Source organism: Manihot esculenta, chromosome 1, assembly GCF_001659605.2.
Source record: "Manihot esculenta cultivar AM560-2 chromosome 1, M.esculenta_v8, whole genome shotgun sequence".
Lineage (NCBI taxonomy): Eukaryota > Viridiplantae > Streptophyta > Magnoliopsida > Malpighiales > Euphorbiaceae > Manihot > Manihot esculenta.
In genome coordinates, this window is record NC_035161.2 from 28511893 (window position 1) to 28583307 (window position 71415).

At 36.4% G+C, this 71415-nt stretch overlaps 5 protein-coding genes across 13 annotated transcripts; 1 reads left to right on the plus strand and 4 right to left on the minus strand.

Annotated features, from left to right (window-relative positions):
* Window positions 1-276: 276 nt before the first annotated feature.
* On the minus strand, window positions 277-7411 carry LOC110629231 (E3 ubiquitin ligase PQT3-like). Of its 6 annotated transcripts, none has more exons than XM_043956430.1 (15): window positions 6318-7411; window positions 5679-5775; window positions 5338-5419; window positions 5051-5217; window positions 4876-4952; window positions 4592-4648; window positions 4333-4489; window positions 4103-4251; window positions 3717-3881; window positions 3331-3636; window positions 3123-3164; window positions 2759-3002; window positions 2533-2652; window positions 2368-2458; window positions 277-1225 (listed from the first exon to the last, which is right to left on the minus strand). In XM_043956430.1, exons 1-15 carry the CDS (start codon window positions 6481-6483, stop codon window positions 515-517), a joined length of 2631 nt encoding a protein of 876 aa, XP_043812365.1. In that variant the 5' UTR covers window positions 6484-7411; the 3' UTR covers window positions 277-514. The 6 variants fall into 6 exon arrangements, with proteins under 6 accessions (XP_043812365.1, XP_043812362.1, XP_021631851.1 ...); XM_043956427.1 differs by having other exon boundaries at window positions 4592-4657; XM_021776159.2 differs by having other exon boundaries at window positions 2368-2437; window positions 6318-7409.
* Window positions 7412-34385: 26974 nt separating this feature from the next.
* Window positions 34386-39569, plus strand: LOC110629651 (probable glycosyltransferase At5g25310). 2 transcript variants are annotated; one of them, XM_021776729.2, is made up of 5 exons: window positions 34386-34561; window positions 34976-35668; window positions 35769-35899; window positions 37135-37483; window positions 38527-39569. In XM_021776729.2, exons 2-5 carry the CDS (start codon window positions 35219-35221, stop codon window positions 39217-39219), a joined length of 1623 nt encoding a protein of 540 aa, XP_021632421.1. In that variant the 5' UTR covers window positions 34386-34561; window positions 34976-35218; the 3' UTR covers window positions 39220-39569. The 2 variants fall into 2 exon arrangements, with proteins under 2 accessions (XP_021632421.1, XP_021632430.1); XM_021776738.2 differs by having other exon boundaries at window positions 34984-35668.
* A 686-nt stretch (window positions 39570-40255) lies between these two features.
* Window positions 40256-41467, minus strand: LOC110629665 (transcription factor MYB3). Of its 2 annotated transcripts, none has more exons than XM_043956443.1 (3): window positions 41062-41467; window positions 40815-40944; window positions 40256-40722 (listed from the first exon to the last, which is right to left on the minus strand). In XM_043956443.1, the coding sequence occupies exons 1-3, from the start codon at window positions 41207-41209 to the stop codon at window positions 40407-40409; spliced, it is 594 nt and encodes a 197-aa protein (XP_043812378.1). In that variant the 5' UTR covers window positions 41210-41467; the 3' UTR covers window positions 40256-40406. The 2 variants fall into 2 exon arrangements, with proteins under 2 accessions (XP_043812378.1, XP_043812377.1); XM_043956442.1 differs by having other exon boundaries at window positions 40256-40743; window positions 41062-41462.
* A 5699-nt stretch (window positions 41468-47166) lies between these two features.
* LOC110629639 lies at window positions 47167-51269 on the minus strand. Of its 2 annotated transcripts, none has more exons than XM_021776717.2 (4): window positions 49649-51269; window positions 48589-48735; window positions 48055-48171; window positions 47167-47840 (listed from the first exon to the last, which is right to left on the minus strand). In XM_021776717.2, exons 1-4 carry the CDS (start codon window positions 51161-51163, stop codon window positions 47322-47324), a joined length of 2298 nt encoding a protein of 765 aa, XP_021632409.1. In that variant the 5' UTR covers window positions 51164-51269; the 3' UTR covers window positions 47167-47321. The 2 variants fall into 2 exon arrangements, with proteins under 2 accessions (XP_021632409.1, XP_021632401.1); XM_021776709.2 differs by having other exon boundaries at window positions 47167-47933.
* Window positions 51270-69642: 18373 nt separating this feature from the next.
* Window positions 69643-70628, minus strand: LOC110609541 (ethylene-responsive transcription factor ERF038). Its single transcript, XM_021749182.2, has one exon. The coding sequence runs from the start codon at window positions 70505-70507 to the stop codon at window positions 69794-69796; it is 714 nt and encodes a 237-aa protein (XP_021604874.2). The 5' UTR covers window positions 70508-70628; the 3' UTR covers window positions 69643-69793.
* Window positions 70629-71415: the final 787 nt, after the last annotated feature.

Below are 71415 nucleotides of genomic sequence, written 5' to 3' on the forward strand. Positions count from 1 at the left end.
TGCAAATTATTTTACTATTTTAAAGATTTTGCACCTATACACAGTAAATAGAAGGGTGTTTATGTTCAAGTAACCCATGGTGAACGAACAAAATGAAGATAAAACACAGACAAGCGTCTTCATTGGGTAAATGAGAATGTAATTTAAGTGAAGAGGTGCAATTTTTTGTTATCATATTCAATTTGGGACGATACAGTAAGAAATATTTTTCAGGGAGAAGGAAACAAAGGACAAGGCAAACCACAACAAGAAATAATCAGAGAATAACAAATCATAAAAGGAGGAAAATGTCTAAATGTATTATACGATAATTATCATAATATAAAAATCCAAATGCAAACGTGTTCCATGTCTGAAGCTGAAACGTTATTCAAAGGCATAACATATCAGAGGCGCATTTTATCATATACAACGATTACTCAGACCGACACTTCTCTGACCTACGCCTTTCCAACAAAGTGGCACCAGCTTTTGCCTCCTCTCAATTGGAGGCAACTTGCTCCATCAAATCCCTTTATTTATGCTTGCGATCCCTGTCCCTGTCCCTTTCTCTTTCTCTTTCTCTTTCTCTTTGCCCTCTTGAATGCTTCGCATCCTCTTCCCAGTCTGCCGGTGGTGGGGGCGAGGGCTCGTACCTCGATGGCTTCCTCTTGAAATGCCTTTCATCATCACTTGATTCGTAATCCATACTCTTCTTGCCTCCACCGCTGGCGGATACAGATGTGACCTTCACAGACGAGGAGTTATAGTCATCATAATATCCATTAACTGAGGATGAAGATTTGTGGTGAGCAGCAGATGCAGAGGTAGCACCAGCTACTGCAGCAGGAGCTTCCCCTGAGGAAGAGAGCTTGCGCTTCTTTGTGGCGAGCTCTTCTTCTGGAAAGCTAATGCGAGAGAAAACGCTTGCTTTCTGCTTGCGGTCTGCTATTGTTGATGAAGCTGGTTTAGTCGCTTCAGATGAAGCTTTTGCAGGGGGTTCAGAACGATGGTGGTGGTGGCGATGATGGTGATCGCGCTCACCTCTGTCTCGTTCTCGGTCATAATCGTAGTCGTGGTGGTCGCGATCTCTGTCACGGTCGCTTCTCTCGTGATCGGATTTTCTTTTAGAAGGGCGCGGAGGCAGTGGTGCTGGAGGTTCAAGGTCGCGGGCAGGAGAGGACCTCTCAGGTGGATGGCGGTGGTGAGGATGAAGATCGCCGCTTGATGGTTGGGGAATAGACTTCTGCACCAACAAAATGAATAAGAGTACCATTAGAATCAGAACGGCCCCATTCAATATACAATCACTTCTATCTTTTTACGATTACAAAGTCCAAAGCCCAACAAGAGGCCCATGACCTATTTTAGATATCAAGCCACTTTCTCCCCCCCGAACTAGAATGATAGCAGTTGCTAAACGCTCAAGTTTTTATGATTATAGCTCTTTAATTAAAACTCTTTTTTTTTTTTCAACCTTTGTTCTCCCTTATTTCCAAAAAGACCACAACAATTACTGCACTAACAACAGTTTCGAGTGCAATGTTCTCTCTATGATACCATTTGCCTCCCCTTCTTATTTCCAAATAATCAAAAATAAAAAGAAAATTATCATTTAACCGAATATCACAAAATTCACAATTGTTTTTACACCAAAAATCTTTTTAAATCCTCCTTTTATTTTTTTCAAGGAAAATAACGAACGAATAAGTAGAAGAGGGGGACGTCTTTGAAAAACAGAAACCATTTAACAGAAAAAGTTGAATAAATAGGTAATTACGATTTTCTTCCATCTCGTAGAGACGGCGAGAATTAGCTTTATCCAGTTACGGGACATTCACTTCTATGCCACATAATTTAGAAGCGCGAAGCGCATCTGGGATCCTCACATGTGAAATGTTACTTGAAAATAAAAATAATTTTTTAATTGAAAAAAAAAAAGTTGGCGGGACTCGGGAGGAAAGGACAAGGAGGCCTAAGTCTGTATCTCTAGCAGAATGCTCTGGCCAACAGACAGTTGCAGACGCATCCATGCGCTTCTCTCCCCCCATTGCCCACCGTTCGGTTACTGAGGCTGCAACGACAACTATGAAATTTCCAACTTAATTCCATGCAATGCGTGCACACACACACATATATATATATACATATTAAAAAAAAGATACTCTTCCCATTAATATTGCATCCAGAAACCCTATCAAATGAGAGATTTCCGGCTCTCTCTTCAGGAAGAACCAATTTTATGTTTCCCAATTTTTCTTTTAAACCAAAAGGGGGGGGGGGGGGGGGGCTTGTCCTGCTAGATTTTGCTCGAAACCATAGAAGATACCCGCTGCAGTACTCAGAAATATGACAGAAATGGAAATTTAAACAATAAAAAGGACATACAGATTTCATCGAAGAAATATCACCACTGCTGCTCACTTCCCTACTGAATTCCCGATCTCTAGGAAACTCCCTGCTGCAGATCAAATATAAACTATTCAATCATGTAACAAATAAAATTATTGCTAAAATCTCCAGATTATAACCAGAAACATCAAGCTATATTACCTTTCAGCTCGCCTTTCATTTTCACGCCGCCTCCTCAAATCAGCTTTCCGAGCCTCAAATTCCTCCCTGCTCATTGCTGGAGGCCCAGCATTCATACCCATTCCAAATTCTGAAAGATCCCTATGAAAGATACAAAGATAACATAGGAGAAACTAAACTAATCAGGTTTCAGAGTGAGGGTAGGGAACAAATCAAAATTTAAAATAAACAAATAAATTACACATACCTCTGTGGGGGTATAACAGGCATCATATAACCTTGTGCAGCAAAAGGGTCTGGAGATATCATGCCCCCAAATGGCATATCCATAGGGCCCAGTCCATAACCCATGAAGGGCATGGGACTGGCATAAGGATTCATATAACCTTCCATAGCAGGCTGCATGCCTCCCCAGTAAGGATTATAGGGAGAGGGTCCAAGAGGCATCATATAACTTTCAGCTGTGAGATCTTGAGGTGCTTTCCACAAATCTATGAATCATTGCCATTAATAAAAATAAATCTAATTAAATATTCGTAGGCACAATAAATCAACAGGCCTAACATAGTACATTAAAATAGGCAAATACTAAAGAAAAGCAAAAGACCCACCATTTGGAGGCATGCGAACCTTCTTCTTTTTCTTTTTCTTCGCTGACAAATCACAACACATCAAGTTAGACCACTATCCTGTTACAGTACCATGAATACAGGAAGCAGAGAGAATGGATCCAATCATGCTGTTTACAAGATAAAGTAGCAGATTACATGGCACCTCCCTTCTCATACACAAATGAATAGATTTAAGATAAATAATTACCTGCCTCACCAACAACCAGCTTCTGCTGCACTTCCTCCTCAGGCAGTGGAGCACTACATTGTGATGCTGGCTCCTTTACACTCATTGACTCATGGGTAGCCTCAGATACATCAGGCACTTTAGCAGTCCTCGGTTTCTCAGGGACTTGCTGTAGGATAACAACAGGCTTCTCCTCATCCACTTGTTCCTTCATATTTGCATTTGGGGTTTGTGTGTTACCAGCAAAGGGCTTCTGCTCTTCCTTAGAAGCAGCAGACTGCGTGGGTGATGGAACCTTAGGCTGTGGATTGCGAGCAGACTCCATATCTGAAGTTAGAAAAGGAAGTATGATATACATGCTAATAAGCATAACATGCATTTGTATACACACATGTACAAAAACAAACCTTGAACTTGAAAGGTGCTTCCTGCATTTTCAGCGCTACTGTTCCCAGATTCTAATATCCGGTTAATAGTATCCCTAAGTGTCTTATTTGGAAGAAGATCATCAGCAAGAATATTTGTCGCTCCACATACACACTTTGCATTTGAGATGATATAATCTCTTATACCTGGGTTGAATAGCATCAAGTTAGATGAAGATTGAAGAAACATGTTAAGCTGCTGAGATGAAGGAACCATATGATGTTCCACAATAAAGCAAGCCAAGGTCACGTCTTGCACGAATGAGGGGTTGTAGTGAAAAGTTTAAATTACTATTGGCTTCTAGATTTGCATTAGAAGAACAATTTGAAAACAGAAGACAAAAGTTAAACAGGGAATTCGAACTTACACTTATCACAAAAGCTCTTGAAACAACATTTGCTTGTTAGTACAGCATTTTTCATGACTTCCTTGCACAAAGGGCAGTGAAGCTCTGGTGGAAGATCTCCAACAGAGCGTGTAGAAGGCAAGCCCTCAATTTCTTTCTCAAAAGCAGCCCTGTTTAAGTTTGAGTTATTGGTAAATCACTTTTGCAACTGTATGGATGACATACAGGAATACAAACCATAGTCAACTTACTCATTAGGCTTCAAAACAGCAACTGCACCACTAGGTAATGCATATGAACCATCAGGTGTTGCCATTAGCATTGACTTTGGAATGCCAGTAGGAGGTTTTACTCTCTTGATATCATAGTTTGGATCACCATTTGTAGGACAATGCTGAATGAAATGCCCTGAAAAAGAAAAAAACAAATTAAATTTGCAGAGGCTTACAACACCAAGAAGCAATTGCTTTTACAAGTGAGGAAAACCTTTTAAAATATACATGTACATACCCGGTACCTTGCACCTGTGACATACATAGCCCTGTGGAGGCGTTTTCCTCTCCAATCCTAATCGACCTCAACAAGAGAAGCATTTGTTTTAATTTAAAATCAAACATTGGAAATAAATGTAGACAAAGCATAAACTGCTTGCGATGAATATTAAAATTAGTAGAGAATGCACACAGCAATCCACATATACACACACTTAAAAGATGTCCTTGGCTTTATGTAAATGACTAAATTCACCAAGCAAAGGCAATAGAATAATAACATATGCGGCATAAGAGAATCACCAAAGCCACGACCGCCCATTCTTCCACCAATACCCCTTCCGAAACCTCTACCAGGGCCAAATCCATCAGCTCCTTGACTACAAATCCAGGTGGAAATTTAACAGAAACAAAAAATTAATTTCCAAACATAGTAAGAATCAAAATATTATCAGAATACAACAGAAGCACATCTAACCGTTGCCAGTCCAAGGCTGGAGTATCAATCAAAGCCTTAATCTTGCTGTCTTCATCAGCCTTGTTTGCAGGGGGAGCATCAGGAACTGTATTGCTAGACTGAACTACTGGTGCTTCAGGAATTGCATACAAATCATTCCCAAACTCATCCCATTCAGTGTCTTCAGTCTGTAAGGTCAAATTATCACACAGCCTTGATAAAATTGCTATAGTGAAAACTAGCTGTACTGCAAGATAACTCAATTGAAATTTGAAATGCAAGGAAAAGTTAATGGCACTGAAGTTTACATATTTCATGGCAGATGAATCAGCTGCCATAAAACTACCCTTCTCTACTGGGGTATCCTCCACCTTGGTTTCCATCTTTGGCCTGAAAAATGTAACATGACCAAACTCATGGCAAGCCCTTAGGATTTGTTTCACTAGTACAATATGATCAACAAGATTAAACTAAGGACAGACTTTATTATCAGAGAAATAAGATTTCTATAATAAAAGAAATTTTTTTTCTCCTAATGGGAAAAAGAAAATGTAGATGCATTAACCAAATATTTGATGCTCTAAATAAACTTTATCTGGCATTGAATAAGCTACTTGAATGAATGAAAATTAAAGGTTTGAGATAGTACTCTTGCTCAGTAACAATGGGCATGCGAGGTCTTCCTGGAACCCGACGAATTAACACAGACGTATTTTTTGGGATTAACATTGCTTCATCAAGATATTCTGAAATTGCAAAAGAAGAACAATAAACCTATAAACACTGCAATGATAATGAATAAGGAAACCAAACCTAATCTTTCAAAACAAAATCCTGATAGTGGTGCCAGATACTTATTTTAGAAATGAAGTATCTGCCTAAACAAATGAACCCAGTAAATAGAGGTGAAGCAATTTGGTTCCACCATGTGCTGTCATGCAAGCACTCTGATGCAATAATTCCCACCGACTAGGCTCTGGAAAAAGACTAACCTAGATACCACAAATATGAATGCATATTATTCCTCGTTTATTTCTAAAAATTTCAAAATGCTCACCACTGCTTAACTCCAAATATTAAACGATGAGCAATAAGTTAAAGTGCCAGAGGCCAAGCCCTGAATCCAGTACTTTAGCCATTAACTTAAAAGGCAAAGAACAGAATTCTTATGGCTAAAGATGAATTAAAATAAATCAAGTAAGCAACTATCAGTAGTTAACCATCAAACTTAAAATACATTAATAAGTTTCATTGGTGATCGATTACACCTAGATAGAAGGAAACCAACCTTCATTGGTTTGGGCGTTAGTGACAACAAGGTCGAAGTCGGTACCCCTGCCCAAGTGCTTTGATTCAAATATTTTTTCTTTCAAAGTACCAACAGATATAAATGGACCGTCCATTGGTATTGAATCATAATCTCTTGCACTCTTAAACTTGTAATATACAGCCATTGGTTTTTGTCACTAAATCTTATAAAAAATTGAAAACCAAAATAATAGCACACAAAAGACCTAGATGAAATTGTATGCAATCAAAGGCCAACCAAAAAAAATGGCCTGATATTTAACTCAACAAAAATATATAACAGTACAAAGCTGAACAACTTTTTTCCTCTATCTTCTTCAAGTACTCAAGAAAGATTGATCAAACCAACAAATGAAGACTCTTCGATGCTACCCCCTTATTCAGTCTTGAAGTCCAACCGATTAACAATTATTTTGCTCTATGCAGAATAAAGGCCAAAAGGAGCCTTATGCCAGCAATAGCGGCCTGAAATTCATCGCATCCAAGAAATTCGTTCGGTTCCGGGCAAATCACTGGGAATTTCAAGGAGAATTGATAGATCGCACCAACAGGAGGAAAAAAACCCCAATCTTCAGTTTAGAAAGGGCCAAAATAGCGAACTCAGATAGAATTCCACCGATCCAAATCTTCAACAACCCATCCGATAAGCCAACACCGGGGAGAGAAAATCCTCCATCGCCGATTGAAAAAATCTCGAAAGATAGATATATATCACGACTTGAAGACTCTTCTTTCAGCGATGATAAATTGAAACATGAAATCTCCGTCAGAGAAAACCAAAAAATCTAGAGATTCAAAGATGTAGCTGAAGAATTTCAACTGATTGAGCGAGAACATGGAGTGGCAGCAATCATCGCGGGTTAGGGTTTGTAGAGCTGAAAGGGTCAGTTAAGGAGACAATAAGGGTTATCAGGAGTTACAAAAGAAGTAGAAGAAAGGTGCGCCATATTATATAGAAAAGATAAATGGTGTGATTAGCGGCGGTGCACGGGCTTGTGGCTTTGTTCGCCAATCGCTGTTAATAGATGCGTTGTTTTGGCATAGCGGCTCATGTGTTCGATTCTATCCCAAGAGGGTTAGTTTATGGATATTGGCTGTGCACGGTTTTGGGTCTGATAATTTATTTTTTAAAGGAAAACTTAATAATTATATTGAATGGTGTAGAATTTATATCTATTGGTTTGGTGAGTTTTAATTTTTTATTAAAAAGTGGATCAGAACTGTCTTAAAATCGCATCAAATAATAATTTTATATATTTATTTTTAAATGTTTTTATAATTTTTAATAAATTATATGTACTTACTTTTTGCTTGTTTATTGAAAAATATTCTTTAACATTTTGAACGTTCATAAAAATTAATAAATAAAAATATTTTTTATTAAAAAATATTAAAAATTTTAAAAAAATTCCTTTTATCATTTTTTGAATTTTAAAAATTTTATTTACATTATTATAGATGTATATTTATGTAAAATTATAAATATACTTTTATTTTTAAATTAAAATAAAAAATAAATATTTTTAAATTTTAGAGTAGGCGGAGACCTTAAAAGATTAGATTCTGTTTATTTTATAAAAAATATTTTTTATATTTTATAGTATTTAAAATATATAAAAAAAATTAATTAATAGGAATTATTCTTCTAATTAAAGAAAAATTAAATTATTTTAAGAAAAACAATTTTCTCTCTTAGAAAAATAAAATTATTTTTTAATTAAGATTTCTATATATAAATTTATTTATAATTTTTTAATTAAAATTAAATTATAAAAAGTAAATTATTTTATTAAAAAAATTATGAAAAATATTTTTAAATAAAATATAAGTTATTTTTTATAAATAAATGAAGTTAAATATTTTTTTTTAATTTATTTAAATGGCACATACTTTAGTTAAAATAATTTGTTATACATCAATAAATATAAACCAATGATGATAAAGATCTATATTGGTTAGTGGTGCATAATATGATATATTTTATTACTATTTGATGGTAGATAACAACAATACAAAATGAGTCATAAGCTGCTATTATAAAATAAGTCTATGATATAAGAATTAGGTGGATAGGAGATGTAATCCATCCCGGAGTAAGACTTGAACACCTTAACACCCGAGTTATCATAAAAAAATTCGCCTTTTCCTCAACAAAGTGAATTTTGACATGAAATTATTATTATCAAATACGGTCTGGTATATCTCCATTACGTATGAGATAGCGGGATTTTCATTTAAATAGCTAGCGATATCCTGTATAAAATAAACGGTCACATTACCACTAAATTATCAGTTTAATGCCATATTTATCTATATCTCTTACAATATAAAGATAGAAAAACTACAGAGACCAAAGTACGCTATTTTAAAATACTAAAACTCTAAGTATTTCATTATACTTTTTCTACTCGTCTAATTACCGACTTGAACGTTGGAGTGACTTCCGTGAGTATCCACCACCACCTCACGTTGTCTCCCTTACAGGTTCAAGTCAATCACTGTCCAGACCCATTCCAGCCATGTCATCAGTTTAGTCTCAATAATATCATTTGGGTTCATTGCCGGGAAATCCATTGAATTCTATTTGTTCATTGGATTGAAACCGGACTCTTGTTCCTTTCTCTTTTGGAAAAAAAAGAAGAAAGTAAAAGAGGATCTCTCTCTTCTCTGATCTCTCGAAATGGCCTGAATGGTACATGTTATTATGGAAGGACCTGATAAGGGCAATAGAAAAAATAAGCACGAGTCAAGGGATTTTGTAATACCCGGCTAGAGTTCGGCGTCGGAAGTCCTGTAGTCCGGTGGCATTTCTGATGTCAGACTCCTCTGGAAGGGTAAGGATTATGTTTTCCTATGTTTTGAAAGCGTTTTCATGTTTTAACGTGTTTAAAGAAGTAAGGTTTTGCAAGAAAAGCACCAAGGCAGAAAAGCCAAGGTTCGGCCGCTGAAGGTGACTTTCGGCCGCCGAACGTGCATGGCATTCGGGTTCTCATTCGGCCGCTGTAGTTGGTCTGGCCAGCCAACTATAAAAGGCCCTAGGTCGGTCAAATGGATAAGATTGTCTTTCCATTTGCACGAGCTGAGGTGAGACTTGATCTTCCTTGAGTGATTTATGTGTTTTCTCAAATCTTTCATGGTTTTGATGGATTTTCATGTGGTTTTGAAGTTTTGAGACAAAGAGTAAGGTTGTAAGCTTGGAGAGTTTCAGAAAATGTATGATCATGTATGGGATTTCATAGGTACACAGAGTTCACAGCAGGCTTGCTACTGGTCCCGGCGGCCTTAAGCCGATCTGGATCCTAGCGCCGGTAGCAGTTCGATTTCTGGGCTGTTACAGATTTCCTATCTTTCCATCAAGAGCCATGGGCCAAATAGGAGGTAAGGTTCGATTTTGTTGATAAGGTGGTAGGGTTCTTTCAAAACGATCCCCTAGTCATTAAGATCCTGCTGAACCGATACGAAGTAAGGCAGGTGCTTATGGATATAGGTAATTCTGTTAATCTTCTCATCTTAAATGTTTTCAATAAGTTAGACTTAGATAAAAATAACATTACTAGAGTTTTCTATCCTTTAGTAGGATTAAGAGACAAGATCGTGGCAGTATTGAGCACTATCAACCTCCCTTTGGTGTTGGGTGATGAGAGATATAGGCGGGAGATATACGCAGAATTTGCAGTGGTAGATATCCCATTTGCATATAACGTGATACTCGGCCATCCAATCCTAAACTGCCACGGTGTTATTATTAACATGGGTGCTATGTATCTTAAGCTTCTAGCTCCAAGAGATATAGCAGTGGTCTAAGGCCATCCGAGGTTAGTCAAAGAAGGTTACAGATACCCAACAGAAAGTTTAGAGAAAGCAACCATGTCTATTGACTTATTAAAAAAATCAAAATCACATGTAAAGCCAGAAGCGGCAGATCCGGTAGAGGAGGTCTAAATAGGAAAGGAGCGAAAGGTATAGTTCGGCACAGCATTAACCGGTAAAGTAAGGACTCGTCTAGTAGAATTGTTGAAAAACCAGGTGTCAACTTTCGCTTGGTCTCCAAAAGATGTAACAGGTGTAGACTCGGCTCTTATCACCCACAAGCTATCTATTGACAAGAGCGTCAAACTAGCCCAATAAAAGAAAAGAACGTTCATACCAGAGAGGAAACAGGTGATCAAAGAAGATGTTGATAAACTTTTGAGAACATAATTAATAAAAGAAGTACAATATCTCATATGGTTGGCCAGTGCAGTTTTAGTAAAAAAAGCTAATGAAAAGTGGAGAAATGCGTGTGGACTTCACCGACCTGAATAAAGCATGTCCAAAAAATCATTACCCTTTGTCATCCATCGATAGATTGGTGGACTCGACCTCGGGCCATGCGGTAGTCTCTTTCCTCAATGCCATATTGAGACATCACTAAATCATAATGGATCCCAATGACGCAGAAAAGACCACGTTTATAATAGACAAGGGAGTTTTTTGCTACAAGATAATGCCTTTTGGGTTAAAAAATATAGGAGCCACGTACCAAAGGTTGGTGTCAAGGATCTCTAAGGATATGGTGGGCCAACCATCAAAGTATATATCGATGATATAGTGGTTAAAAGCCGATCATTGGAAGAACATCTAGAAGATATCCGGAGGGTCTTTGATGTCCTGAACAAGGCGGGTATGAAACTGAACCCGAAAAAGTGCACCTTCGGAGTAAAGGCTGGAAAATTCTTAGAATATATCATCTCGAAAAAAGGCATAGAAGCTAATTCATAAAAGATCAGCATTATCCAAAACATGGAAGCACCCAAGACCATCCACGAGATACAAAAGCTAAATGGGTAAGTCACTACCCTGGGCCAATGTATATCATGTTCAGTCAGAAGGTGCCTCCCGTTCTTCAATGCCTTGAAAGGCAAAGGTAAGTTTGACCGGAGAAAAAGAGTGCGCAGAGGCCTTTGAAAGTTTAAAAATCTTTTTATCCTCTCCTCCATTGCTATGCTCGCCTGTCGAAATTGAAGTTTTATTCCTGCATTTGTCTGTGATGTAGGAAATAGTTTGCTCGGTGCTCATTCGTGAGAATAATGGGGAAGAAAGTCCAGTATATTATACCGGCCAAGTTCTGAAAGGGGCAGAGTTGAATTATCCTACTCTTGAAAAATTGGTATTTGCAGTACTCATATCAGCCATAAAGTTGCAGCCGTACTTCGAGTCACACACCATAGAAGTTAGAACCGATTATCATTTACGAAAGGCTTTACACAGATCAGAGTTGTCAGGATGGTTGTCCACCTAGGCATTAATATTATCAGCCTATGATATCAGGTATGTTCCTATAAAGGCCATGCAGGCCCAGGTCCTAGCCGATTTTGTGACAAAAATGACTCCAGTACTAGAACTCTCAAAGTCCTCTGAAGCAAGCATAAAAGAATGGAAAGTTTAGGCAGATGGAGCATGCGGAGCCAAGGGCGCAGGAATCGGGATCCTTTTGCAATCCCAAACCAACATAAAGCTTCGGTATGTTGTGAATCTTGCGTTTAAAGCCATCAATAATGTGGCTGAGTACGAGGCCGTAATAATGGCCCTAAGAATCGTCAAGGAGCTAGGTATCAAAAAATCAATTATTTTTAGTGACTCATAATTGGTTGTCAATCAGTGTCAGGGACAATTCAAGGTCCGAGAACTGAACCTCGTCAAATATTAGAAAAAGGTCTGATTCATAATGAAGGAAATTAAGGACGGATGAGGCAGTTGCGAACTTCACTAAGTGGCCAGAGGTAACAATGAAGAGGTGAATCTAGCCAAGAAGGCGGCGACGGGTGAATAGCACTTAATACAACCATTCCAGTTCGAGGAGTTGCACACTCCGGTGACAGAAATGGAAGAATCTCTCTCCATAGAAGAAGGAGAGTTATGGATAATGTCCGTGTATAAATTTTTGACCTATAATAATCTTCCAGCTGATAAGTTATTAGCCAAAAAGGTAATAAGAAAGTCTTTTAAGTATACATTAATTGATGGTTGGTTATACAGGATGTAATACCCGGCTAGACTCCGGTATCGGAATTTCTACCGTCCGGTGGAATCTCGATTGTCGAAAACCTCTAGAAGGGTAAAATCATGTTTTCATAAAATATTTTAATATATTTTGTGGTTTTAAGTAAGAAAGAAATTGGGTTTTAAATGAAAAAGACCATGGAGGCATTTCCAGGTTCGGCCGCCGAACCTCAAGTTCGGCTGCCGAACGTGGGATAGTTTAGGGGGGCACGTTAGGCTTCTAAATATGGCTCATGTTCGGCCGCCGAACATGCATGCGTTTTGGAGTCGCCTTCGGCTTCCGAAGGTGGCCTGGCTAGCCACCTATAAAAGGACCTATGGCCGAAAATGGGCGAGCTTTCTCCCCTATTTTCGGCCAACGGAGAGTCCATGCTCTCCCATAGTTGGTTTTGATGTTCTTACTCAAATCTTTCGAGTTTTAACAAGTTTTAACTTGGTTTTGAAGATTTTTTGAAGCTTAGAGCAATTTTGGAGCTTAGAGGTCCAAGGAGCTAGATTTCTCCCATCTCCAAGTTAGGATCGTCTTTCCTCTCGATCTTCAAGAGGTAAGCCTAGATCCTACCTTTCTGGAATGTTTTAAACAAGTTTTATGAAGTTTATGGGGTAGAAATGCATGTGTAAGTTAGTTGATTGCATGTTAGGGTTAATGTTGAGTTTATGAGTAATGTATGTTGTTTGAGTTGCCTTTTGTGTTTGTGTTGGGGTTTATGATAGTTTGAGACCCCTAAATGCTTATTTGCTTGTGTATGCTTGTTGTAGAATAGGTAAATGCATGTTTGAATGGTTTGGGAGGCAAAATGTGCATGTGGAGGCTGAGTTCTGCCCTTTGGAAGAACTCAGGTTTGGCAGCCGAAGGACTTTCGGCCACCGAACCTACCTGTGGAGGCCAGCCTTTGGCTGCCGAACTTTGCCCCCGAAAGTGGACTTTTGGCTCTGGAGGGGAGATTCGGCCGCTGAAGGTGCCGCCGAACATGCATGAGTTTCGGATCTGGAAGGAACCTTCGGCCGCCGAAAGTGCCGCCGAAGGTGCATGACTTTCGGCTCTAGAGGGACTTTTGGCCGCCGAACCTGCCGCTGAAAGTGCCCTGTTCAGCTTTCCTTTGCGTGTTTTCTATGATTTTTTTTTAAGGTGTTTTAGGGGGTTTTTGGGGAGTTGTTTAGAGTCATGTTCATGTATGTTTGGTCCCTCATTTGAGTCCACCGGTGTAGGTTCGGACCCGAGGAACTGAGGACCCCAGCAGTGAGATAGCTGCTCCAGTGTCTTGTCAGAGCTAGCCTGAGGTGAGTAGAATGGACTTTTATTTTCAAAGCAAATAAATAAATTTGAGCATGTTCATGCATCACGAATGCCATGTGATATATTAGGTTGTTTGCATTAAAATTCACGAATATGTTGCATTACATAATATGATGATGATGTGGATGAATATTGAGTGATCCTTTAGCCCTCCCTATGATATGATATGATATGGTGATGATACGGTATGAGAAGACCAGTGAGGCCCATTCTACGCCCCTGGCACTATGTAAGAGAAAGACCAGTGAGGCCCATTCTATGCCCCTGGCATTTAGGAATGTTATGTATGTTAATGTAAGAAAAAGACCAGTGAGGCCCATTCTACGCCCCTGGCACATTGGAATGCTATGTAGAGGGCTATTGGTGACAAGTTCATTCTTGATGTGATTTGTCTGTGACATGATGCATTCCATGATAGTATATGTTTTAAATGTTTTTACTATTCTACTCACTGGACTCTAGTAGCTCACCCCATTCCCTTAATCCCCCAGGTTTGTAGGTACGGGCTAGATCAGAATGTCAGCAAGAGTAAAGTCAAGTTTTATGTAATAGCTAGATGTGGATATGAAAATGATGTAATGTGATGTATAGTTCAGTAATGTAATGTAATGATGTTTATTGAGGTTTAGAGTTGTGCTTGATCCTAGTATGTAAAGTTAATCCCTTTTTGATACATGATCTTTTTAATGAAAGGTTTTAATGATGTTTATGTAAACCAAGTTTAATGTATGATATGTTACCCCATTGGAACATTTGACGAGGGCTCCAGTGTGGGGTTTTATGATTATGAGTTGTGCATGCACAGGTTGAGCTCGGTAAAAGAAAGAAAAAGTTTAATATTTTATGTATATGTTTGATCATGTATGGGATTTAACAGGTACACAGAATGTATGTTAGGCTTGCTACAGGTCCCGGCGGCCTTAAGCTGATCTGGATCTGATGACCGTGAGATTTCTTCGTCCAAATCAGAGATGAGGCCTACGATATCGGCCCATCACTCAGATACCTTCGAGCCCTTAGTATGAACAAGGTCTGGTTCATTCAAATGATAAGGCCGGGCTCTTTCCTGGCGCGCCTCAACCGGGCCGGCCCATTCTCCAGTTCCGAAGGGGAGCCCCCTTTAGCCCAATTTCGTCCCCTTCATCCGGCCCAGTCTAGCCGGCCCAACCAGAAACCCAGAGTAAGACCTATTCGTTCATCTTGCTGACCCGCCCGTCCGTGTTCTAAAAGGATCAGAGGCCATTATGCATGGGGCAGAGATCTGATTCCTTCGTACGTCCGTATCAGCGTGGCAGGGACAGGTGGTCTATTGATATTCGTTCTATCGGCACGTCACTAGCGGACAAAAGGAAACCTATAAAAGGAGAAATACTCTCTTCTAGGTTTAAGCTTTTTCTAAATTTTACAGAGCCCATTGTAAAAACCCTATTTCTCTGGATCTCAGATCATCAATTGGAGCCGTCTGTGGGAAACGAGGTTGATCTTTTCATCACCGGAGTTTCCATTCTTTCAAAACCCACTGAGATCCACAATGGCTAACCCCACTGAAAACAATAGCACCCACAACGACCTGAACTCTGCCCAAGAAGGATAGCAGTTCTCTTTTTCTAGTCCTACGACTACCAATAACCAACCACCCATTTCTTTCAACCCTTCGCCAAGCTTGACAGGGAACGCGCCCGCAGTGGCCTTGTCTAACCAGGACCTCCAAACTATCGCATTCCAGCTACAAAGCACCACCCACTGGTTGGGGCAGATAATGCAGCAAAGGGGCCTTGGCACCCCAGTAAACGCACATCCGGTGGTAGAAGAACCCCGTTCAAATGAGCCCCGACCAACCCATAACCACCTGCAAACCGACAACCGTGACATTGGAGAAAGAGAGAAGAGAATCGGGGGAGACGAAGAACCGGAGGCTCGAGTTCATGGGAGAAGGGTGAGGGAAATGATAGAAAATGACGAAGCCGACAGCTATTCTGCCGGAACCACCAGGGAAACAGGAGATGAAGCAGAGGGGGAGGAATATCGCCTAGAAAAGAGATCCAGGCAGGAGGATGATAGCGTAGACCAAAAGCTGCAAAGACTGAAAGAGCAGCTTTTGATCGAGCTGAGAACAAAGGAGCAAAACCAAACTCTCCTGCCTGCCTCTTCTCCTTTCTCGAAATGGGTGCAGCAGGAGACCGTACCTAAGAAGCCTATGGCTGCCTACGATGGAACTGGAAACCCCCGAGAACATGTCCTTAACTACAAGTCTTTCATGGAGCTACAGACTTTGTCAGATGCTTTAATGTGCAAGGTATTCCCAACGACATTATCAGGCCCAGCAAAAGCATGGTTTAATAACCTGGAGGCTGGGAGCATCAACAGTTTCGGAGACTTGGCCACTCGTTTCATCAGTCGCTTCATCGCTGGTGTCCCCGCCGATAGGAAAACGAGCTACTTGGAAACAATCAGGCAAAGGGGAGAGGAGTCGCTCAGGGAATATGTCGCTCGTTTCAATACAGAAGCCCTCCAGATCCCCGAACTCGACGAAGGAAGGGCAGTAGAGGCCATGCAGAAGGGGACAACCTCCGCCGAGTTCTTTGGCTCGTTAAGCAGGAAGCCTCCGACCTCACTGGCTGAGTTGATGAAGCGGGCCGAAAAGTACATAAGGCAGGACGATGCCTTGGTAACAAGCAGGTTTGCTAGGGGGCTGACATATAAGGGAAAAGCACCGGAGGAAAAAAGGTTAGAGAAACACGAGAGAAAGCACGGTAGAAGGCCTGAGCCCTATAAACAGCCTTGGGAGCGCAGAGATCAGAGACCCCTCCCTTCTCAGGACCCAGTACAAAGATCACGGCCCTCCTGGGTCCCGGAGAAGCCGACCCCACTCAACGCCTCAAGGGCCGAGGTACTCATAGCCGTACAAGATAAGGAGTTCTTACAGTGGCCCAAGCCCCTAAAAGCTGAGGCAGACCAATGAAATCCTGACAAGTACTGCCAGTACCATCGCACGCACGGCCACGATACCAATAACTGTTTTCAGTTAATTGCTGAAATCGAGAGATTAATAAAGAGGGGTCACCTCAAGAATTTCGTAAAGAAGCCGGAAGGGCAAAGGCCTCCACCGACTTCGACAGTCCAAACGCCGCGAAGAACGGGAGCCAACCTCGCAAATGATGGGTCCAGCGGAACCATCCATATGATTGTAGGAGGCACGGGGGGTCGGATGAGCCGAAGGGGGAAAAAGAGGAGCAGAGAAGAAGGAAGCAGTAGCGCCGAGGTCATGCAAGTCGTTGAACACTCTTCAACAACCATCTCTTTCTCCTCGGAAGACGCTCAAGACATTCAGATGCCCCATGATGATGCCCTCGTCATTGAGGCCATCATCCACAACTATAAGGTAAAGAAGGTCCTAGTGGACGATGGAAGCAAAGTGAATCTGCTGCCCTACCGAGTCTACCAGCAGATGGGTATTCCTGAAGAGCAATTAAGCCGAGACCAGGCCCCGATTAAAGGGATAGGAGGAACGCCAGTGACGGTGGAAGGAAAGGTAAAGCTAGCCCTTACTCTGGGAGAAGCCCTTAGGACTCGCACCCATTATGCAGTGTTTCTGGTAGCTAAACTCCCCCTGAGCTACAACGCGATCCTGGGAAGACCTGTGCTGTTTGATTTTGAGGCTGTCACCAGTATCAGATACTTAGCAATGAAGTTCCCCACAAAAGCAGGAGTGGGTACAGTTCGAGGAAGTCAAGAAGAAGCAAAGGCAGTGTACTTGGCTACCGTAGCGGAGCCGAGCTCAGCAGAGGAAAGGATGGATTCAGAAGTCCTAAAGGTCCGAGATGAGAAAACGGAGGCCAGGACAGAGCCGGTGGGAGAGCTGGAGACTTTCTCCTTGTCAGAAACAGAAACAGACAAAGCCTTCAGTCTCAACGCCGGCCTCACTAAGGAGCAGAAAGCCGAGGTGATGTCCTTGATTCGAGGTCATGCATCAAGCTTCGCCTGGAAGCCTTCGGACATGCCTGGAATTGACCCCGAGGTGATGACCCATAGATTGAATGTTCTCCCTGAGGCCAAACCGGTAAAGCAGAAAAATAGGGTAGTAGGAAGGGAGAAGCAACAGGCCACCAAGGAGGAAGTACAGAAATTAGAGGAGGCAGACTTTATTAGAGAAGTTATGTACCCACAGTGGCTGGCCAATCCTGTATTAGTCAAAAAAGCCAATGGCAAATATAGGATGTTCATAGACTTTACTGATCTAAATAAGGCCTGCCCTAAAGATTGTTATCCCCTCCCTGATATTAATAAAATGGTCGACTCTACGGCCGGTTTTGATTACATGTCGTCTTTGGATGCAATGTCTGGTTATCATCAAATCCCAATGTACAGGTCGGATGAAGAGAAGACCTCATTCATAACCGAGGATGGGACTTACTGTTACAGAGCTATGCCGTTCGGGCTGAAAAAAGCTGGGGCAACCTACCAAAGACTGATAAATAAAATCTTCAAGAATCAAATTGGCAGAAACGTCGAAGTATATGTGGATGATATGGTGGTAAAAAGCCTAACTTTCCAACAGCATATGGCAGATTTGAAGGAGGTATTTGGGGTATTAGATCAGTACAGAATGAAGCTGAATCCCGCAAAGTGCGCTTTCTTCATCAGAGGAGGGAAATTCCTGGGATACATGGTAAGTGGGAAAGGCATCGAGCCCAACCCGGAAAAAGTAGAAGCTATACTGAATATGGCAGAACCAACCTGTGTAAGGGACATCCAGAAACTGACCGGAAGAGTAGTGGCACTCAATCGATTCATGTCACGGTCGGCAGAAAAGTGTCTACCGTTCTTCAGAAAGTTAAGGAAAGTGCCAAACTTCGAATGGACAAAAGATTGTCGTGAAGCCTTCAAAGAACTCAAAAGTTATCTCAGCTCGCCTCATGTGCTCAGTAGTCCCATAGAAGGTGAGGAACTTCTGATATACCTGGCAGCCTCCGAGCAGGCAGTCAGCGCCGTACTGGTAAGAGTGGAAGAAGGAGAGCAGAAGCCTGTGTTCTATGTCAGCAAGGTGCGTAAAGATGCCGAGGTTAGATATCTGAATATTGAAAAGATAGCGTATGCTCTACTGCTGGCTGTCCGGAAGTTTAGGGTTTACCTGGAAAGCCACCAAGGGATTGTCGTGACAAATCAACCCCTGAAGAAGATCTTACAAAGGTCGGAGACTTCGGGTCGGATGTTAGCTTGGTCTGTGGAGATCGGTCCTTATTGCCTAGAGTATCGACCTCGGACAGCTATAAAGTCTCAGGCCCTCGCTGACTTCATAGCGGAGTGCACATTCGATGAGAAACAAGGAGAATCGTCCTCAGAAACGACGAGGAAAGAAAGAAAGGAAGAACTCTCCCAGAACTTCAATTGGAAGTTATATGTAGATGGGGCTTCAGGCGCTGGAGGCAGCGGCGCTGGAATAATGCTTAAGGGGCCCGGAGAGTTCAAGGTTTGCTACGCCCTACGTTTGGGATTCAAAGCCTCCAATAATATAGCAGAGTATGAAGCCCTAATAAACGGAATGCTGGTCGCACTAGAAGTGGGGGCAATTGACCTCGAGGTGAATAGTGACTCACAACTAGTAATCAATCAAGTAACTGGGGCATATCAAGCCAGGGATCCAACCATGCAGAATTACCTAGCAAAGGTGAAAGCAATAGAGGTCGAGCTCACGGATCGAGGAGTTGTTGTCAAATTTCAAAGAATACCTCGAGAAGAAAATGAAGAAGCAGACTTGCTCAGTCGGTTAACTAAAGAAGAATTAGAACAGCTCCCCGATGAGGTATACATACAACATGTCAATACACCTGCCTTTAGTGAAACAAACATGGTTTTGCAGGCAGAACAAACCCAGACTTGGATGACCCCGTACCTGGAATATTTAGAGAAAGGAAAGCTCCCCGAAAACAAGGAAGAAGCAAGGAAAATAGCCGCCCGAGCAGCTAACTACCAGGCGGTACGGAGGACCCTATACCGAAGAGGAAAATCCAGCCCGTGGCTCCGGTGCGTGAGTCCGGAAGAGGCATTAAAGGTTATGGAGGAAATACATAGAGGAACGTGCGGAGTTCATGAAGGAGCGGGAACATTGGCCAATAAGATATTCAGGCAAGGATATTACTGGCCCACTGTAAAAAAAAGAAGCAAAAGAGTTCGTCAGCAGGTGCAATGTATGTCAGAGGTTCGCCAATGCCATCAATGTCCTGGCCGTTCCTCAGTCCAGCATATCCAGTCCATGGCCATTCTCACAATGGGGAATAGACATCCTGGGACCTTTTCCCAAAACCACGGGGCAGAAAAAGTTCGTGGTGGTGGCTGTGGATTACTTCTCAAAATGGCCGAAGGCAGCAGCAGTACCCACGATCACAGCTCGACAGATGATAGACTTAGTATGGGATCATATTATCTGCAGATTTGGCATACCAAGGGTACTTATCTCAGATAATGGCAGGCAGTTTGATTGCAGCACTTTCCGAGCGTTTACGGCGAACATGGGAATATGGCATAAATTCTCCTCAGTGGCTCATCCTCAAACCAACGGCCAGACAGAGGTTACCAACCGAGCCATCCTCCAAGGATTGAAAAAACGACTGGATGGGGCAAAAGCAAATTGGGCAGAAGAGCTCAACAGCATTCTATGGGCACTGCGAACTACCCCCAGAACATCCACTAAGGAAACGCCTTTTGCACTCGCATTCGGTACTGAGGCCGTAGTCCCAGTCGAGCTACAAGTTCCTACACATCGAGTTCAGTTCAATAGTGAAAGCACAAACGAAGACAAGTTAAGAAGCAACCTGAATGCTCTTGAGGAAGTCAGGGAGAAAGCTCAAGTTCGAACTGCCGCGTATCAGCAAAGAGCTGCCCATTACTATAATCAACGGATTAGAGAAAGAAGCCTGAAGGTAGGAGATTTGGCCCTAAGAAATCTAGAGGCTACGGGAAAACGAGCGGCAGTAGGAAAGCTAGCACCGACCTGGAAAGGCCCATTCAGAATAGCTAAAGTGGTCAAACCAGGAGTATATCGAATTGAGGATATGCAGGGAAACCCTGAACCTCACGCCTGGAATATCCAGCATCTTAAAAGGTATTTTCCTTGAAATGTTATTAAGTACAAAAGATAGATTGTATTTCAAAACAAAGCAATAAAATAGATGTTGTTATGATCCAATCTCTTTCTTTTACTATAAAATCACATTGCTACTTTCAAACCTTCAAAAAAAAAAAAAAAAAAAAAGAAGAAGAAGAAGACCGGGATCCCCAAGATCTCCCGGGACAACAAAGAAGATCGGGATCCCCAAGATCTCCCGGGACAACAAAGAAGACCGGGATCCCCTAGAACTTCCGGAACAACGAGAATGGGCGACGAAGGTTTTAATAACCTCCCGGAGCGAAAACTCCCAATATCACGCGTCGGCACAACTCATAAAATATAGTTCCAATCTCATGAGAAAGCACGCGCGAAGCACAATCACCAAGAGCACCACAACATCATGCCGACCTCAAAAACTGAGCTCGGAAGGGTGAAAAAGTTCAGCCGAGGAACATCATATGCGGCATCGACCTCGAGAGGTCCAGACCGCAAAGAGCTCGAAAAACACTCAGGGGCACAAGAAGCATCCGGGGCTATAGGCATAAAAGCCTAAGCAAATAACCAAGGACCGAATCCCCAGCTCGGCTAAAACTGCAGTAGGGAACACTCGGACAGAAGGAAGCTCAATGTGGAAGGAACAACAGAAAACAGAAGCTCGAACCAGTCTGCTACACACAGACATTTGGCAAAAATAACCCAAGAAGAGGGAAAACGACAACGGCCGAACTCCCCTCCCAGTCGCGCATACAGACTAAGTTACACCGACTGACAAAAACCACCCTGCGAGGGACCAGACCTCTGAGCTCACAAATAAAGTGGCGGAATAAGATTGCCTAAACCAAAACTGTGCAAGTTTAAATGAAATATAGAAATTTACTCCCTCAATCTTTATGTAATAAATATTGAGGCAGTAAAGGGGGCAACCCAAGGAACATTTAGAGGCATGAATAGATAAAACCTCAGCTCCAGTTCCTGTCAAAACAAGGCTAAAGGCAGAAAGATCAACCTTGTCCATCATTACGACAGAGCTCACGAGTACGACTAGTCTAGCTCGGAAAAAAGTAAGTCAAAAGCTCAGTTGACTGAATGAACTCTAGCTTGGAATGATTAAAGGGGCAGGAAGGAGAAAGCAATACAACAGATCCTTCGGGAAAAGTTACGGAGCAAGCAATAAGTACTTCATTTATGATAAATAAAGGACAGTTCGAGTACGAACGCAAAATAAAAATTTCATTAAAAGAAAAACACATTGTAGCATGTCACAAATACCAACACTACGGGATAAAAGGCTATCCTTAAAGGATTTACATGCCCAGATACATCATCATCTACATTTACATCACTATCGCCTACCCTACTACTTTAGCTTTCGACTCCGAGGAATTCTTATAGTTCGGAAAATCGACTTCGTAAACCAACTAAGCTCCGCCTCGAGATGTGATTTGCGATACATATGAACGAGCTCAGATATTATACGTCGATCTCATGAAAAACATAAGTCTTCGAGTTAAAGTCCCAGGGAGATCGGCATCACTACCCGTTCACCTGCCCAAAGCGCCAACAAAAAACCAGCAAGGTATTCTGAAGGGCAATGGAACAAGTGAAGGCAACACCAGAAAATTGGGGAAATATTCTGAAGAGCAATGGAACAAGTGAATGTTAGCACCACGAAAGTTCTCTCCTCCTTTCCGAAGGAAGCAAGAGGAGGGGGCCAACCTGACGATCTGCATAATACAACTTCAACCTCTTGTGGAACACCGAAGGAACACTTTGAAGACATGAAAGACTTGCTTAGGTAAACAGTACGAAAAAAAGATATGGGGAAGATGAGACTAGAGGTCCACAATTGAAAAGCCAATCTGAATTACTAAAAAACCCCAGATGGTAAGGGAAGGATACTAACGTATATATCCCAAAAGCAAAGCTGTAATTTTGAGCAGGGTGATACTAGGCGCTAGGCCAGCGGCAGTAGAATTCTTAAAAGCTATTCACGAAAAGAGAAAGACTGCACATCCCGCAGGAAAAAGATGAGAAAATAGAGGTGACAACATACACAAAGAATAAGAGAAAGCTAAAGATAGAAAGGAGCAGAGAAAATTCGAAAAGTGAGGCGATAATAAGATGAAAAGAATTTATGGGGAAAGCTGAACGTGAACAGACGCAGTCATAATGATTCTGGAAACCTGCACAGTCAGATAATAAATAACAGAAAGGTAGAGGGGCAATCGACGATGACCACTGGGTTCCCTCGCCTCAAACAGGGCCCTGGCCCATGACGTCTGGCCATTACTTATAAGCCTTTAAGCATCCTGCATCATCAAGGCCCAGCCCATTCACATCATCAGGGACATATCAGCATACTCTAAACTTGAAGTGTTGACCTGAGGAGTATAGAAACCTCAAGGGTTTACCCCCTCACCCCTCCTGAAACAAATGCCGAAAAGGCAATAGGACCTGAGAGACAGTAACAACTCCCAAGTAGCAACAAACTGCTCTTGCTTGTGGATTAAACTCATAAACGAGCTCGGAAGGTCTGACACACAAATAGAAAGATACAGAGCCTCATGAAGCCGAAGGAAAATCCCATGACTTGGCCAGACAAGGTCCCAACCTCGGTCCATAGTAGAACGGAGTTCAGAGCAGAAAGTCAGCCCTGCTTATTCCCCTAAGAGGTATATGATCAGATCTACTGTCATGAGGAAGTCACAAATAAGACCATAAAGGCCTGTGGAAAATTCAATCCGCCATTGAAAACCGAGCTCACGAATAAGGCTAGTTTAGCCCGGAAAAGGCCTGCAGAGAGAATGTCCCCGGAGAAGGAGAAAATCATGAATAAAGGAATAACAAGTAAAATAACTCAAAGCATCCATACACTTGGAAAACTAAAATATCATTAAAAGGCAAAACAATTACTGTTTATTTCTACTCTTCTGAAGGAAAGATTGTCCTCAAAGGACTCACATGCTTAGGGGCATCACCCTCAGCTACATTAGTGTCCATATTACCCCTCACCCTATTTACACTATCTGCGCTTACATTGTCTACATTGCTACCCGAGGGAGGTCTGATCTCCTCCCGCTCAGACTCCCCGGCATTTACAAAAGGAACGATCTCCAGCCCTGGAAGTCCAACACCTTCCCCTCCGGATCCTATACCTTCCTTCTGAGGCTCGGCGACGCCTACCTCAGGGTTGAGGACCTCCACATTCTCTATGTTCAGCTCAGATCCTATACCTTCCTTCTGAGGCTCGGCGACGCCTACCTCAGGGTCGAGGACCTCCACATTCTCTGTGTTCAGCTCGGACCCTGCCTCAGAAGGCCCAGCTTTAGCAAGAGAAGTCCCTTTGGGCAGAGGCATATCGTCCTCCCCGTAGGCCACGGTCTCACCATCTGAATCCTCTTCTTTAGCTCGGAGTACAGTCAGGGGAACGGATGGATTATGCCTGGCCTCTCTTAAACCTCGGTTGAAGCCGGAGACAAACATGCAGAGACCCTTATACCATATGGCCTCTTTCATCTCGTCCGAAGCTTTATACTCTGCAAGTCGCTTCTCACAGGCCTCAGCTATCTCGGCCCTTAACCCAAAAGAATCCTTGTAATTTTGGAGATAAGCTTCACATGCCTGTTGGGTCTCCTTCTTCAATTCCGGGGACTCCTTGTACTCCTTCAAGTGCTTTTCAATCTCCAGCCGGACCTTATCCTTGGCTAATTTGGCCTCTTCAGACAGGGCTGAGCACCTCGTCTCTAGGTCCGTAACTTGCCGGCGCAGTTGCTGATTTTGAAGTTTCAACTCTTCTGCCGACGAAGTTAGACCCTTGATGCTATCAGCTTGCCCACTCAGCTCTTGCCTTAAAATTACGATGCGGGCTAAGGCCTCGTCCTTCAGAGCCAAGGTGGAGTCCAATTTTACCTTCAGCTGCTCTAGCTGGCGCTGAATCTCCTCCTTCTAGTTTATAGCCTCATCTCTCTCGTGAAGGCCATCCGCTGCAGAAGACAGCTGCTTCAAAACCCCCTCGCAACGAGCCTCAACTGCAGCTGCCCTCTCATTAGACTCCTCAAGAAGTCTTCGGGTGTTGAACAACTCTGTCTCTACGGACTTGGCATACTCCTCTGCATCGGCTACCTTTCCGTCAGCCCTCTTTAAGGCCTCATAAGCGGCATACAGTTCCATCTGGAGAGACGCAATATGTTCTCGAGCTGCCGCGAGGTTGCCCCGGGCATCAACGGTTGCAGATAGGTTCTCATCTCGACGAGCTTCCTCAATCCTACGGTCGACAGACTCTCGCAGAGAGAGGTCACGAGCATCTGCCTCCATGGAAAGACCCAGTGCCTAATACGAAAAGGAAATGCCCACAAGGATAAAGAAATTAAAAGAATCAAAGTGAGAGCAAAAGAGGCAACTTACCATCAAGAGCATCTCTCTGATCTTCTCTCCGAGCTCCTCCCGTGGTAAGGAACGGAAGGTTGCTTGCTCCCGTGTAAAGCCTGCCAAATGGCCAGTCAAGGCCAGTAGACGAGAGTCTGAAGCATCTGTGGTCCCTCCGAACATCCGCTCTCGCAAAATCTCTGCCACGACCCCCGCCGAAGACTGATGCGTGATGTCTTCTGCATTTAATATATCATTATCCAGGGCAGATAGCAGAGGCACCATGGAAGTCTTCGCTTTCTCCAAAGGGGGCAAGGGAGGGGCAGGGCGCCCGGAGGTTCGGGCTTTCTTCAAAGAGGGAGTCGAGCCAAATTCTTCAGCAGGCAAAGGACGCTTGCTCCTGACCCCTTTGGCCACGCCTTGAGGAACAACCATCGACCCCTGTAGAGGAGCTATCCCTGTAGGCCCAGCTACAGCCTCCTTTGTTGGGACGACCTCGGAAGAAATTTTTTGGGCATTCTGTCCTTTCGAACTCGCCTCGTTTTTGTCCTCAGGGCCCACCCCCTCAATGGGGACAGTTTCCAAAAGCTCCATGGAAACCTCAGCAGAAGAATGAAGATCATCCACCCTCACGAGTCCAAGACCCTCAACCAATTTGGCAGCAACCTCCGGATCCTTCACATTTTGTGTATTGTCATTCTGCCGAGGCTGGGAGGCTTGAAAAGGGAGAGGAGCCGAGCTCCCTTGGCCGCTTCGGGAGGGCTTGGAAGGTCTAGTACCCTTGGAGGTCAACCTGGGAGGACGGCTCATTGTGGTAGAAGCAATGACCCGAGCTACTTCCTCGGTAGCCTCGGAAACGCGTCCTCCTGCACGCAGAATGTCCAGAGCGGCGTTCATGCTTTCTCGAGACAGACAAAAATTCTTAGGGGGCTTAATCTGGTCCATCTTCACCTGGGACGCTGTAAAAATCCAAAAATCAACACAAAATCAGATAGCCAGTCACACAAATCTAAAGCAGAGCAGTGCTACTGAGAAGAGTCAAGTACCCGCGTCTTTGATATCACGAAGATTAGAAATAAACATACACTTCTCGACATCATATTTCATTTCGACAGAAGTCAGTCGAATGTACCCGACCTGCTCGGTGAGGCTTAGCTGGGGTAGGTCATTGCAGTCCAGTGGAACATCCTCCCATGAGAGTTCTAAGTCCCAGACAAGTCCGGACTCCCTCTTGAGCTCCACTACTGCAAAGCCCTCCGTCCAGCCCTTTATTGAGTCTTTGTGACCCGTGAAAATTGAAAGCTTCCCACGAGGGGAAAAATAATAAAAATTTTGGGTTCCCTTGACCAATCGAAAGAAGGACATAAACAAAGACACCGTGGGTGTAAATCCCCAACTCAGACACACAGATTCAAAAGAGGACATGAACAAGATGGAATTGGGGACCAACATCCGAGGGGTTATACGATAATGTCGGAAAACCTGGGTAAAGAAAGGCGAGAAAGGAAAGGTTAAACCATACTCCCTCTGTTTAGCGAAGAATACCAAGTTAAGACTCTCCTGAGGATCAATTAAACCAGAGGGAGGAGGATCAGGAAGAACGATCCTTTCATACGGAAGGGGAGCTCGAATGCGAAAAAGAGGAGTATCTAAATACTCCCGAGAGAAAAAAATTTTTAAGGTAGATGGGGTAACGTTAGACTTGATTCGGAAAACATCGGGAATTTTGGGGCTATCCATGGGAGTGAAGAAGAAAAGCGTACCTTAACAATGGCTGGAGCTATGAGGCGAAGTAGGCGAGTGGCGTAAGGAATCAAAGATGGCAAATGCTCCAAGAAGGCAGTAAGAGTTCAAAATTCGAAACGGTAGTAAGACAGGAGGGTGTCCAAGCGTCTTAGAAGAAACTGTCCTTGGGCGGCGCGGTCATGATGATTCTCGATATTTACCCCCTCGACAGTCAGATAATAACTGCCGAGAGTGTAAAAGGGCAATTGATGACCGTGAGATTTCTTCGTCCAAATCAGAGATGAGGCCTACGATATCGGCCCATCACTCAGATACCTTCGAGCCCTTAGTATGAACAAGGTCTGGTTCATTCAAATGATAAGGCCGGGCTCCTTCCTAGCGCGCCTCAACCGGGCTGGCCCATTCTCCAGTTCCGAAGGGGAGCCCCCTTTAGCCTAATTTCGTCCCCTTCATCCGGCCCAGTCTAGCCGGCCCAACCAGGAACCTAGAGTAAGACCCATCCGTTCATCTTGCTGACCCGCCCGTCCGTGTTCTGAAAGGATCAGAGGCCGTTATGCATGGGGCAAAGATCTGATTCCTTCGTATGTCCTTATCAGCGTGGCAGGGACAGGTGGTCTACTGATATTCGTTCTATCGGCACGTCACTAGCGGACAAAAGGAAACCTATAAAAGGAGAAATACTCTCTTCTAGGTTTAAGCTTTTTCTAAATTTTACAGAGCCCATTGTAAAAACTCTATTTCTCTGGATCTCAGATCATCAGGATCCTTAGCGCCGGTAGCGGTCCGGAATCCGGGTCGTTACACAGGAGGTCCTCCACACAGCCATGGTTGCAATGTGTTATGGAGGAGGAAGGCCAGAAAATCCTAAAAGATATCCATGAAGGTGATTGTGGAAGTCATAAAGGAGCTCAAATAATCCCCCAAAAAGCATTCAAACAAGAATACTATTAGCCCATGATAATGCAAAATGCGAAGCAACTGTCCAGAAGAGTCAAAGGTGTTAGGTACACGCAAACATCCCAACGACACCAGGAGAAATGCAAACGACCATCGGAAGCCCCTAACTTTTTTTTCAATAGGGGATAGACATTTTAGGCACTTTCCCTAAGGCGTCTAGGTCAAGAAAGTTTGTTATCATGGTAATAGACTACTTCAGTAAATGGACAGAAGCTGAGGCAATACATTCCATCACTACCCAGTAAGCAATCTCTTTTGTCAGCAAAAATATATTCACCCGATTTGGAATATCCAAAATAATGATTACCGATAATGGAACTCATTTTGTAAGCATCAGGTTTAAAGACTTTTGTAAAAAATGGGAGATTGATTTGAGATTCAGCTCAGCCTACCACTTCCAATCCAATGGTATGACAGAAGTCACAAATAAGACTATATTACAGGGGCTAAAGAAGAGGCTCGACCAAGCCAAGGGTAATTGACCTGAGGAATTGCCTCATATATTATGGGCATACAGGACTACTCCCAGAATAACTATTGGAGAAATACCATTTTCTCTTATATATGAAGCGGAAGCAGTCATCCCTATGGAAATACAAGTAAGCAGTTTCAGGACTCAATATTCTAAAATTTCGAGACACCCCGAGGAAATGCAATTCAATTTGGATCAAGTCGAATTCTTGTGGGAAAAGGCCGCGATAAGAATGGTGGCTTACAAGAATAAAATATCTAAAATATTCAATAGCAAAGTCAGGCCGAGAGCCTTCAATGTGGAAGACTTGATCCTAAAAAAAGTATACATAATAGGTGGCAATGCCAGATCTGGTAAGTTAAGAGAAAACTGAAAAGGATTGTTTAAAGTCACAAAGGTTATTCGCTACGAGTCCTATAAGCTAGCCAAGCTAAATGGACAAGTTATTTTCCATGCATGGAATATTTGTAACTTGGGAAAATTTTATAAATAATGAGTTGACAAGGTCATTTTCATATGACGATAACCTCGGTAATGAGGAACGATGGTTTTTCTTACCCAAAAGAAAGTCTAATGAATAGACCATTCGGTCCCATTAATCAAGGCTACGAGGCAGCTTTTGCCAAGTCAAGTCACAAGGCGATTTTCACCAGACCATTTGGGTGTTGGCCCCATTAATCAAGTGTACAAGGCAGTTTTTCGCTACGCTAGGTCACAAGGCAATTTTCACCAGACAATTTGAGCGTTAATCCCATTAATCAAGGCCACAAGGTAGTTTTCACCATACTAGGTCACAAGGCGATTTTCGTCAGACTATTCGAGTGTTAGTCCCATTAGTTAAGGCCACAAAGCAGTTTTCGTTAGGCCATATCACAAGGCGATTTTCGCCAAACCATTCGAGCGTTGGTTTCATTAATCAAGGCCACAAGTTAGTTTTCATCAGGCCAGATCACAAGGCAGTTTTCGCTGGACCATTCAGGCATTGGTCCCATTAATCAAGGCCACAAGATAGTTTTCACTATGCTAGGTCACAAAGCGATTTTCGCTAGACCATTCGGGCGTTGGTTCCATTAATCAAGGCTACAAGGTAGTTTTCATCAGATCAGATCATATAACAGTTTTCACCAGACCATTCGGGCATTGTCCCATTAATCAAGACCACAAGGCGATTTTCACCAGGCCAAGTTTCAAGGCAATGTTCTCCAGACCATTTGGGTCTTGGCCTGAAAAAGAAGTCATACACACTAAGAGAGTTGAGCAGGGGGTATACTGACCCCCCACAAAATGAGGAGGAAGCCATTAAAGCATAAGGTGGACCTTCCAAATAAGAACAAATAAGGATTAAAAGGCCATGGTGTCATACGGGACAAAGGAGAATGCATCTTTGCTGATAAATAGATAAAATAAGCATTTCCATTACAAAAGATTACAATGAGATAAAAAGGAGACTCGAATAAAGTCTCTATTACATTAGAACCCTCAAAATTTGATCCTATGGAAGACACCATCTGAAAGGCCATACGAAGAACTACCTCCCCAACAGCCTTCCTAGCCTTACCCTCAAATCAATCTTGCACAATCCAACCCTTCTCATGAGGGTCGACATTAAAAAAATGTTATAGTCAAGCTGGTCGTAGCCCTCAGTGCCAAAAAGTATAATTATGAAAGTCCAAGAATCACAATGCCGAAGAGGCACCATAGTTGGGCCGAATGCAATCTCCAGCAGTACGCCCATGTCTTCACAAAAATTTACCTTCGGCTGCTCTTTGTAGACCACGATGACATTCTCCGCATAGATCTGGTTATCCTTAAAATGAAAAAGTAAGAAGACTCTTCACTCCATACTCCTAAAAAATGGCAGTTGCCAAATACAAAAGAGAAAAGGGATTCTTATACAGATGCGTAGCCGGCAAAATCTTTAAAATGGACCGAAAAATAAGGATGCCATTATGACCAAAGAAAGGCAAAATGATGTAAACAGTCAAGTTGCGCCACGAGATTAATAAGATGAAATATCATCTTCAAATCTAAAGAATCAAATACCAATGGGGATCTCTGATGCTACATAACAATCGCAAAAATTGAGCCATGAGCTGTTATCACAAGATAGATTCATGCGGCATGGATCAGGTGAGTAGGAGATGTGATCCATTCCAGAATAAGAAAGGTCCGGACACCTTAGCATTCAGGTTATTACTATAAAACTCGCCATTCCCTCAACAAGGTGAGTCTTGACACAAAGTTACCGTTATCAAGCATGACCGATATATCTCCATTATGCCTGAGATAACGAAATTTCCATCTAAATAGCTAGCAAAGTCTTGTATCAAGCAAATGGCCATATTACTGTTAGATTATCAGTTTAATGCCATATTTATTTCTATCTCTTACAGTATAAAGGTAGAAGAACCACATAGATCAAGATACCCTACTCTAAAATACTAAAACTCTAAGTATTTCATTACACTTTTTCTACTCGTCTAGTTACTTACTTGAGTGTCAAAGTGGCTGTTGTGGGCACCCACCACCACCTCACGTTATCTCCTTTGCAGATTTAGTCAATCGCTACCCAAACCCATTCCGACCACCTCATCAGTTTAGTCTCAGCAATATCACTAACTTAACATCAAATTCTGATTTGAAAATACACAAAATAGAGGATTTTTTTTAATAATTTCTCTTTTATTATATTATATATTTTTAAAAATTAAAAAAATATTATTATATAAATTAATATTTCATAGTTAAATTTAAACTTAATAATATTTACTAAATGGGTTTGGAGTAGATATTGGGTATCAAAATTCCATCATATTATCCCCAAAATTTTGATTAAAATGCAACTTAATTTAATTGATGTTTTCTAATACTTCTTTCATTTAGAATGAAAATTTTTATTGTTTTTAATTAAAAATTATTCATTTTAAAAAGGTTGAAATTTTAATTTTATAAAAATTAATTTAAAGTATTTTTTTAAATAAATCATATCAAGTGAAACATAATAATTTTATTTATGAGCTCCAATAGCACCATGAAATGAAAGGTAGTTCCATAATAACTAGAAATTTTAAAAAAAATATTTGAGATTAGAGAATCATTTAAATTTAAAAAGTTTGGAGATGTTAAGTGTGATTTATAGCACTTACAAACTTAGCTTGATAGTAATTGCATTTGAATAAATTTGAAAAGTTTCAAATTCTACTTCTCTAATCCCTATATTTTTTTTAAAAAAAAATGTGATTTATAAGTTTATCAAATTTATTTATAAGAGAAACATTATAACTAATTAGTGTTTAGTTTGACTCATAAACTTTTTCTACGTGATAATACGTGATTAACGGTGTGAAAGAGGGATTATTCACTCTTTCTTTTTCAATAGTTCTCTCCTCTTTATTTCTCTCTATTTCTCTCTTTATCTTTTTCTCTGAAACAAATAATTCTTTATCAATAGCTCTCTCCTATTTATTTCTCTCTATTTCTCTTTCTATCTTTCTCTCTCGATCTTTTTCTCTAAAACAAATAATGGGAAATAACATATCCCTCTTCGAGTCAATCCCCTTTCTGAATAACTTGTCCATTTCGTACATATAAGATAGAACATACCTTTTTTTCATGACCTACAAATAAATCTATTTTCTTTTTCTCTTCATTTTCAACTCAAAAGAAGTTTACAAAAGTAGGAGAATAGAAAAAATTTTTGTATCAATTTGAGAGCTGAGTGATTTTAATTATAGTAGTGAGTGAAGAGAGTAAAGGGATCCAAGAAACAACAATTAGATACTAATGTGAATCGATTCCATTAAATATGTTGATAGTAATGTGAGGAATGAACAAAACTCTCGAAAGAAAGTGTTGATTGAAAGATATATAAAAGAGGAGAAGGCAAGTGAACATTGGAGCACCTAGTATTTAGTTTCCACTAAACATTGAATTGGAATGAAAATTTCAACTCTATTTTCTAAAAATTTTATAGGAAAAAATGCAAAGTAAATATAACAGGAGAGAGGTGTTAGTCGAAAGTTTCTTTGAACCAAACAATTTGTTAGTGCTTATATGATCATTTGATAAATTATTAGGGGTTTAAAAGGTATTTTTATCTATTTTTAAAAAGGAATAATTATAAAAAAAATATTTTATGATTTAATGTCTTTTTCAAATAGGTCCTATAATTTATTTTATAATAAAAATAGTCATGTGTTTTTTTTTCTATTAGCAAATATTTAAAAGTTATTTTAAAATAATTTTTAATTATAATAAATTATATTTTAATTTTTTTAAATGATTATATTTTAATTCTTAAAACTTTATAAAACATATAATTTGATTCATATATTTATTAAATTTAGTTATAGGATTTTGTTTTATAATAAAGTAGTCCTTTTAGTTATAATTAATTACTATATTAAATTAATTTCTAAATATTATAATTATTTACAAATAAATACTTCTATTTTAAAAAAAATTAATTTTACATGTTTATTATATTTAATATCCTATAGTTAAAAGATAAATTAATAAAATAAAAATTAAATCAAGAATCTTGACTATACATTTAAATTCAAGTTTAAGAGTTGTTTCTCATTTAACTTTTTTCCTCTCAATAATTTTTTTATTTGATTAAGATAAAAAAATATTTAATTTTTATTTTATTATTTTTCACATATAAAATATTAAAATATAATAAATAAAAAAATTAATTTATAAATATAAAAATTTATTAGTAATTATAATATTTAGAGATAAATCTATAAAAATACTTTTAATTAAAGATAAAATACTTTTAATTTTAATAATATCAATTAAATAAGAAAGTTTTTATATTTTCTGAAAAGTTTTACTTCTTTAATTTATTTACTCCAAACAAACAACGCTTAAATATTTATAAGTTACTAGCTATTTATAGGTTACTAGCCACGTTATTGTATGGTTGGCTAGTGAACTATGGGAGTTTTGAGCTTGGATCTGCTACGACCGCTTTTTTTCTGAGCTTGGAGCAAGAGCCTTAAATAGATGTGATGTGATATTTGCTAATTGGCGGATGCACTTGCCAAGATGCTCTAATCCTTCGATTATGAATCTTTGTTCATTTGGCTATTCTTTATGTATCTTTCATCGAATTTGTTTCAATATAATTTTATTTTACGTCTAAAAAAAATTTTAATATCACAATAAATATTAGCGCAAAAAATAGAATTGAGAATATTTAAACCAACCAAGAAAAAAAAGTATTTTTCAAAGTAACCAAAGTTTGGAGTAAAACTCTTTTTTTATATAAAATAAATAAATAAATACGATTTGAATTAGTGTATGATGAATGATAATTATAAATATAATAAAAAATTATTTTTAAAATTATGCAAATGTTAAAATTTTTTAATAAATAATCAATTTAAATAAAAATATTAAAATATATAGTAAATAGCAATCTTTGCTTTAACCGGCTCCGTTTTCGACTCATAAGTAGTATCCGCTTTTTATTGGATATAAATTTATGATTTTTGTATTTATTATTTTCATTTTCTGATCATTAGAAATCTGACTGAACGGGGAACGACATGAATCAAAGAATTTTTTAAAATTTTATCTTTTTATTTTTTTATTTAAAATTAATCTGATTTAATTTAGTTTAATTTAATTTTATTAATTAATTTTTTTATTTTTTATATTTTATTTTTAATATTTTATAATTTTATTAAAATTTTTCAATTTTACTTAAAATCTAACTTTTTATATTGTCTAAATAATATTGTAGCGTTAATTAATGAAATTATTAAATGTTTTCTTATTAAAATCGAATTTAATAAAAATAATTAAAATTTTTAATAATTAAGATAAAATTAAACTAAAAATCCAAAATAAATTTTCAAATTGATTTAGTTAGATGGATTATGTCGATTTCAATCAAATACGGTAGACTCGCCTCTAAGCCCCCACCTATTTTCCTTTCCTATTTCTTGTTTGGAACCGAAATTTGACATTCTCAACGCGAAAATAAATAAATAAATAAATAAATAAATAATAGCAGACAGAGGGAGACCAAGCAAGACACGAAAGACGAGGATAGAGAGAAAAATGAAAGAGCCGTTAAAAGGAAAGAAATTACCGCGTGTCTCGGCAGCCCAAGGCTTCCCTCCATTCAAACATAGCCCTTTTCTTTTCTTCCGCTTTCCTCTCCATTATTTTCCTTTCATCAACAGATCCTTCAATTTCTCTCTGTTTCCTTCCAACCAGTTTCAGGTAATTTTCTCTTATTTTCTTTATCATTTCTATCTCCCTACAATTTTCTCATTAATTTCTCTGTTTACTTCTTAATTCACCTCTCTGGTTATGCGCTTTTAAAACTAACATGTTAACTTTGGAATAGAGAATCCTCCCCTCAATTTCTTCAAAAATTTAATTCCTTCTTTGAGCTCTTAAGTATACTCTGAATTGAAGTTGCTGGCATAACAATTATTGCTCATGACTGAACCTCTGTGACATGGTGATGGAGATCACTGATTTAATTTATGAGAATAACCCCTTTTGCATTCAAAAAGAAGGTTAAATTGCATACGTATGAACCTCCTTTACAACCTTCAATGCATTTGCTTTTGAGCTATTGTGTTATTTTCTATGTTAGGTAAACATGGTTTCATTTTTATGTTTTCAAAGTGTCTTAGGCACATTTCAACTGGTGGAATGGAGACATCTTGATGAGATAACATCGAAAATTCTGCATTGTCAAGCAGTGCCTGTGGGCTATAATTCTTTGTTAGCCTTCTCAGGCCAAAAGGGTTGAAATTTAGGATTCTTGAAGCATCATATTATTAAGGGAAAGCTTATGGTTATGGTGGGAGGAGACTCTTCTTGAATCTATTAATAATTTTAAAATTTAAATAGTTCTAGCATGATAAGATGATACAATTATTCTGGCACATATCTGCTGTGATGATGAGAGAACTACTACGCAAATGCATGTGGCACAAAGTTGATTGGAGAAAGCTGCTTTTGGCTAGTGCCATAGCCACAGCATTTGGGATTTTCATTCCGAACTCTTTAGTTCCTTATCCAATGAATGTGTGGCTGCTTTCTTCGCCTGCAACAGTTTCATCATCCATATCCTTGAATGGTAGCATTCAGTTAAGTGGGGCAGTAACCAAGGCAAAAGTTGAACAAATTCATCCTGTTCCAACTAGTCCTATTCTTTCAGTGAATCCCACAGTTCCATCTAAGGTAGCTAGAGATAAAGTCTCTCAAAATAGAAATCCTGTAGCCAGAAGGAGAAGAAAGAGGAATAAGGCAAATGATGATGCAAAGGTTGTACCTCCTGTGCCACCTCGCATTCCTCCGCCACGTAAGTTGCAGGTAGAGTTACTGACAATTCAACTCTGCAGTTTGTTTTATTTTGAGTTAAAGGAAGGGAGCTGTTAGAAATTATCTGTTTCCTGTGCTGTTTCAAATTCAGAGATACATCTGGTCCTTGTCACCAAATGATGCCCTCTTGTATGCTAAAAAAGAGATTGAGCATACCCCAGTGATTAGTGATGATCCCTATCTGTATACTCCAATTTTTCGAAATGTTTCAGTTTTCAAGAGGTATATTTCATAACAGTTCTCCCCCTTGTGCTTCATTATGTCTATTCATAGATTATGGTTTATAATATTTATGAAATATGTACAATGTGATCAATCTATTATTGAGATGAATATTGCTTCAATTTCAGCATGATATATCCTTCATGTCAACTGGAGCTCTCCTGAATCCGATTGGTTTGCTGTTTTTCTTTCTCTGCAAATATTTCTGAAATAGATCTTTTGCCCCTTAAACTAGCTGTGACCCTCTGTCTGCCATTAGTGTTATACAGTTACGTTATTGTTAATACATAAATAACATCTGCATTTATATATATTCCTCCAAATATTTTCAAGTTTTGACATAGACTAAACTGATAAGAGTTAGAGGGATATTCATCTTTAATTTCGCACCGCTGGTTGTTTTCCCAAGTCATTTAACTTGGTCTTTATATGTGGATGGAACAACATCATCATAAACCTTGCCTTTTGTAAATTATCATGTAGCTGAGTGAATATGATGCTTGAACTGTTAGAGAAGTTAATTTTAGGGTAGTTTATAATATAGTTCCTGAGGTTTAACAAAATTCACAACTTAGTCCCTGCTATTTTGATGGGAAACAATTTAGTCCCTAAGGTTTCATTTTATAACAAAATAGTCATTATGTTAAAATTCACTATTAAACTATAACAATTTAGTCCTTCAAATTTCATTTTTAATAATAATTTAGTACCTTTAATTTTAATAATTTGTAACAATTTATTCCTTATAGTTTTAATATTTATAACAAGTTTGTCTCTTTAATTTGAGATTGAGTTTATCAATTTATAGTTGACTAAAGATAATTTAACAAAATGACTATTTTGTTAACAAAATAAAAATTCAGGGACTAAATTGTTTACTCTTAGAAAAGCAGGGTTTAAGTTGTGGGTTTTGGTAAATCTCAAAGACTATACAGTAAATTTCCCTTAATTTTATAGCCTATTATCTTTCCATGGAAAAACCTGCTTGTTCATGCTGTCTATAAGAATTGCTTGGGCAAGAGGTTTCTCTATGTATAGGCATTAAGAATAAGCTCTTAATAACGGAAAAAGGACTTAGTGCAGTAGCTTATTGAATTTGTTTTGTGAATTCATAAAGATCATGCTTAACTGCAACTTCTTCAACTAGTAGTAGATATACCAGTCGTGTGTTAGTTTTGCCTTATTATTGTTGCCCTTGATGTTTCAAATGCCTTCTAAAAAACGATATATCTCAGGAGCTATGAGTTGATGGAGCTGATACTCAAAGTTTACATATACCCTCATGGAAAAAGGCCCATCTTTCATCAACCCCCTCTCAAAGGAATTTATGCATCTGAAGGATGGTTTATGAAGTTGATGGAGGAAAACAGAGAGTTTGTTACAAGGGATCCAGAAAAGGCTCATTTATTTTATCTTCCATACAGTGCATACCAGCTAGGGAGAGCACTTTATGTGCGTAACTCGCATAATCTGGAACCATTGTCAATATTCATGAGGGATTACGCAAATATGCTCGCTGCAAAGTATCCCTTTTGGAACCGCACACATGGGATGGATCATTTTCTTGTTGCCTGCCATGACTGGGTATGCAAATCTTTTATTTCATTAATACTGGTCATTTAGGATATTAAACATTATGTATAAGGTCTAGGTATTAAAAGAAAATGCTTAATTCCACTTGGCTAAACTCTTATGGTTAGATAACCCACCTCATGCAGCTAAACATGTGGTAATGTGTATATGTGATTGTTCTACCACCTGGGGTTGATTGATTTTGCATATATACATGGCCATAGGGAGGGATAGATTTTGTGAACTTTTGTGCTTGAAAATTTATTTTATGCAATTCGCTTTGAGAATTATTAAATCCGATTTTCTTTTTATCTAAGGCTCCGTTTGTTTTACAGAAAATATTTTTCAGGAGAACTGCATTTAGAACATTCAGAAAATTTAGTCAACGAAAATATTTTCAATAAAAGGAAAAAGTAAGGTGTTTTAAGGAAAGTGACTTATTTCAAAAGAGAAAACATGTTCCACGCTTTGAGATCCTTATTAAGACCTTTATATATAAATTTGTTAATAAATTTTATTTTTTAAATTAAAATTAAGTAATGAAAAATAAGTTATTTCATTAAAAAAAAATTTCATAAAAATATTTTCCATGGAAAACATTTTTCACAAAAAAAGAAAATATTTTTTAAATAGAAGTTATTTTCTGCAAAGAAATGGGGTCTAAATGTTCGTTTTTACCTGTGTATTTGCGAAGAAAGTTCAAATTTAATCTACTTTTAACTTTTTGCCCAAAATAGTCTAGAATTTCACTTGAAGCTCTATTTACTCAATACAATATTTTGCACTAAATTTATTGGTTATTTGGTTAAGGTAAGAATAATGAAATTCAACTTCATCAATTTTCTTGATATATTGATTTAACCCAAAAATGAAAGAAGTTCAATTTCTTGATTTTTGGACAAAATAGAACTTAAATAGAAACTCTGTGCTAATTTGGATAAAAAATCAGACTTGGACTAAATTGAACTTTCACAATAAGTACAGGGGTAAAATTGAGCATTAATTCTTTTCTTTTCTCATCTGAATTTCCTATGTGCTGTTTCAACTTTTTGCAGGGTCCATACGCATTGACTATGCACAGGGAACTAACAAAAAATACCATAAAAGCTCTATGCAATGCTGATGCATCTGAGGGTATTTTTGATGCTAACAAAGATGTTTCCCTACCTGAAACAACAATAAGAACTCCAAGGAGACCTCTTAAAAATGTTGGTGGTGGGATAAGAGTATCACAGCGTCCAATCCTTGCTTTCTTTGCTGGAAACATGCATGGTCGAGTCCGCCCACTGCTTCTCCAGCATTGGAAAAACAAAGATGAAGACATGAAAATTTATGGACCTCTACCCACTAGAGTATCTCGAAAGATGAGTTATGTTCAACACATGAGATCTAGTAGATATTGTATTTGTCCGATGGGCTACGAAGTGAACAGTCCTCGGATCGTTGAGGCCATATATTACGAGTGTGTTCCTGTGATCATAGCAGACAATTTTGTTCTCCCTTTTAGTGATGTGTTAGATTGGAGTGCTTTCTCTGTTTCTGTGGCAGAGAAGGATATTCCCAAACTGAAGGAGATTCTATTGGCTATCCCAATGAGAAGATATCTCACAATGCTAACTAATTTAAAGATGCTGCAGAAACATTTTCTCTGGAACCCAAGACCCCTCAGATATGACTTGTTCCACATGATTCTGCATTCCATCTGGTTTAGCAGGTTGAACCAGATTCAAATTCCAGAGTCACAGTGAATCCTTACATGTTCTAGCAAATTGTAGATGATCACGGATGATGGGCGAAACGAGCTGAAGCTTGTGACAGTTCTGGTTGGGATTATGGACCTGATAAGGCATCCCCGTGACAGAATATTGCTGTGATATTGATTTCCTTATTGTACAGATGTCGTGATATTGCCTTCCTTTTGTAGAGATGTCATTATCTCTTAAATTAGTCATTATCTTAGACTCTAATTTAGCCTTTATCATAGGCTGTAGATTTTATCCTTCCATTCTTACGAACACTGTAAACACACAATAAAGAATAGATCATTCTTTCTTCTTCCTTTAAACTCTGACATATGGAAATTATAAAGAAAAGAAAGAGAGCGAAAAGAAAATTATTATAATTTTGTTCTTTCTATTATTTATATAGGGGTAGATATATAATTTTAAAAAATAAAACTATATTTCTTTCTTATTTCTCTTGAGAGAAAATATCTAATTAATAGAAAAATTTTCCACCTTTTATATTTTATACTTCCTTCCTTTTCAAGCAAAGAAAGGCGAAAAATCTCTCATTGTTGTCTTCAAGTTATTTTCTTTCCTTCTTATTTTCTGTGAATGCAAACAAAGTGTAACTTTCTATCTATTCTCACAAAAATCCTTTTTTGTACGTAGTGTTTAAACAATCTCATTTTCTTTAAAATTTTTAAAATATTAAAATAAGTGAAATTGTTAATTTTCAAAAAATCTTCACAAATAAAAAAAATCCATATATCAGAAAAAAATATATTAGTTTAAAAATCTGCAACTTAATTTTATTAAATAATACTTATTACATTTCACAAAGAATGGACTAAGAAAAATAGAGTTAATAGGTAAAAGCAATAAATTTGATAAATTATTAAATAATATTTTTTTAATTAAACAATATATCATTTTAAAGAAAATAACTAAATTATTTCCTACACTTTAAAAATTTTAATAAGATTTTATATATAAATTTATTAATTTATTTTATTTTTAAATTAAAATTACATAATAAAAAATAAATTATTTAATTGGAAGGATGGGTATTATACGTATATGACTTAATAAGGAGAAACAAGAGGATTGAGTGAGCGACATTTGAATCCATTTACATGGTGAGTGATATGCCTTTAGCCATTCATTTGGCGAAGAAACAAAGAGTTGACTCTACCTTGATGCACACACAGCGCTCAATTGTCGGCGGCAAGCCATGCATCCTCATCAAGCTGAAGAAACTTGTTCAACCACTCCAAATCGTAAGTTCCTTCCATGGAGAAGTCTAAGAACTGGTTGACATCGAAGCTACGCTCTGGGATTGCTTCTTCTTTACTACCCTCTTCCACCATTTCCTCAACTGCAGCAACAGCGTCACATGTCTTCTCAGTGATGCTCTTCTGCGGTTGAGTTGATGGAGACTCATCCGATGCTTTCTCCTTCTTATTAATCTTCTTGCTTAAATGAGAGTTCCAGTAGTTCTTTATTTCATTGTCTGTTCGTCCTGGAAGTCTACCAGCAATCAATGACCACCTACACCAAGTCATTAATTATTAAAAACATCAAACGATTAGTATTTTGTTTTTCTTTTTGTTGAACGTCACCTATTGCCAAGTAGTTTATGAAGTCTAAGAATGAGGTCCTCTTCTTCATCTGAAATATTGCCTCTCTTGATGTTGGGTCTCAAATAATTCAACCATCTCAATCTGCAGCTCTTCCCGCATCTTTTTAAACCTGAAGAAGAAGCAAACCAGACATCAAAAAACATGTAAATCTATCCAGTGGATTCTGTCTTTTTTTTTTTTTTTTTTTTTGAGCTTAAACAAGGCTGGAACTAATAATGCAAGTAACCTGCTTTAAATGCAATTGTTTTCCATCTCTTAGCACCGTGGACTTCAATATAATCAGCAAGTTTTCTATCTTCCTCAACTGTCCATGCTCCCTTGTTCATGACCATCTTACAGTTAGCAGATGCCTCACTGTTCTTGCATGGTGCCATGAGCAGCTAAGGGAGGAGAGAGAGGCAAGTTAACGTTGTTAATTAGAGTTGGTGATGAGGTGAGATAAAGGTATACTAAGTTGATAAAAATTCAAATAACTAGATGAAGAGATGGAGCAATGGCAAAAGAGATGAGAAGAGTGAGAGTTTAAATGCATGCATGGCTGTGTCAGTGCTTTCATCTATCTACCATTCATGAAGATTCCTGCAAAGAAAGGAGGACTCAACTACCGGTTATAGGAGTAGTCTGCAGTCGTAGACTGTTAACTTCATATTTCTAATTGGCTTGTTTTGTTTTATTTATCTTTTTGTCTTCCCTTTCAGGCAGCACCTCCTTAGGTCTTCTCTGGTTTTTTCTCCTCTTGTATTTGAAAACATTATCCATGAGTAGCCGGAATTTTCTTTACTATGCCAACACCGACATCTAGTTGTTATTTTGAATTTATTTATTGGATTTATATTTATCTTAATCTTAATTATATATATATATATGGATAAATTATATTTTAATATCTGAATTTTAGTAAAATTAATATATCGATCTTTATATTTTTAAAATCAAACATTTAATCTCTCTGTAATTCATCTGTCCAAATTAAATATCTTTTTATTTAATTTTATTATTAAAAATATAAAAATATCTTTATTACCTTTTTAAATGGGTAAATTATACTTGAATTCTTAAATTTTAGCATAATTAATAGATTAGTCTCTATATTTTTTAAAACGTACACTTAAATATTTTTATAATCAGTTTATCCTTATTTACTATAATTTAAACATTTTGATCCTTTATTTTTTATTTAAAAAAAATTTAAATTTCTATTAACTTTTATTTATAATATCTCATTTAACTAATTTTTAATATTTTTATTTTTCAATTTCATTCATTAAAATAATTCAATACTTTAAAACTTTTAAAAAATACTTACCAACTTTAATTATTTTTAAGTGGTACTAAATAACTTTTAAATAGGTTGTAAACTTTTATAAAAAAGTATTTTAAGGGAGAATTCGTACTTTTAGAAATTTAACCATCCACTAGTTTCGAACTAATATTTATAATGAATGAAAAAATTATAATTTTAGACGAATTAAATATAGAAAAATTTAAAGATTTAATTTTAAAAATATAAAAATTGATCTGTCAATTATACTAAAATTTAAGAACTAATGTATAGTTTATATAATATAAAATTTTTAATTTTATCTATATTAAAAAAGATTTAAGAGCTTATAAGGGTATTTTAAATATTTAAAATGTTTATTCTTCCATTTAATTAATTGACTAATAAAATTATAAATGAAAAAATTTACTATTTAAATAAAATAATTACATAAAAATTTAAATATTTAATTTTAAAAATATAGAGTCGATCTTATCTTAACTACAATAATTGATGCGTGGACTAATTTTGTTATTGAAAATGAAAATTATTTGGGTAATTTTTTTTTATAAAAAATTGTTGATATTTATTTATATGTCTAATTTTTACTGGATACATAGAATCATTGTTTCCACTTAAAACTTTTCCTTTTACATGGAGTGGTTTTATGCTTTCCTTATTGAAATAGAAATGAATTTCCATTACTTGCATCAAGGTGTACAACCAATCAATAATAAATTATCAATATATTTTTATAATATAGAGCTTATTATAATTTTAATATATAATATATTTTAATTAATTAAATATATATAAACTTTCTTCATAATTATAAACAACTTAATAAGATTAATGGCATGAATCCTTATTATAACCAGTCACCGTTTTCTGAAATTTTAATTATTTGCTTAATTTTAGTGAAAGAGACTCTCGACTCAATATAATCCCATCCAGTTTTTTTTTTCCTATAAAAAATAGCTTTTCTTTTCATTATTATTATTATTTCATACAAAAAAACGAATCATCAATCAAAACATATCGAACATTCATTCTTCTGATATAGAAAAATTACAAAAAAGATTTTGGAGGGAGAAAATTTTATTTTTAATTAAAAATATATTTATTGATGGACTATCAAGATGGCAAAATTATACATCTATTTTGTTAACACTTAAAACTACAATATGCAACCGTGCAATATTGAAATGTTCTAAAGAAAATATTGTCAAAAGGAAACTCAGAATAGACTAAAACAGCAAAAAAGAGTGTTCAAGTGACAATAAGAACCCAAGAAGAGACCATCATAAAAGAGCTAATGTCTAGAGAGATACATTCAAAGCAAGAAAAGGATGAAGCAACTAAATAATGATTGACGAACAATACTTCTTGACTCGTTCGATCTTTAAGAGATTGGGTGTTCGAAAATCAATATCAGCACTGATAGCATTCCCAGGAGATACACATCACATAAAAGCGATCTAAAGTTTCAAAGTTAGCCACAAACGGTAGAGAGACCACCGAGAGCCTAACTAGCAAAATATTAACAAGCTAAAAAACATCAAACAAACAATACAGAAAAATTCAAATAAAAATCCTCTCAAAATAATTTCGATCTATCAATAAAATTTTTTTATTTATCTACAATCTCGTTCAAAAGTGGAAAGAAAATCCTCTCTAAAAAACAAATGAGGAAGAAATATGAGAATTTTCTCCCTCTACATGAGAAGGAGATGAAGTCTTTTTTTTTTTTTTTTTTATCTAAACAATTGCATTGGTGACAAGAAGAATGTTTGTGGGAGCCATATGTTTTACTTTCTGTTTTGTTTTTTTTTCCTTAATTCAACATACACGACCAGCAATGGGATCCAGTGACAAGTCGGTGATGCTGTGCGCACGTTGTCAATGTCAATATTTTTTCTAAAAAAAAATAAATTATGTTGGCATAAAATCCATCTATTAAATTATAAAATGTGTACAGTAAATATTTATTTTATTTATAAAAATTAAAAAAAATATCCAAACAATTATGGTAACGCTCATTAGTTCAAATTGCAAATATATTATGCATATATTTTACAATAATTTTTGCATGTCCTTCCACTTGGGTGAAGAAATTGTAATAATTAATTATGATCTAACAAAAATTTTAACTTTTAAATAGAATTAAATTGGACACTTGCAAATTTAATTTGAGATAAGTGCGTATAAATAAATTTAGAAATTAAGCATATACTTTGTTACGCATATGATTAAGGTTGGTATTGATTCGTCCTTAACTCTAGTTCTAGTGAACTGAAGTTCTAACAATAAGACAAACTAATTATTAAAAAAAATCAAATCTAACTTAATTCCATTTTAATCCTACTAAAAAATTTTAGGGCATAATTCAATGTAGACAGCCAAGCCAGACCAGAAATGCTGGTTCGGAGTTCGTAGCAGCAGCCATGCAATGTATTAAAAAGAAAAAATTTAAATTATCTCTTTCATCACTTATTTTGTCTTTCAATTATAAATGATGAAAGCTTACTAACCTTTGAATATTTTCTATTTTATTGATAAAAAAATAAAACATAAATAAAAAAATGAAAGTGCTCCCTTCAAATAGCAGGATTAATATAAAATATAGCTAAATAAAAAAAATAGCTATTATATTAATTTATTGTCTTTCTTTATAAATTATTTAAAACATAAAATCTATTGAATCGAATAATTTAGAATACACGTGCCTTTTTAAAGATTTTTAATTAAAAAATAAAAATTCATATCATTATTTAATTTTTATAATAAGAAAAAATTATAATTGATCTCTTAATTTTAAAAAATATATTAAAATATTTTTGATGTTTTAAAAAATTTACTAATAAAGTATTTTATTAATTTTAGACACTAAATATTTTACTGTTTAATTTTTATAATTTTAAAATTTTATTAATTAATTTTTTAAATTTAAAAAAATTTATTAACTAATTTTTTAAAATTTTTTAAAATTTTTTTATAATATTTAACGGTTAAAATAAAATATCGTGAGAATCACTTTAAACATACTTAGGTTTGCGTAGAATAAGTAAATTTATTACAAATTTAACATCAATGTCAATCATCAATACGACTCAAAATTTTCCGTTTCAATTGATTTTAAATTTTAAAAAAAAAACCCTACCCTCTGTAAGTGCAAGTGCCTTTTTAGAACTTGATAAAGGCACACAAAATCAGCCAATTGAACTTTTAATCGCCGCAAAGAAAATGCAATAAAGGTGGATAGTTAATTACCATATATTGACTTATGGGTGAGTGATTTTTTTTTTTTAATTTTTTTTAATAAATACTCATTCTCAAACTTTGTCCAAACCTGTGGTATGCAAAATGAATAGTTTTTATTTATTAAATATAAGCCTAGTTTATGCTTAGCTTTTGTCCAATAATTAATTTTTTTTAATAGAAAATTAAGATATGGGAATCTATCTAAAATTTATCAAAGTGATATATCTTTAATTATTAAACTAAATTAAGTTAATAATATTATCTATTCGATACACTCAAATTTAAATATTTATTCAATTACATGTTAGAAAAAAGTCAAGACCATAGACTTTTTTTTTATTATTATTTTTGGATGTATAAAAAAAAAAACCCATAGACTTTCTTATCAATAATCAATGGGTTTAATTTTTTATTGTAAAAATTTTAGCCACTTAATTTTTATATATATCGAGTAATTTTTAATTAATTCAGATTTATAATTAATTTATTAATTTATCTAAAATATTTTTTAAATAATCATATTTTATTTATATATTAATATTTAATGACTAATAAGAATACATATAAAAAATAAAAATTAACCTTACCTTAAAAATCAAAGTAATATTATTATGAGATTGCTAAGATATTTAAGTGAGCATTATTTTTCCTTTTAACTCATTAGAGATTTCTTGTCAGTGTTTACTTTTGTGCAGATCCAGGTATGTGGCTGCTTATTCCCATTGTAAATAATATAAAAATTAAAAAGTGTAATAATTTATTGACATAATTATTTTTAATTTTTAATTTTAATTAATTAATTAATTAATTTAACTAGTATAATAAATGATATTGAGAGAAAAAGTTTTGAAAGGAGTATAATATTTTATAAATTTTATGCAATTCATTTCAAATTTTATCAAAATTTAAAGGAATTGATTTTAATTAGAATTAATTCTATGAATTTTAATTTTAAGAATTAAATTCTAATATTTATTTAAACTAAACATACATAATGTAACAAAATTCTGGGAATTGAAATGCAACCAAACACTCTTAAAGAATTCAGCTGGAGGACACGTCCGTCGACCACTATCCATCGAAGATCCATCAACTAGCGAGGCAGGCTGAATACTTGCCATTTGGCTGACAACCACTAAACCGTCTAATTGCCCAAACCACCCACTCGTGACTTCACTTCCAATGCTTTGAGGTCATTCCTAGCTGATCTCGGGCCAATTTCTGGTCCTGTTTTAAATTGGAATTCACGATTGCGATCATCAATTTAAATTATACTACAATATAGGAACTCAGCTCAGTCTCGATCCAATTCCCAATCATTTTGATTTCTAGTTTCGATCGACTAAAATTCCTTCTCAATTTTTCTGTTTCTACAAAACCGACTTGAATCAAACATGACCTACTGTCAAAACCGACTTGAATCAAACATGACCTACTGTCGAGCCATACAGTCGATTCCAGTCTACTTTCGTTTTTGCTTTCCTTTTTTTTTTTTTGGTTATCGGAGTTGAGGATATGAGAGAATTGAATACTTAACTAATTCCTCATATCTGTACTAAATTCACGACTACTTGTCTACTTCAATTCACGACCGTAGGAAGGATAATCACGTCTGACATGTTTCCAATTCTAGTCTGATTCAAGCCATTAAATCATCGATGGTTTCCAAAACCAATTCGAACCTCAAGTAGAACACTGTAGCACACATTTCAGTTTGCAGATATCTCTCAAAGCATTATTCATACAGAACTAGCTGTCAGCCAGAAATGAAACAAAAAATAAATAAATAAAAAACAAAAAACAAAAATTGCCCGTAAAAATTTTTCATGCTCATCTACAAGACAAAAACACTCTTGAGGCAGCAAAACTTGCACCAGTAAACACTTCCCTTTTTTGCAAACTTTTCTTTGGTCAAAACTTTTCCAATCTTATATTTTTTTTCCCTGTGTTTTCTTCATTCTTATTTATACTCTATGAAATAGTCCAAAAGCATTCTTCAATATTCTGAATAGAACAGACATGATAAAAAACAACACAATCTTCTTTGATGCCAGTATCCTGAGGTTTATTCTCAGGCCATGCTTTCTCATTAACCTCACTACTGTGGCACCCAGTGCAAGGAACCAAGAACCAATAGCACACAACATCATCCTTATCGTTTCCGAGGACCCAGAGACATTTTCCACCCCACTTGCGACCTCCAAATAAGGCCATTTAGAGCTTCCATCACTGTTCTCTGCTTGATTCAGCCCCAGATTCTCATTCAGCCAGCCAGACAACCCCACAAGCAATTTTGCAAGCCATGCAACCTCATTATCAGAGATGGGGCGCTTCATCCAGTCACCCTTATATTTGACATCTGTCAATACCTGATTGCCAACCTTTCTGGGATTGAATATTGCATCTTGCGAATGTTCATGCTGTTCTTTTTCAAGGGGAAATGGAATTGCTTTTACAGTGCAACCACCGAACAAGTAACTTACCTGTTTTTTCAAAGAATCTATAAGCTGGAGGTTGTGTGCAAGGTTATTGCCAGAACTAGCTTGCAACTCAGCTTCCACACGCAATATAAACAACTGGAATGAGAAAATTAAAAAATAATAATAATAAATAAAAGTGAGAATATAATAATATAATCATTGAATGAAATCTTACAAGCAATAAAAACTAAGGCTTACGTAATTTAAATATAAACACCTGAAGTAGGTTTTTTCCACCGTCTTCACCATCACTAAAGAGTCTTAGATCTTTGTTCCAGTTCTCATGCAAGAAGGATCCAGCAGCATCACCCTCACATAAACCATCCTCCCAGTCCTAGGACCACAAATAGATAAAAGAAAAACTCAATAAAGTGAGTTTGGTTTCTCAGATCTGCAGCAATATAACAGGGACACATATCCAAGACCACATTAGCAACATTCACGTTCTAGAACCCATTAAACCATAAAGAGGCAAACTATGACCATAAAGAGGCAAACTATGTCATTGTATAAGTGGTTTGAAATATTAGATAATCCATTTACCAAAGATTTTTTAGAGTAAACATGTAATTAAATTCTAGAGCTTGATTTTCAGAGTAAACGTGTAATTAAATTCTAGAGCTTGAAAAACCTCCATTAGTTTACTGAAAATTAAACAAAAAGGAAAGAAAGCAAAACAAAAAGTAGCAGTCTTGTGAGAAGTGTCAACACACTGAGGCACACACACAAATACGTGCACAAAGAGATCTACCTGCAACTGTTGAAGAATTAAAGGAACATATCCATGTAAGCTGTTTAGCATCAATTTGCTTGATCCAGCTTGTTTGGAATGAAAAACAGCATCCATGTCCTTTATTAGATCAGTCAACTCTTTCGACGATGTCAGTGTTTGCATAACCTGTAAAAACAAAGCACAGAATCAACAAAACTGAACCTGTAAAACCAGAACAGCCTAATTTGAATTCCCAAAGAAGGCCATCTCCAAAAAGATTTAACAGTGCAGCTACCGCTGATTCTCATAGTACAGTAAATATGAATATGTAAAAATTCAAACATGCACACATTAAACCTGTGCTTTTCGTATATAGTTCACTAATATTTAAATGCACAAGCCCAGAGTATAAGCCAGAAATCTGTTATTCTGCCCTTGATCGCTGCTTGTGCTCCATCTCCATGTTTCCCATGCTTTCAGCAATTTTCACAGCAAGGCATGGTTTGGAATATATTTTGCCTATACTTTAAAAACTACGTATCAACCACATAAGAGAACAAGGATCATGAAAGCCTGGCATGCGACCTATATTTACACGTTCAATAAAGGAGGCACCAAAGATTCTTTATGCAAGTGGCTATTTCCCATGTACGTGTACTCTCCCAATCCACATTTCGATTTTACTAAATTTTTTTGAGAATAAAAAAATAATCTAAATCTTTCATGATTGAGTTACCTTCATTCCGAAAAGATGATAAAATCATTTATTGTTTATCCAACATAAAAAGTAAATTATTAATGAAGAGAACGCTGCCAAAGGAAGTGGAACTTGTTATTACTTCCTCAAGTCAAAGACAAATGAATATTAACTAGAACTGAGTGCACGAACCAGACATAGTTTAAAGTCATGGTTACTGGTTAGGTCCAAGAGCATTCAACCCGTCTTGAAATTGACTTTAATTGATATATTTTTAAGAAGAGGTGAAAGCACAATGGAAGAACAATTATATTATGAATAAAAAAAAGGGCATAGCATAGCATGAAGAGCATATGTTTGAGTTTGACAAAAAACACAAGGATGTGGATTAGAGTCACAGACCTGTAACACCATCTGGACCATCAGTTCTGTATCAGTGTGAAGAAACTTGTGTGCAAACCCAATGAAATGCATAATTAAGGAACTATAGTACAAGTAATTAGATAACACATAATCCTGCCACAAAGATGAATACCCATCCTCCTTGCTCCTCTCCTTTTCCTTCTTCAAATCCTTCCCCAACCCATCCACAGTAGCATCAAACTCTGCAAAGTCATTCAATTCCACCTTCCAAGGCTCCAAATAACTAACCCAAACCAAAAACACCTGTTCAACATTCTTTATAGAAGTCCCCACTGGACAAAATAGAAATGTCCTCAAAAGAAACCTATAAACTGGTCTCTGAATCCACGAGTTCCATGAGGCACCCACACACATATTATCATTCACAGATACAGCAAATTCCCTTAATCTCAAATCAAATGAACATAAAGAAACCCTACTCCATTTTGAGCTGTCCACACAGTTAGAGCCATTTTTTACCCCAGTCACACTCAAGTTCAAGTACTTAACCAGTAACTTCACCATCTCACCCAATTTAGGTGCTGGTGGAGTCTCAGTTAAAACTGACCTATGTGGAAAAGACAATCCAGATGACTTGCAGACATCAACAGGCAACGGCGAGAAATCATTATCAACCAACCAATAGTGCACCAATGTGTCAACAAGAAACTCCGCTATCAACAAAATTGACTTAGCATTTCCACGTCCATAATGCAAAAGCGAGCTCCGATAGGGCTGGTGCAAATCTAAGTCGAGTATAGGCACAAAAGCACGCAGATACGCATACAAAAGCCGCAAATAAAGATTATGCTCCAATTTCTGTTCATTACCGGGCTTAGAATGCGAAAATACAGGAATTGACGAGGTCCAACTTTCTAAGTTTAACTTTCTGGTCCTTTTCGTAGGTGGATTGTTTAAATTCTCGCAATTGGCTTTGCAAATAGGATAATAGGCGAACCAAAACATGAAATACTCAAAAACGTTTAGCTGCACTTGGTAATTCAAGGAACCTTTAATTGAATCCTCCTTAATTTTACCTCTAAATAGAGGGCAAAGATTGTTCAGGACCTGACAATCTCTCTCGCTGGCTAGCACGAACCGGGCCCATTCCGGCAAACGCTCAATCGGGAACACGTATTTCACCAGCGATTGATCATCAACAGCAAATATCGACTGGAAAATGACGCCATTTGGTGAAAGGAGGCTGAAAACTCTAGAAGCGAGATCAGAGTCGTTTGATTGGAGGATGATATCCATCCAACCAGCGTTCGATGACGCGAAGTAGGATCCATTAGGGGGCGCTGCGGCGTCGCAGAAGCCGTAGAGCTTACATATTAAGGTAGGAAAGGTGAGGGAGAAGAAATGGCGCGACTGATCCGCTGTGTGAGAGTGCAAGAAGGAGTCGATGGAAGAGCAGACGGAGGAAATCTGAACGGGGGTGGAGGAAGCGAGGATATCGGAGGCTAGTTCTTGTGATTTGGAGATGGAATCGACTGTGTATGAGCGAGGGTGCATGGCAAGTAAGTGGTGGAAACGGGTACTGAGATTTTCGTGTTCTAGGGTTTTGCTTCCTGCAAATCAAAGGAAAGAAAAAGGTCCAAAGGAGGGTTTTAGTTTTTGAAATTTTAAATGAGATGGGCAAGTGGCGCCTTTTTAAGGAGGTTGAGGGTCTTACGTGTCCACGACATGTTTTCGTGGTTTTTTTTTTTTAAATAAATGGTCTAACTTTAAATAATAATAATAATAATAATAAGTTTATTTAATTTGATTAATTTCTGAATTTTAAAAATTTTTAAAATTATTGCATGTTAATTTCCCAAGGGCGTTTAGTTATTGATATTCAAATATTTTTCTTCATAATTACCAACACGCCTTTTTTAACCAAAAAAAATTACTGTTAGGCATTTAATATTATTTTATTTATTATAACTTCAATTTTTTTAATTCTCCAAGTATATGATATTGATGATAACCGGTTCTGCACACTTCGATTTAAGTTAAATTCATACCCGAAAAACACAACTTAAATTTATCCTTTATTGAATTTCAGAATACCAATTCGCGCGGTCTATGAGGATATTTATCATCGCATTTCTCATTCTTATTTCACTCAATGTGATCTACATTGTCAATTGCATAAATACTCAAACGACTTGAATTCGACTCAAGAAGGATTAAAGTTCTCATTTTCTAGTCCGACCACTCCAATAAGCCAACCACCCACATTATTTAATCCCTCGCCGATCTCTTATTCTGTGAACTACCTTATCTGACCAAGAGCTATAGAATATGGCTCTCTAGCTATAAAATATCGCTTATTGGCTAGGCTAGATGCTGCAACAAAGAGGGCTTAGAACCCCACTGAGCTTACCACCCGTCGCTGAAGGATTCAACGTCAATGAACTTCAGCCCACATTAAACTATCAAGCCTCTCAACAGAACACTAGGAGAACAGATGACGGGGATGAAGAGGCCAGTCGAAGGAATGAGCCGATAGCCAAAACAAGAGGCAGAGTAGTAAGAGAGCTCATCGAGAATGATGGGGCTGAGAGCTATTCCTCCGAACCAGCAGAAATGTCAGAGAGTGAAGAGGTAGAAAGAAACTATCACATCGAGAAAAGATCTAGAAGGGAAGAAGTTGACTTGGATCAGAAGTTAGAAAGGTTGAAATAATAACTACTGACGAAGTTGGGGCACAAGAAAGCAGCAGTCCCTTATTACCAACCTTATCACCGTTTGTGAGACGGGTTCAACAAGAGATTATTCCCAAAAAGTTTGTGATGCCAACAATGACACTTTACGACGGAATGGAAACCCCGGGGAGCACGTCTTGAACTACAAGACAGTCATGGAACTGTAAACTCACTCGCAATATCTGGCCTTGTATGAGATAAATAGATCAGTTTCCCTACAAGTCTTTGAACTTTTCTCTATTTGTAGGAATTTAATTAGGATATTCTCTCGGTCCATGGTTTTGAAGTATAGGAGTGTAAGATGGTTTACATTCAAGTGTTTTAGTTTATGTTAACAGATCAATAGCGTACTTCTGTTGAAAGAGAAAAATTCCTTGGCTAGACCGACTTAATTTTATACCCAGAAAATATTTGAGACTTTTTATACCCAAAAAATATTTGAGACCTTCCAAATTCTTCATTTCGAACTCTGTTTCCAAGTACTCCTGTAAGTTTCTAATTTGCTCTTTGTCATTTCCTATGGTTATCATATCATTAACATAAACTATTAAGGCTGTCAACACCCCTCTTTGATATTTTAGGAATAAAGTATGATCAACATTGCTATGTTTGAATCCAAAATTTTTCATGGCTAAACTAAATCGTCCGAACTAGGCTCTTGGTGATTATTTTAAACCATAAAGAGCCTTTTTGAGCTTGCATATAGTTCCAACTTATGAGCTAATGAATCCTCGTGGGATGTCCATGTAGACTTCTTTTTCAAGGTCATCATGAAGAAAAAGCATTCTTCACATCAAATTGGTGTAATGGCCCGTCCAGGTTGGCTGCAAGAGATATTAGCACCCTAACTGTATTCAATTTTGCTATTCAAGAGAATGTCTCTGTATAGTCAATATCATAAGTTTGGGTATATCCTTTTGCTACGAATCTCGCTTTATATCAATCTAATGTTCCATCTGCCTTATATTTAATAGAAACAACCCATTTATATCCCATAACTTTCTTTCCTTCTAGCTTCCATGTGTTCATATTTTTCAAAGTTGTCATTTCTTTATTTATTGCTTTCATCCACTTTGGGTCACCAAGCGCTTCTTATATTGTGTTTGGAGTGTGTTCCAAAGATAGCTTGTGCACAAAGGCTTTGAGAGGTTGAGATAGATGTTGTGTGCTAACATGATTAGCAATAGGGTATTTCGTGCTCTTTTCTTCATGGTCTGGGGAGTATCGATTTGGTGGTTTGCTACAATTGTGCCTGAAAGGTAATTTATAGCTAATAGATTCATTAGTATTATTGTCAAGATAGGAGGTTTGAACATGTTCGTCAGTTTCGCTAGGTGTTACAGTCCCTTATTTAATGGATTTCACCTGTTCTCTGTGCTCATCTTTGGTGGACTGTACTTGGTTACTTAAATTTGCACTATTGTAGGTATTTTCATTTAATTGAGTCCTCATGTCCTTTGGTGATTCAGCTTCAACTTTTTCTTCTGTGGTGATATTGTTTTTAGGAGCGATATCTTTAATACTTATTGCTCCAAAAAAAGCCACTTTTTCCATGCATTCTTTTCTTCATTCGGTAGCTCCCCTAAAGAGAAGAATGGTAATTAGATTTTGAAAAAAAACATTTCCAATTCTATAAACATAACATCCATATAGATATAAAGGCGTTTGGTCATAGAATCATAGCTTTATGGTCTCCATATCTCAAATAATCAAGGAAAAGGAAATTTTAAATATGAGAAAGATGGTGTCTTAGCCGATACTGCCATAGCCAAATTCGCCTTTCCTTACCGTTGTTTCCATGAATAGTATTGGCTTGTCCTAGACTAAAATCGTCTATATAATATAATCCTTTCCTCTTTAGTACAACGACCAATAATTTTCTTAGTTAGAAGATCCTGAAAAATGCAAAATTTTGGATACATTAGTGCACAATAATTTAATTCCTCAGTAACTTTTCCAACAGATAGAAGTTTATTGCAGAGAGATGAGACAAAAAGAGTATTAGAGAGAGAGAGAAAGATGGAGAAAGCTCCACTTTTCCAGCCCCTATAACTAGGTGTGTTACCCCATTGGCATTGATAATGTAGGTCCGTTCTGGTTAGCTTGTTGTAATGAGATCCTGTGAATAAAAAGTCATATGGTCAGTGGCTCCAGAATCAATTATCCAACTTTGATTACATGTGTCATTAAGTGCCATTGTTTTATTTGTTGTAGCTTGTGTAGATTCATTTTGTGGTATGAGAGATAGTTGTAATTCAGTGGATGCACCGAATGAGGAGTCCCCAATATTAACAAAGACAGGCTGACCAACATCCTTTTTCTTCTTTGCTTTTAGTTCGTGCCACCATTTTGGATATCCGTGCAATTTGAAATAATTATTTCATTTCTGATGTGTTTTGCATTTCCACAGTGCGTGCAACCTCCTCCTTCTGCTTGTGATTTCTGCTTTAGTTGTGTAGTTAATTTTTCATTAGGTACCCGTTGAAATGGGTGTTGATGTTGTGATTTTTGTCCTTTTGAGGTTATAACTACTCCATGTATATTGTTGTCATTTGCTAACATTACAGATAGCCTCAAATCTTCTAGACGAACAAGAGCATATGTCTGTTCCACTATGGGAAAAGGTTGAATCTGGAGCACATCGCCTCAAATCTTATCCAGCCGATCATCCAGACCATCTAGAAAAGTATAGACTGTCTTCCTGCACAATAAAATAAAATTTTTTTATGTTAGATTCACACCTCATTGGATTTGGTCGTCGGAAATCAGTTTCTCTCCATAAGCCTTGCAAGTTGTTGTAATAGGTCTCGATAGATCCTGTAACGATCCGGAAATTGGACCGTTACCGGTGCTAAGATCCAGATTGACTTAAGATCGCCGGGACCCGTAGCAAGTCTAACATACATCCTGACATACCTGATAAATTCCATACATGATCATACATTTTCATAAAAACTTTAAACCTTTCACACACCAAGCTTGACCTGTGCATGCACCATAACTGTAAACATAAAACCCTACACTAGAGCCCTCATCAAATGCTCTAGTGGGGCAACATATCATATGTCAAGCCTGGTCCAATATAACTCATTATTAAAACATTTCATATAGATCATGTACAAAAAGGGATTACCATTACTATTAGAGCCAAACACAATACTAAACCTCATTACATCATTGTACAATACCTTACATTACATTACATATCATTTCATGTCCACTACTAATCTATTACATATACAAGCCTTTACCCTTGACGACTTTCCGGTCTATCCTGAACCTGCAAACCTGGGGGTTAGGGGAAAGGGGTGAGCTACTAAAGCCCAGTAAGTAGAACAGTAAAAACAATTTAATAACATATGCCCTCATGAAATGCATCACATCACAAACAATTCACATCAAGGATGGACTTGTTACCAATAACCCTCTTTCCTCTTACTCATAACAAAATACCAGGACGCGTGGCATGGGCAGCCCTGGACTTTCTTACATGGTGCCAGGACGCGTGGTATAGGCAACCTTGGACTTGCTTATATAGTGCCAGGATGCATGGCATGGGCAGCCCTGGACTTGCTTACATAGTGCCAGGACGCGTGGCATGGGCAGCCGTGGACTTGCTTATCATACCGAGGGCTAGTGGGTCATCCAATATCCATCCACATCAACAATCATATTATGCAATGCATCATATTCGTGAATTCTAATGCAAAACAACCTAATACATATCATGGCATTCGTGATGCATGAATCATGCTAAAAATTTCATTTTACTTTAAAACATAGTTTAGTTCTACTCACCTCTGGCTGACTCTGAAACAGCTAACTCTGCTGGCCTCCTCGGTTCCTCAGGTCCGATCCTACACAGGTAGACTCAAATGAGGGACCAAACAAACTATAACATGACTCTAAACATCTCCCCAAAAACCCCCCTAAAACATCATAAACATGCATGGAAAAACAGACAAAGGAAGGCTGGGCAGGGGACTTTCAGCGGCAGGTTCGGCGGCCGAAGGTCCCTCCAGAGCCAAAAGTCAGGCACTTTTGGGGGCAGAGTTCGGCGGCCAAAAGTCCTTCCAGAGCCGAAAGTCCAACTTTCGGGGGCGATGTTAGGCGTCCAAAACTGCCTCCACAGGCAGGTTCAGCGGCCGAAACTGGCTTCGGCGGCCGAACTTGGTGATAGCGGTTGTCGAAGCCGTAAAAAATAAACCTATTAAACAATCAACAATTAACTTGTAGATAGTGGCAATGGGGTCGAACCACAGAGATTTGATACCAAAGATTTTCCTAATAATGACTAAAGCAAACAAATAACAAATAAATAAAAGAGGGAATTTTGTTTTGATGGATTAAATCTAGAAAGCAAGAGAAAGCAATAATTTAAATAAGTGAGAATTTCAATGGGGGAAAGATTCTAGTTGAAATATAGATCTATTTCAGTTTGTTCAGAATTGATCATTGATTATTTAATACTCCTATTTTAATTCAATAAATTAGTTTTGGTTGTGGAAGACGCTTCTTACAACCAAATTCCTCCTTAATTCTAGTTTGATTAGGAAACGTTTGCTAATCAAACACTAGTCAACAAGTTGCCAAGGAACGTCCTTGGGGCTTTTAGCATCGAACAACTGTTGACTGCATTAAGACTTAGAGAAACCTAATTCTCACCTTGTCAATCGCGTGGTCAAGTTTAAATTATGCAACCGATTATACTTGTGTTTAAACAACCTATGCAATTACGGACTTAAATTATTCAAACAATATATTACTCAAGCAATTAAAAGCAATAGGCCTAAATTGATTCCAAAAGCAAAGTAATAATTATAGAAAGATCAAGTTGCATAAATATTGAAAGCAAATAGGAGTTTAATAATGGAGTTTTAAATCTCCCAATTCATCACAAATCTGAATTTTCCCAATTTCAACTAGAAAAAATGGAATTTAGCCACTCATGGTGGACAAAATCACAAAAGAAAGGAAGAAAAGAAGAGGGGAAATTGCCGCAGGCTTGCTGCTGTGTTTCTGCAGATTTTTCGAAGGTGCAGAGATGATTTTGCTGGTCTGGAGGCTGCCTTCTTATAGTTGGAGAGTCCAAGTTCAATTAGGGTTTGGAATCCCTATTTTGACTTGGTCTTTGTGGTCTTTAATTCCTCTTTTGTCTTTGAATTTTGTTGTAGATGGAATTCTCTTGGTAGAAGGACATCCTCGTGAGTTTTGAAATTGAGCTGGTGGTGTTTGAGGTGGATTTGGACTTCTCTAATTTTAAATCTGATTATCTGCACAATTTCCCGTTGTCTTCTCTGCGTGAAAGTGATTTGGGTGGGTGATTTGGGCAAATCGCTTACTCCAATCGCTTTCTGTGAGTCAGTCCAGTTTTTAGCTTTCTGTCTTTGCGAGTGATTTGGCCAGTCTCTGCGAGTGATTTGGCCAAATCACTTTGACCCCATCACTTTTCTAGCTTTTTCTGCACTTTTTCTCCAATTTTCCAATTTCTTCCTTTTCTGTAAAAACAAGATAAAAACCATAAATTAAGCTAAAAAAGTATAAATAAGCAATGATAAAGATAATAAAAATGTGGCTAATTTATGTTTGATCAAATACCCCCACACCTAGCTTTTTGCTTGTCCTCAAGCAACAAACAACTTAGTCAATCAAGCTCCTTTTTCTTTTGAGCCTAAGTACCACTTAATCAGCCCCCCTAGACTCCCAAATTGAAGTATTACAGTATAGAGTACACGCACTAAGGTTGTTCTCCCTTTTTCTTGTTTCCTTTCACCTACCATGGCCAAAAGAAAGATTTTTGGTTCAATCATGCTTATTCTCTTTGTATAAGCTCAATGCAACCTCTAAGAGTGATTTACCCTTCTTTTTAATCACACTTTTTATTCAGCAGCACTTATTTATTCTTGCCTGAAAAAATCACTAACCTTTTTACGCGAAGGTGCATATTGGTGATACCCACACTCGGTTACTCAGTTAGTCACTTGTTCAAGTGGCTACTAGCTCTGTTCATAGCTCATTTTACCATTGGAACAAGTTTATGATTTGTGCTTTGTGCTGCTTTTTCTTTTTCTTTTCTTTTCATAACAATTTGGGCAAATCACCTCATAGGGAGTTACACTAACTTTTTATTTACATGTATTTATATTTTTATTTCCCTTGACCACAACACATTTAAGGATTCAATTCAAGAAAAGAACTTCCTAAGGGAAGGTAACACACTGTAATTGATTCAATTTACGCTTAAAGGGGTGGAAAATCAATGGGGTCATGAGATAGGAAGCTTTTTTTAACCTTGTTATCTACGTTGAGTAGAGCAATAGCTAAGACAAAATTCTGTGTGTGTGCAGGAAGTGAAAAATGTGTGTAAAGAAAAATGTGTGAAGAAAAAATTTTGGTGTGTGTCATAGGGCAAAAAGATGCAAAAAGAAACAAAAAGAAAGCAAAAAGAAAATATAATCAATGCAAAAATAACCTAACAGTACCCCCACACCTATTGCAAACATTGTCCTTAATGTGTAAACATATATATAAAAAATTTAAGAAGGAAAAAGAAAGGGGCTTCCTGGCCTGGGGTGATTTGGTCAAGTGATTTGGGCAAATCACCCGGCCAAATCACTGGCTATCATGGTCTATGGGCAGAAAGTATTGAACCAGCAGCTGCAGCATGCTTTCCATGTGCTGCATCCTGTCTTTGATTCTGGTGAGATAAGCCTCCACTGAATGGTCTTGAGGTGCCTTTTATGTCCTCCAAGGTCCACCCAATTGCTTTCTTGTGTTTTCTCAACACCTTTAGGAGTTTTTTCTCTTCTTGCTGGCTGAGTTGATTAGATACTATGACTGGAAGTGTATTTCTAGCCTCCAAGTAGGTATATTTATGGTGCCCTTGTAAGGGTTTCAGATCTGGTGCAATTGCTTGCTGTCTGCTCACTGATTTGGGCAGATTTTCTGGTGCTGGGTCTGGTGATTTGGGTAGATCACTCTCTGTCATGTCTGTCTGCTCCAGTGATTTGGGCAAGTTGGGATCTGCCTGTATTGGTGATTTGGGCAGATCGACTTCTGCCTTCTCTTGCTGTGTGGGCAAACAACAATCTTCCTCATGGTCCTTTGCTGGCTGCTTGAGTGAACAGCATTTTGTCAAGGTTACTTGCCCGACTGATCTGGACAAACTGTTTCCAGCTTACTGAAGTGGTTTGGATAGGCTGCAATATTTTTGTGCTTGGTGCTGGACCTGTTCGGGCAAACAAGATTCTACCTTGACTTGTTGTTTGGGCAAACAAGCTTCTACCTTCTTTTCCTCTGCTGGTGGTTTGGTCAAACAGCAGCTCACTTGTGCTAGCAATCTGGTCTTGCTGGATTCTGCCCTCTCATGTTGCTTGGGCAAACAGCAGTCTGCTTGTTGCTTCTCTGCTGGTTTTTCAGGTGAACAGTGTTCTGCCTTTGTTGTTTGCCCAACTGATCTGGGCAAACTGAGTTCTTCTTGCTGGAGTGATTTGGGCAGTCTGCCATTAGTCTCATCTGGTTGCTGAACCTATTTGGGAAAACAGGGGCTTGCCTGTTCTGCCTTTGCTGGTTGTTTGGGCAGACAGCAGTCTGCTTGTGCTGCCTTTTGTTTGCTTGTTTGCCCAGTCTGTTTTGGCAAACAGCAGTCTGTCTGCTCTAGGCAGCAGTCCTTTGCTGTCCGATTCAGCTCTTCTTGTCTTTTTTCATCTTCTTGGATGTCTTCCTTACAAAAATCATAGGTTAGTATATCATTTTGATCCATATCAAAATTTTTTTTGCTCATATAATCAATGATATCTAAACTTTCAACAGGTTCTGGAATTTTTTGGGCAAAAATTTCTGGTTTTGGGCTGGTTTTTGGGCTGGTTTGGTTGCAGCAGCTTGCATATTGTATTCTGCCATATCAGCGGTTGTTTGGACAAACACAGCAGTGGGTGAATTTGCCGGTGCAGAAAATTCTGCAGCAGGTACAGCAGCAAAATCTGCTGGTGCAGAAAAATCTGCTAGTGCAGAAAAATCTGCTGGTGCAATGGTGATTTGTGCAGCAGACTCAACAGCTCGTTTTGTTTCTTGGGAACTTTCGTCATCGTCCCATAGATCTTGAAGCTCTTCCTCTCTTCTTAATATGTGCGTGTTTACTGAGTTGACCGCTTGATCCACTTGCTGTTGGAGAATTTTCCCAGAAATTTCCAATTTCCTTATCATCTCTTCAAGTTCCATATTGGAGTTTTGAGGTGTTGCTTGGGCTTGATAGTTTTGGTAGTAGTTAGCCCTTGCATAGCCATAATTCGGGTGGTCCCTTCAACATAGATTGTAGGTATCAAGGTAGGGATCATGTCTTGGCTGGCTATTGAATCCTCCAAAGGCATGTACTTGCTGGTAATCCTCATAAAATGTAGGACATCGATCAGTTGGGTGTCCTACATATGTGCAAGTCCCACATGGTCTGATTTGCTGAAGTTGTTGAACTTGTTGAGCTTGACCTATACCATAATTTCTCACAATAGAGGTCAGTTCAGAAATTTGAGAAGAGAGAAAAGACATACTTACCGTAGCCATGCTTGTAAGGTCTTGGCAGTGCGTTCAATTTTCAGATCGTAAAGAAGAGTTTTTTTTACGATCAGCCTTGGTCATAAAAGGGAAATACGTTAGTTTAGATCAAATCCCCGGCAATGGCGCCAATTTTTGATAGCGGTTGTCGAAGCCGTAAAAAATAAACCTATTAAACAATCAACAATTAACTTGTAGATAGTGGCAATAGGGTCGAACCACAGGGATTTGACACCAAAGATTTTCCTAATAATGACTAAGGCAAACAAATAACAAATAAATAAAAGAGGGGGTTTTATTTTGATGGATTAAATCTAGAAAGTAAGAGAAAGCAATAATTTAAATAAGTGAGAATTTCAATGGGGGAAAGATTCTAGTTGAAATATGGATCTATTTCAGTTTGTTCAGAATTGATCATTGATTATTTAATACTCCTATTTTAATTCAATAAATTAGTTTTGGTTGTGGAAGACGCTTCTCACAACCAAATTCCTCCTTAGTTCTAGTTTGATTAGGAAACGTTCGCTAATCAAACACTAGTCAACAAGTTGCCAAGGAACGTCCTTGGGGCTTTTAGCATCGAACAACTGTTGACTGCATTAAGACTTAGAGAAACCTAATTCTAACCTTGCCAACCGCATGGTCAAGTTTAGATTATGCAATCGATTATACTTGTGTTTAAACAACCTAAGCAATTACGGACTTAAATTATTCAAACAATATATTACTCAAGCAATTAAAAGCAATAGGCCTAAATTGATTCCAAAAGCAAAGTAATAATTATAGAAAGATCAAGTTGCATAAATATTGAAAGCAAATAGGAGTTTAATAATGGAGTTTTAAATCTTCCAATTCATCACAAATATGAATTTCCCTAATTTCAACTAGAAAAAATGGAATTTAGCCACTCATGGTGGACAAAATCACAAAAGAAAGGAAGAAAAGAAGAGGGGAAACTGCCGCAGGCTTGCTGCTGTGTTTCTGTAGATTTTTCGAAGGTGCAGAGATGATTTTGCTGGTCTGGAGGCTGCCTTCTTATAGTTGGAGAGTCCAAGTTCAATTAGGGTTTGGAATCCCTATTTTGACTTGGTCTTTGTGGTCTTTAATTCCTCTTTTGTCTTTGAATTTTGTTGTAGATGGAATTCTCTTGGTAGAAGGACATCCTCGTGAGTTTTGGAATTGAGCTGGTAGTGTTTGAGGTGGATTTGGACTTCTCCAATTTTAAATCTGATTATCTGCACAATTTCCCGCTTTTGCTGTCTTCTCTGCGTGAAAGTGATTTGGGCGGGTAATTTGGGAAAATCGCTTGCCCCAATCGCTTTCTGTGAGTCAGTCCAGTTTTTAGCTTTCTGTCTCTGTGAACTTCTCCAATTTTAAATCTGATTATCTGTACAATTTCCCGCTTTTGCTGTCTTCTCTGCGTGAAAGTGATTTGGGCGGGTGATTTGGGCAAATCGCTTTCTGTGAGTCAGTCCAGTTTTTAGTTTTCTGTCTCTGCGAATGATTTGGCCAGTCTCTACGAGTGATTTGGCCAAATCACTTTGACCCCATCACTTTTTCAGCTTTTTCTGTACTTTTTCTCCAATTTTCCAATTTCTTCATTTTCTGTAAAAACAAGATAAAAATCATAAATTAAGCTAAAAAATGTGTAAATAAGCAATGATAAAGATAATAAAAATGTGGCTAATTTATGTTTGATCACCTGGGCTCTCCCTAAGGGCAGAACCCGATTCTGCCTCTCTCTCATTCAGCCACCCAAAACCTCACAACATGCATTCAACTAATCTACATGCATATACACGTTTTCAAGCATATAAGGGCATAAAACTAGCCTATACCCCAACAAATATCACATCTTGCATACATTTATCATTTAACTAACATAAACCCTAACAATTTACATCTACTCTAAACATGCATTAAACACCCTCAAAACCCCTCAAAACTTACTTAAAACATAAAAGAAGGCGAGGATCTACGCTTACCTCTTGAAGATCGAGAGGAGAGGTGATTCAAACTTGGAGATTAGAAGAAATCGAGCTCTGGGGGTCTCCAAGCTTCAAAACTTGATCTTAGCTTAAAAAATTTTCAAAACAAAGTAAAAACTCATCAAAAACTTGAAGGGATTGAAGGAAAACAACAAATCGACCATGAAAGGGCGAAATCTCACCTATGCCCGAAAATAGAGAGAGAAAACTCGTCCATTTTCGGATAAGGGGCCTTTTATAGGTGGCTAGCCAGACCACCTTCGAAGGCCAAAGGTGCCTCCGCAAGAGGCCAATGTTCAGCGGCCGAACCTGGCTTTTTCCTTCCTTGGTCTTTTCTTTCAAAATTCAATTTCTTTCTTCATTAAAACCATAAAAACATATAAAACATTTTAGAAAACCTTAAACTTACCCTTCTAGAAGGCTCCAATATCCGAGAAATTCCGGATTCCATAGGAGATTCCGCCGAAAGGTAGAAATTCTGATGCCGGGGTCTAACTGGATATTACATATCCTCCTCCTTGTCTTAGCCTTGTTACTTTCCGTCATAGATCTATGATGTGTCTGCCCATCAAAGTAGGTTGTAGCAACAACATCCCACACTGCCTTTATTGTTGGGTAACGAATATAGTTGCTGATTAGTTTCGGATCCATAGAGTTGATCAACCAACTCCTTACTATTGCATTGTATGTTCTCTATTTCCTGAACGTAGGATCTGTATCAGGAGATTGTGGAAGATCCCCATTTATGTAGCTCAATTTGTCTTTTTCAGAAATATACATCTCCATAATTTGAGACCAGAGACCATAGTTGGTACCATCTAGCTTGATGCCGATAGGTATCGCAAGCGATTCATAGCCTGCTATAGTTGGTACCGGTTTATCACTTGGGAAAGTCTGGATGTTAAGTCCTAAAGCAGAGATTCCTCAACTATTTTGAGAATTGCCTGTTGATGGAGTTTGGTCTCCCATTTTTCCTTGCATATTCGTTTATGATGTTTTTACAGAAAAAAAATTTTATTTTATTTTTTTAAATTCTCTAAATACTTTTGAAAACTTGTATTCAATCTCAAAAATAAAAGATACGTATAACATCTCACTTAAAAAAAATATATAGTTACTGGATTTGTTTTTATTTATTTCTTTTCTAGGTCAAACTATGTTCTCCAAGAAAAGTTGTTCTCGGAGCTGAAATACACGAGAGTCAAGATGACGGATCGGGCCATGTTCAAGAAGAAAGAGGGTTTTCAGCCTGGCTTTATGGGCACAGTCTTGGCCTACATCCTGGTTAAAGGTTTTATCAATTAATTTTCATTTTTTTTATAAAAATTACACCATTAATAAAAAATTTAACTCGAATATATTAAAATTATTACTTTATTATTTTACAGCTCATGATGTTTAAATTTTGAATTTGTCTAATACAAATAGGATATAAATAAAATGAAAAATAGAAATTAGATTATAAAAATAACTAAAAAGCATGAATATTTTGAAAGGGGTAATTTGTGAAGCAATTGAATTGGGATGTCGATTTATGTGGAATAGAAAATACAATTCTTTCACTAATTTCAAACGTTTATATTTTGGATTATATATAATAAATTTTTAATTTGAGAAAAATTGTAGGGCAAAACCAAAATTTATTTATGGCATTAAAATAATATTTCCCTTTTAAAACTATTTTTTGAGGTTTATAGTACATAATAATGCGATTTTGGAATACGACATCACGCATAAAACTATTTTTTTCATGAAAAGCCAAAATCAAAAATTTCAAAACACTGATCCCTTCATCAATATTTCCCTTGTCAAAGCAATCACTGAAAATTAGAGAAATTTACAACAAATCAAGATAAAAACAAGAACCCGTCTTGCAATCTACGGTAAGAGATGTTCAAGACGAACAACGACTTTAAAAAAAAAAACTCCTCCTCTCACAATAAAAAAAAAAAAAAGATACCACCAAAATCAAAGAAATATAAATAAAATAGAGACGATAAAAAAAAATTTCTTTTCTCTTATTGTTTTTCTTTAATTTTTTTTTTCTTGATTTTATTATAATTTGAAAAGTATCTGAACCCTTTAATTTTTATAATTTTTTATTTAATAATTTACATAATATTTTATTAAAAATATTAATTTATATTCTAAAATTTTAATAATTAATGAAAGGTATAAAATTTCTTTTTTGCTTTAAAATTTATATCCTCCATTTAATATGGTTCAATTTTTAAGAAATAAATTTAAATAAACTTTTATAAAATTATACATGAATTTGTTTTATTTAAAAATGAAAATTTTGAAAATTAAAAAATAAAGGCATTCTTAAAACAATGAATTAAATTAACTTTTGTAAAAAAATTTTACTTCAAATTGGGTAATACTGACTATATGAAGTGGATGTTTTATATGGCAGATATAGTCATGGGCAAGTGTGAATTTTATTTGTGAATTGGTGATTTAATTCAATTTATATGTCGAACTGAAATCAATGATGGTTTAAAAATGTTTTATTTTTTAATAATTTTGATTTGATTTTACATACGCCAGATTTCTTCATCCTGGGCTCTGGTTAGACCCATAAGAACGGTCCACAATTTGGAGGCCTCAAGGCTTCCCGATTGAGCCCGGCCCATCCCATTCCGCTTCGAGACCAGACTCCTGCTAAATCTGATAATCAAACTGGTCCAGCCCATTCGAACCTGAGATCCGGCCCTTTTTCTCCCCAATCCTGTCATGAAAAGAAAGGACAATAAGTCCAATCACTTCGCAATTATATATGTCATCGCGTCGGAGGCATTAAATGGCCATCTGATACAGGATCATCACATTATCCGTACGTACGAGCCCATACAGAATAAAAAGTGATCTTATATCAAAAAGGGTAGGGACACGCTACCGAAAAAACAGGATAAAAAGAGAAAAACATTCCTATCTTAAAAAAGTTTTTAGAGAACGCTTTGTAAATTCTATTTTCTGGATCTCAGATCATCAGGACGGTTATAGTTTTTTTATGATTTTAATTTTAATTTTTATTAAATTTAAATTATAAATAATTAATTTGATTTTAATTTGAAAAAAAATAAATAAAATTAAAGAAATTTGAACTACACAGTGCCCAGGTTTTGGTTGCTGTGGCCTCGAGTGACAATAAAGAGCTGAAACTGAAAGGCAAATGGCGAAAACACGCAACGCCCATCAATTAAATATACCAAATGAAATATCATTATAAAAGAATATTAAAACATCTCTATTTTTCCAACCAAATTTCTTTTACTTGCATGTGCTTGTGTGGTCCAATTTCACATTTCTTTCCTCGATCCGTGGTCATGGGACTAATTTTGATGTGACACCGTTTTGCCAACAAAGAGATGTCCGAATGAGAAATTTTAAATATGAAATTTGAATTTAATAAAATACTAGTTGTCTTATTTTTTTTCATATGTCTATACTCAAAAAATTATAATATTAATAATATTAATAATTTTTATTTTATATTTTAAATTTTTAATATTAAATTTTATTAATAATAAATTATTTATTAATTAAAAATAATTTTATTTCATTTGTTTAGGGATTAATGTATAAAAAAATGTATTTCTAATTGCTGTAGACTATCAGTATGATTTGACTCGACCTGTTCCAAACACCTTAATTAAAGCTAAATTCTATCTTTCTTTTTCTTTTATGAACATAATTATTACATAACAGAAGGATTATAAACTAGTATAACGTTTATTTTCTTCCATGCATGCATGCATAACGTGTACACTATATATAATTTTATTAAAAAGCCAACCTAAAAAATAATTGTTAGATAATTTTAATTTTTAATAATTAATTTTATTATTAACGTGGTGTTTTTTCGTATAAATTAATATTTATATTACATGCCTGTAATTTGCAGTAAAAATTTATTATAATAAAAAATATAAATTTAATAATTGATATTGCTACTGATTCGGAGATAATAAATTTTACAAATAAATTTTAGTTTGATAAAAAATCTACTAAAAGAAAATATTTAGAATACGATATCAAATATTAAGTTAATCTTCAAAATGTTACAAAGCTTTTTAAATAAAATTTAGATGTGTGAATGTATATTTGAGTATGTAAGCGTCCCTGCTAATTTGTAAAGAAAGAAATTGCCGGTTAAAGAGAAGCTGGCTGGTGCATCAAAAGCATACAACTATCTTAATCATTTGATTAGAAAAGCAATTTCCAATTCAAAAAGAAGACAAGCACTTCTTCTTCAATTGCCATTTTCTTCTCCATTTCTTTTCCCTTTTTTGTTGCTTTACCTTTATGATCCGACCCATCTTCTCTCCTATATATAATAATAATACATAAAAAAAAATAATTGCAATTAAAGAAAAAATAAAAATAGAAAAGTAACCAAAAATTTATTTAGAATAATTTAATCAGATTCTAAAGGATTTATGCTTTCATATAATGTTTAGTATTATAAATTAAAATTATTAAATCTTTATCGTAATGAAAAAAATTACCTGTATTCTTTTGTAGGGATATAAATGACATGTCTTCCTACTTTTGTGGTGAATTTTAATAATTTAAATTTTTAGTATTAATTATTTAAAAGAAATATAATTTATGTTAATATTTCACCAAAACTAACTATTGGCCACCAAACTTTCTACATTCGAAAGTAAGGTCATACTTTGAAAAAGAGTATAGATCCAAGACCTATTAGACTTTCTTCAAAGCAAGTCGGCTCCACGCAATGCATCTCAGTCCGGTGATAAAAATCAGACTGGACAGGTCATGTGCATAGACTCATATGAAAGAAGTCTAGTCTAAAAACATAGCAGGAGGTACGAGAACAGGCCAAATCACCTCACAGTCCTGTCCGCATGAACGCCGAAAGAAATTAAATGACCGTTTTACGTAGAGAGAATATCTAACACATCCGTATATACAGACCTGAATGAGAGAAATAGATAGCACCGTAATACAGACGATTAGACATCACTAATAAAATAAAATAAAACAATATTTTTTCTATCGCGTGTAAATTCTATTTTTTGAATTTTCATAACATCACTAGTAATATATTTATTTTATTAATTAAATAATTAGTGATTAATATAATTAAATTAAATAATTTTACGGAGAAATTTTATAATACGACCAGAATTAGCAGTATAGCTAATTATGCTTTGAAACTTGAGCGTGGTTAACCTCTTCATTGGTGAGTGTCAAATTTGAAAACAATAATGTGTCAAGTGGTCCATGATCTTTTGTTTTGGTTTTGTAACTAGGCTAGCCTAGCCTAGCCTAGCCTAGCCTGGCCGTCAGATTGTATTATGATTAAAATGATTATATACACTGAATGGTACACTAATCTGTTTAATTCTTTTAGTGTTTTATCCACATCTAACTGTTGCAGGTAATTACGTACTCCCTCTGTTTTTTTATTTATTATTTAATATTTTTGCATATAAATTAAAAAAATAACAATAAATATATTAAATTTATTTTCATAAAAAGAATTACAATAATAGATGAGAAAGACTAAAGAGTAATAAAGTAATCATGACTTGAACATTAATTAATTGTTGGACAATGAAAGGGATGGTGATTGTAAAAGGTCATGAAAGCATAAAAAAATTAAATTGAATTAATTTAAAATTTTAATTTTAAAAAATTTAATTATATTAATCAATTCAATTTTAATACAAAAATTTTAAAAAATTAAATTAATTAATAATAATAACATATTATTTTTAATAATATAAAAATTAAATTATATTGAAATATTTTAATTAAATTTTAAAATATTAAAAATAAAGTATAAAAAATAAAATATGTGTTAAAAAATTCTATTAAATTCAAATCGAATCAAATTAGATCGGTTCGATTCGATTTAATTTCTTTTTAAAATCGATTTAATTTTGACAACTATTAAAATTTTGATTTTTAATTTATTTAATTATATTCAATTTTAAATCGAATGAAAAAATGTTCATCCTAATAAATATTTGTATATGTCCAGTAAAAAAATTTTAAAATTGAGTTTATTATAAATTTAAAATATAAATAAATAATTTTTTTATATTAAAAAAATAAATTCACTTATTAAATTTATAAACCGAATTTAAACAAATATTACATTCTTATAATAAAAAAATTATTTAAATTCAATTTACCATAAATTTAATACATAAATAAATTACTTATTTATATTTTGAACTAATGAAAAGAACTGTGTTCCAAAAAGAATTGGACATTCCTTTAGGCTCTTCGTTATGCGTAAAAAGATATAAATAATTATTATTAGTACTACCGAATTGTTATTATTAGTAGTAGTACTGAATTGTTATTATCTATCAATTTTATTTTATTTTATCCTATTTCTTTATTCCACAAAGGAAGATGCATGTATTCCACTTGCATAGAATCCTCTTTACATACGTGCAAAACGTCAACTTTGAATGTCTTTACACATTGATATTAATTAAAAATTATATATATGAGTGGGATTAAAAAATCTGTTTTTTAAAAAAAAATACAAAATTTTTCTGATAGAATTAGGTGGCTAGATAATTAGGAGATTAAGAAGAATTATTTAATCAATAAAATCTGTTATTGCTTAAATAATTTTAGAAAAAAAAAAAAAAGAGAGAAGAAGAAGAATGTAATTTGGAAGGCAAAGCAATACCCAGCTTTATTAAGGACGAAAATATACATGAAGGAATTAATGAAGAGAGAAGCCAAGTTAAAGCTGCTGCTTCAAACCTGGAAAGTTTTTTTTTTTTTTTTTTTTTTTTTCCGGGAAAGTTGGGGCTTTGGATTTAATGTTTTGGTATGAGGATCCAACAAACGATACTGAACTGCTAAGCTAGTTAACGTTTTACTATAATACCCACGTAATTGTTTCAGCTTTCAATTAATTAATACTCCCACAGATAAGGCTCTTCATGCCAGAATCCCATGTCCAAACTCTCAGCTCCGACAACCTGCGGCCAAGATGATGGCAAGTAGCAGAACTTGTCAACTTGATGGCTTATGTCCTGCAGAAGATCCGGCAAGTCAATAAAAGTATCGTCCTCATGATCTCTTAATGTTGAGCTTAAGAATTCTTGAGTATCATGAGATAACTCTGTGCTATCTAGGCTGGACTCCATTTCAGCTTGATCGTGAACTTTATTGTAGTTCAAGGCAGCTGCTAGAGCAGCAGCAGCTTGAATATCTTTCGGAGATGCACTTGCCGGAATGGGAAGCTCATGAGCTAACTCTGGGAAATTGAGATGAGCTGAACGACCCTTTATTGTTAAAGCTGCTACATCGTGAGCTCGAGCGGCCATTTCTGCTGTAGGATAAGTTCCAAGCCAAATTCTTGATTTCTTCCTTGGTTCTCGGATTTCGGATACCCATTTGCCCCATTGACGCATTCTCACTCCCCGATAAGCTGGATGGCTCCTGGAATTTTCAGCAGTAATCTTTACCATTTTGTTGCTTTCATCACTGTTCTTGAGTTCCGGGTCTTGCTTAGACCTTTTTTGGTACTCCAACTCAGAGGAGGTGTTCATTGAAAAGGGAGAGGCAGTTGAAGAAGAAGAAGAATTATTCTGCGCCTCAGACTCCATATCTAGCGACCTTTCCATGGAGGAATTTAAAGGGAACGGCTTGGTGAAAATTTTGTGAATCAGCGGTTGAAACAAGATACAGATAGCTCTTGAATTTTAGGGAACTTGAGTCAATGTGAGAAGCTTTACAGAAAACGTCATTAAAGAAATGGGCCTAAGCATATAAAAGGGTTTACAGTTTTGGTTCAGGATATTTATTATTTAGTTGCCCAATATTATTATTATTAATAAATTAATTTTTATATTTTTAAAAATTTATTAAAATATTTTTTTATTAACGAAATAATTTTTCATTATCTTTTTTCTTCAAAATCCATGAAGAGTAAGAAATTTTTTTTAAAAAAATTTAATTTTACTTTCAATAACTTTTTTCTTTTTTTAAAAAAAATAATCTAATTTATTTTTCTTCAATAATTTAATTTTTAAAATCTTTTTTTTTTTACTTTTTCTTCTTATTCTTTAATAATCCAATTTTTAAAACTTAATTTTTTTTACTTTTTCTTCAATAACCTTTTTTTTATTTTTTTTCTTCTTCCTTAATAATCTAATTTTTAAATTTTCATTTTTTTCTTATTTTTTCGATAACCTAATTTTAAAATTCATTTTTTTTATAAAGATAAAAGAAAAAAATTGATTTTTTAATATATTTTTAATGATAAAAATAAATAAAATTAAACGTAAAAATTATTTTATTAATAAAAAATATTTTAATAAATTTTTAAAAATATAAAAATTAATTTATTAATAAAATCTCCCTTTTAATTATTTTGTCTGTGAATAATGCACAACAGCATCTGGCTTTTATCTTGGGTAGTCATATTGCTTCTTGGCTTTAACCAGATGTCCGACTAAAGACGTGTCATTAATTATTAGAGAAAAATTAATATTGTTCAAAAATAATATTAGACTCATATTTAAAAGGCATA

Coding starts and splice junctions, on each gene's coding strand:
- LOC110629231 (XM_043956427.1), bottom strand. CDS start 6,483: ATGGCTGTATATTACAAGTTTAAGAGTGCAAGAGATTATGATTCAATA. Junction 4,953..5,050: donor CCAGCCTTGGACTGGCAACG/GTTAGATGTGCT, acceptor CTGGATTTGTAG/TCAAGGAGCTGATGGATTTG. Junction 3,882..4,102: donor CAAGAGCTTTTGTGATAAGT/GTAAGTTCGAAT, acceptor TATTCAACCCAG/GTATAAGAGATTATATCATC.
- LOC110629651 (XM_021776729.2), top strand. CDS start 35,219: ATGATACAATTATTCTGGCACATATCTGCTGTGATGATGAGAGAACTA. Junction 35,900..37,134: donor AATGTTTCAGTTTTCAAGAG/GTATATTTCATA, acceptor GATATATCTCAG/GAGCTATGAGTTGATGGAGC. Junction 37,484..38,526: donor TTGTTGCCTGCCATGACTGG/GTATGCAAATCT, acceptor AACTTTTTGCAG/GGTCCATACGCATTGACTAT.
- LOC110629665 (XM_043956442.1), bottom strand. CDS start 41,209: ATGGCACCATGCAAGAACAGTGAGGCATCTGCTAACTGTAAGATGGTC. Junction 40,945..41,061: donor AACAATTGCATTTAAAGCAG/GTTACTTGCATT, acceptor CTTCTTCTTCAG/GTTTAAAAAGATGCGGGAAG. Junction 40,744..40,814: donor CATAAACTACTTGGCAATAG/GTGACGTTCAAC, acceptor GACTTGGTGTAG/GTGGTCATTGATTGCTGGTA.
- LOC110629639 (XM_021776709.2), bottom strand. CDS start 51,163: ATGCACCCTCGCTCATACACAGTCGATTCCATCTCCAAATCACAAGAA. Junction 48,172..48,588: donor TAATTCTTCAACAGTTGCAG/GTAGATCTCTTT, acceptor TTGTGGTCCTAG/GACTGGGAGGATGGTTTATG. Junction 47,934..48,054: donor GTGGAAAAAACCTACTTCAG/GTGTTTATATTT, acceptor TTCTCATTCCAG/TTGTTTATATTGCGTGTGGA.
- LOC110609541 (XM_021749182.2), bottom strand. CDS start 70,507: ATGGAAAGGTCGCTAGATATGGAGTCTGAGGCGCAGAATAATTCTTCT.